Source organism: Pistacia vera, unplaced genomic scaffold (genome assembly GCF_008641045.1).
Source record: "Pistacia vera cultivar Batoury unplaced genomic scaffold, PisVer_v2 Contig1212, whole genome shotgun sequence".
Lineage (NCBI taxonomy): Eukaryota > Viridiplantae > Streptophyta > Magnoliopsida > Sapindales > Anacardiaceae > Pistacia > Pistacia vera.
In genome coordinates this window covers 2026-71745 of record NW_022195263.1, presented here as the reverse complement: position 1 = coordinate 71745, position 69720 = coordinate 2026, and the positions used below count along the sequence as shown (strand labels likewise).

Here is a 69720-nt window from a genome sequence, read left to right as displayed (position 1 = left end):
ACTTTTTGACTCCTATATACCATGTTCTGGAAATCAAAAGGTAAAGATTGCTGATGGAAGCCTTTCACCCATTGCTGGCAAAGGCTCAATTAAACTCTCCAACACCATTGAACTAAAATCTTTCCTGCATGTTCCAAGATTATCTTGCAATTTGCTTTCTGTTAGTAAGCTTTCTAAAGATTCTAATTGTCTTGTCACCTTCTTTGACTCACATTGTGAATTTCAAGATTGGAATTTGGGGACGATGATTGGCAGTGCTAAAATGGTGGATGGACTCTATTACTTCAATGACAATCTCACTAAGAATAAACAAGCTTTTAGCTTAAGTAATGTTAGTAGTTCTATTTCTGTTTTTGATCAAATAATGCTATGACATCAAAGACTAGGACATCCTAGTTTTCCATAAATGAAACATGTATTTCCAAAACTTTTTCACAATGTTGATTGTAGTATCTTATTTTGTGAAAGTTATCAAGTATCAAAAAGCCATAGAATTCCTTATAAGTCAAAATCTTATCGTGCTTCTAAACCTTTCTATTTAATTCATAGCGATGTGTGGGGTCCTTAAAAAATTACTACTCTTTTTGGGAGAAAATGGTTTGTTACCTTTATAGATGACCACACTAGACTAAGTTGGGTATATCTAATGAGTGAAAAATCTGAGATCAAGAAATTGTTTATGGGTTTCTATAACATGGTGGAAAATCAATTTTAAATTAAGATAAGTATTTTGCATAGTGATAATGGTACGAAATACTTTAATGAATACCTAGAAAATTTTCTTAAGGAAAAGGGAATTGAACATCAATCAACTTATCGCGATACCCCTCAACAAAATGAGATCGCAGAAAGAAAAAATAGACATTAACTTGAGGTTGCCCGTGCCATTATGTTTACTATGAATGTACCTAAGAAATTATGGGGTGATGCTATTTTAACAGCATGTTATCTAATAAATAGAATGCCTTCACGTGTTCTTAAGTATAAAACACCTCTTAAGTTTCTTAAATTTTTTTTCCCTCATCTTAGAAATGTGACCATGATGGATTTAAAAACCTTTGGATGTACTGTTTTTGTCCACATTCCAGCCCATCTTAGATCTAAGTTTGACCCGAGAGCAGAGAGCTGTGTATTCTTGGGTATGCACCAAATAAAAGAGGGTATAAGTGCTTTAATCCCAAAATAGGGAAGTTATATTTTAGTATGGATGTTCTGTTCCTAGAAAAAACAACCTTTTTTCATACCAAATGACCTTCAGGGGGAGAGTAAAAGTGAAAATCATTTTTGGCAGACTTCTATTGCATTACCTAATACTATATTTCCTGAAGTTTCTTCAGAGGCTGTGAATCCTATGAATACTTCCAACTTTGAGAATTCAGACCAAGGTATTGTTTCATCACAAACAGAGGTGGAACCACCACTACTTGAGCAACTTGTAGAGTTACGTGTTTATTCAAGGAAGAGGTATCATTCGAACAATAGAGTCCATGCTACTTCAATGGCACTTGATCAATCATTACCCTCAAATTCTACTCCTGAAGAAACTCCAGGTACTGTTTAAAACCCTCTACCTACTATTCTTAATGAATATCCAGATCTTTACCTCCCAATAGCTCTTAGAAAAGGTGTCCGAGAATGTACTAAGCATCCAATTGCCAAATATTTATCCTATCATAGGTTGTCCAGCCAACATAAAGCCTTTGTATCCAATTTATCTAAACAGTTTGTGCCTAGGACAATTAAGGAAGCTCTAGAACATCCTGATTGGAAATTAGCAGTTTTTGAAGAGATGAATGCCCTCTTAAAAAATAAAACCTGGGAAGTTTCAGAACTACCTAGCGGGAAGAAAGCTGTTGGGTGCGAATGGGTATTCACAATTAAATATAATGCTAATGGTCAAGTAGAGAGGTATAAAGCACGCTTAGTGGAAAAGAGTTTACACAAACTTATGGGATAGACTATCAAGAAACATTTGCCCCAATAGCCAAGATAAATTCTGTCAGAATTCTTCTCTCTCTTGTTGTTCACTTTAACTGGCCATTACATCAGTTAGATATTAAAAATGCTTTTTTGAATGGAGACTTGGAAGAAGAAGTCTTTATGGATTTACCACCTGGATTCGAAGAAAAGCTAGGGAAGAATAAAGTGTGTAGGTTGAAGAAATCTTTATATGGCCTTAAACAGTCCCCTCGTGCATGGTTTGAGAGGTTTACCAAGGCTGTAAAAAGACAGGGCTATAAACAAGGCCAAGCTGACCATACCTTATTTCATAAAAAGACAAAAGAGGGGAAACTAGCTATACTATTTGTTTATGTAGATGACATAATCCTGACAGGTGATGATGATGTTGAACTTGCCAAACCAAAGGGCTTCTTGGCAAATGAATTTGAAATTAAAGACCTGGGCACACTCAAGTACTTCCTAGGGATGGAATTTGCAAGGTCAAGAAAGGGTATCTCGATTTCACAACGCAAATATACACTTGAACTTCTTAATGAAACAGGTCTGCTAGGATGCAAGACAATTAAGACTCCTATAGAGCGAAATCTGAAGCCACAACCTGCTAAACCTGAGGATGTTGTTGACCGAGAACGGTACCAGTGACTAGTGGGCAAATTAATCTCTCTCACACAATGCCAGATATCACTTTTGCTGTAAGTGTTGTCAGTCAATTTATGCACTCACCAGGACTTGAGCACTTTGAAGCTGTCTACAGGATTCTTAGATACCTAAAGGGCACACCAGGAAAGGGCTTGCTATTCAGAAATAATGGTCATCTACAAGTGGAGATTTATACAGATGCGAATTGGGCTGGTAGCATTATGGATAGACGTTCAACATCTAGATATTGTGCATTTATTGGAGGAAACTTAGTTACAGGGAGGAGCAAAAAACAAAATGTTTAGAGCTGTTGCACTTGTGATTTGTGAGATTCTATGGATTAAACGATTCCTAGAGGATCTAAAGATAATTAGTGCTCTACTAATGAGACTATATTGTGACAACAAGTCTGCTATATCTATTGCTCATAATCCTGTGCTCCATGACAGAACGAAGCATGTTGAAATTGATAAGCACTTTATAAAGGAAAAAATAGAAGATAGACTAATATGTATGCCTTATGTATCAACTACTGAACAGATTGCAGATTTTTTGACAAAAGGGCTGCCCAGACGACAGTTTGAGAAGTTGATTAGCAAGTTGGACATGGAAGATATTTTTAGTCCAGCTTGAGGGGGAGTGTTGAGAATCTTGACATAATTAACAGAAATCAGGAAATAATCTTTCTGATTAATTGACCAAATCTCCTTGATTTAGTTGAGATCTGTATAATATTAGTTTAGTCAATATTACTATATATATATATATCTAGCTATTCAGGGAAATAATCTAGGTGTAAATATTTGTAGTTATTTCTAAATATTTTCCTCTCTTTTTCGGTCTTATAAAGACCAAAGGCTGTACAGTCTATCTTATGAATAAATTTTACAACTTTGATTTATCTTTTCTGAAGCTTTTAGGATATAATTGTATTAGGAATTAAAATATAATTCCCATTAGGATATGAGATTTGAGTCCTATTAGGAATTGTGTCCTATGTATTACCTATAAAAAGGGGTTAAGTCATAGAGTTAGATATCATAAAAAGAATAAAAGGCAAAGCCATAATTAGAGAGTGAGAGCCACCAAATAGGGTTTAGTGAATGAGCCAATTTGTGAAGCTTGATAGATTCTTGTAATTTCTTTTATTCTTCTTCATAATAAAATTTCATAACGGCAAAGTGAACGTAACTCTCATATAGAAAGTGAACCACTATAAATCTTGTATTTGTATATGTGGTTATTTTGTGTCATTTGTTCGCACTATTTTTGCTTTTAGGGATTTATGATTTGCTAGTATTCAATTAAATCCCCCAACATATATTTCTTCAACTCTAAAATTAAAATAATGAATGTTGAATTGCCAAAAACAAAATATTATAATTAATTGCCTTAGCTTTAAATAAATATGAAGTTGCCTGAACACTGGCGTTATCACCACACCCTAACCAGAAAATTGTACAAGTGAGGTCCCCATCACATAATAATACCACGGTCAACTGGAGTATGGATAAAGTTTTAAGTTAAGGTGCATAAAGTCAACTTCTATTGTGTTGACTTCTCAACTTGCTTGGCTTCAGAGTTGGATGGGGAGCACCTCTCATCTACTCATCTCCTGTTGTTTTAAATGTACCATAACAATTTAATTTGAGCTGTTGGATATTATGTCCATTTAAATATAAACGGTAGGGTTATTATGGGAAATGTGGTATTTATGAATACGATTATGATTTTATGAGCCACTCTGCAAATGGCACAGTGAACGATGATCGATTAAGAAAGTAACATGAAGATTCATTCGGTTTCTGGAATTTTTGAAATCCGTGATTGGCCTAGTGAAACAAAATAATTCAGGTATCTGATGTTGTCCTCACCTTCTTAGAAGGGTCACATTTGTGGTAAATCATTTTTATGATTATTCAACAATAATAAAGCTCTTTTGACTTGTTAAGTTTAATTTAATATACAATATATTAAATTGTCGACATATTTGAATACGTGAAGAAAGGCCTATGTTTTCAAATGGTAAGGTGAAAGGGAAAGAAAAGTAACTTAAAATTTTGTTAATTTACAAAACAAAATTATTATGTTCCCTAAATGCCACTAATTTTATTATAACAATTACAATGGTTGGTTGGTAATTATGTAGTCCAAAATCAACCAACAGTCACGGTTTTCTTGGTAAAATGACAAGGGTTCAACGTTAGGTCATTGCCGTGATCTTTTGGGATACAAAATCTGATTCTTTTATCTTTTCTCATTTAGATAATGACGGTTGAATTCAGAAAATAACGGCATTTATTAATTATTTAATCATAATTAAGAAGAAAAAAAAGGGTCATTAATATCTAATTCCTTAAATACCATGGAAGCTACAAATCCGAGATTATAAATCACTGAATTTAGGTTTAGCCAAGATTTGATACTAATAATAAATAAAATAAAATAAATTTCCAAGTGTCTGGTCCGCCGTCTGCGCCAGCACCACTTTCCTCACAACACAAACACGTGACATAACATGAGACTTACAACCCCCAATTCGAACATAATGAAGATATTCTTTTCACGCGCTTTCCGGAGGGTGACTCAGGTTGATCTTCCTTCCTTATACACGTAGTACAATAGCCTATTAGGCTAATCCCGTCCCTTCCCCCTCCGCCGCTCCCCATTAACTCTTTGCCGAATGAGACTTGAAATTGCCAGGGCCCCTTCAGTTTTCGGCAGAAGCATTCAGGTCAAAAGTAAAACCAGAAAAACTGAAAAAGTAATAACTCTTTACCAAAGAAGACTTGAAATTGCCAGGGGTCCACTGAAGGGCAAAAAAGTCATAATAATATTTTTTATAGGGTAGGGGTAGGGACGTGAGACTGGGGAGGGACAGTGGACAAAATAACTGCAAATTGTGAAACAAAAATAACTGTGTGTAATAATCAAAAGCCTTATAAATAGAGCCCTTTATATATAGAGAACTGGCAAAGTTTACAGAAGGAGAAGGAGAAGGAGAACGGGAACGCGACCGCAAAACGCGGAGAAGAGAGGAAGGGGATTATTAAATATTTAACAAGGTAGTTTTAATGATGGCGAGCCAGAGAAACAAAGGTGTGTTTAGAGTTTCAGTCTGTGGTCAAGAAGAGATAGAGCAGTTGTCAAGAGATGGTAGTCATTACAGTCTTTCGACCGGAGTTCTTCCGTCTCTTGGAGCAAGAAGTAACCGGAGAGTCAAGCTCAGAAAATTTATTATTTCGCCTTATGATCGTCGTTACAGGTGTTTCTTCTACTTCCTTTCTTAAGGTTTACGTCTGCTCTTTTCTTCGCTTTATTTTAACGGTGGCGCGTTGTTGACTTATTTGTTTTTATTCTTTTCATTAATAATTTTTTTTTCCCTGATGTGGAGGTTTCTGAAAAACCGGCATTGAGCCTCGGGAAGCTTTGTTTTTAACATAACAACATTGCAATTTTCAATTTCGTTTTACAGTTAAGGTTTTTTTTGTCCTTAGGCCCTTACAGAAGTACGTTTTTTGTTTTCATCTGTTTCCAATGTCTTTTTAGTTATTGCTTTTTTTTGTTTGGCTACTTGAAAAAGAGTAAAAAAAAGCTCTTCTGAATCTTGCGGTGGTTTGTTGGTATTATTACTGGTGTCTCAGTCTTTGGCATCTTTGGTTTATTTGTATTTGCAGTAGTGTCTTTGGCATCTTTGTTTTATTTGTATTTCCAGTAGTGTTTTCAGAGAATGGTTAATAGCCGACTATTTTCATGAATCATAAGCTGCCAATTTCACTTTTTCTTTATTATTATGTACGGAATTTGGGTGCATGCTCAAAAAATGTGTTCATCTAGCGTGTTTTTGTTGAATTTTCTCAAGTCAGACCAAAGCAGTTCCTACTTTTGACTCCTCTAGCTGGAAAGACTCTAAAAGATCTTCAGTAACTGAATTACTTTTTTTTTTTTTTTTTTTAATCACTTCCTGCGTCCCTGTTTTTCTTGATCTTTTATAGAAAACCAATTATTTTGAAGAAGTTATGTGTTGAAAAATTGGTAATAAGAATAAAATAAAAGATTTGAATTGAGTTATATTCCCCTTTCTATGTTGATTATCGGGATAATTTAGATTCACCAAAATTTTAGTTCCTCATTTTTTGGAACTAGAGTTTGTATTGTATGCAAGGTTGCTAATAACTATACAAAAAAGAAACTACTTTTTTTTTTGGGCTAAAAATAGCTCTATTTTCAACTGATTCTTGCAGGATATGGGAAACTTTTCTTGTCATTCTGGTTATCTACACTGCTTGGGTGTCGCCATTTGAATTTGGATTCCTTAGAAAGCCACAAAAACCACTTTCCGTTATTGATGACATTGTTAATGGTTTCTTTGCCGTGGATATTGTTCTCACCTTCTTCGTAGCTTACCTCGACAAAGCTACCTACCTATTTGTTGATAGTCCAAAGAAGATTGCTTGGAAGTATACAAGTTCCTGGTTAATCTTTGATGTCATATCCACAATCCCATCTGAACTCGCTCAGAAGATCTCTCCTAAACCGCTCCAGTCATATGGCTTATTCAACATGCTTCGACTTTGGCGTCTCAGAAGAGTTAGTGCCTTATTCTCCAGGTACCAAAGACCTAGCTTTTAGCTTTAACCTAAGTTGTATGAACTTTTTTTTAACATAATTTGACTTTGATATAATTTTGCTTGGATACTATTTGTTTATTGGTCATGGCTCAACCGGCATTATTTCTTGGAACAGATTGGAGAAAGACAAGAACTACAATTACTTTTGGGTTCGATGCAGTAAACTTATTTTTGTAAGTCCTAGAAACTTGTTTTGATTATTTCTGTGAAAGAAATGCAGTTCGTTAGTTTTAGTAAGCCACACTAAGTATAGGACTCTCATTGTAGGTCACCCTGTTTGCGGTGCATTGTGCTGGATGCTTCTATTATCTTATTGCTGCACGTTACCATAATCCTGACAGAACCTGGATTGGAGCATCCCTGGGAGAAAACTTTGCTGATGAGAGCATTTGGATTCGATATGTGACTTCAATGTACTGGTCTATCACTACACTAACAACTGTTGGCTATGGGGATTTGCATCCAGTGAATACAAGGGAGATGATCTTTGACATCTTCTTTATGCTCTTCAACCTTGGATTGACGGCATATCTGATTGGTAATATGACCAACTTGGTTGTCCATGGAACTAGTCGAACCAGAAGATTTGTGAGTTTGATTCTTATTGTTATATTTTTGTAAATTGATTACTTACCACAGGTGAAGATTCTGACGTTGCTGGCTCTGTTAGAATGCTAACTCTTATTTCTCTTTTTGTTTTTAATTTAAAATATCAGAGAGACACCATTCAAGCTGCTTCAAGTTTTGCTCAGAGGAACCAATTGCCTCTTCGCCTACAAGATCAGATGCTGGCACATTTGTGTTTGAAGTTCAGGACGGATTCTGAGGGACTCCAGCAGCAAGAGACTCTTGATTCTCTTCCTAAAGCCATCCGATCAAGCATTTCACATTATCTTTTTTACTCTCTCATTGACAAGGTGTACTTGTTTCGTGGGGTTTCCAATGACTTGCTTTTCCAGCTGGTAAGTCTCTGAAGTATCAAGTTTTCTCCTTTGATTTTTCTAGTTGCAGTGAATTTTCCTTTTTTGTTAGTCATTACTTACATTGCATCTTTTTGTACAAATAAATTTCAAAGGTCTCAGAGATGAAAGCTGAGTATTTTCCACCAAAAGAAGACGTCATTTTGCAAAATGAAGCACCAACAGACTTCTACATCCTTGTCACTGGGGCTGTGGTAATTGCTGGACTTCTCTGTAAATTTTATTATTCAATATTGAAAACAGGCTGCATTCTGCCAACAACAGGAATAAATAGGAGTTACATTGAGATTTTTATTATATTCAACATAGTAAAAAATGAAAGCTAATGTTTGAATTACTTCACAGGATCTATTGGTTCTCAAAAATGGAACTGAACAGGCAAGTATTATCATTTTAAACACTCAGGAAACTTATTTATTAATACAAGGATTTCTTGTGGATTGATAAGTCCTTTTGCCCATAATGAACACTATGATAGCTGAACTATGTTAAATAACTGCAGGTTATTGGGGAGGCTAAAACTGGTGAACTTTGTGGAGAGATTGGGGTACTTTGTTATAGGCCACAGCTTTTTACAGTGCGGACCAAACGATTGAGCCAGCTATTACGGCTGAACCGTACAACATTCTTGAATATTGTTCAGGCTAATGTTGGTGACGGGACGATAATCATGAATAATCTTCTCCAGGTTTGTATATCTAGGATGCTATATTTTCATTTAAATGTAGGTAGATCATAAAATCCTTTGATGCTTTGCAAATTCCATATTCTAACAAATTCCAAAACATAATGTCTTTGTAGATTCTAACGATTAAGGGTAGCATTCTATTAAAAATCTACCATAACTTTGACAGTGGACTTTTAACATGTTCTAAAAATTGGTTCTTTCTTTCTTGGTGGGTTAGCATTTAAAAGACCTCCAAGTCCAGGACCCAAATATGGAGGGAATTTTGCTGGAGACTGAGAACATGCTCGCTCATGGGAGAATGGATCTACCTCTCAGTCTATGTTTTGCTGCACTCAGAGCAGATGATTTACTGTTGCATCAACTGTTGAAACGAGGCCTTGATCCAAATGAATCGGACAGCAATGGACGAACACCTCTGGTTTGTGAAACTCTCTCTCTGATTTTTGCCAAAATCAATATTCGATCACAGAAACTAATGTTTTCTTTTTTCCTTTCTAAACTTGTTCTATGTGAAAATAGCATATAGCAGCATCAAAAGGAAGTGAGAATTGTGTACTTCTCCTACTCGATTACGGTGCAAATCCTAACTGTAGAGGTATGCCCATTAAAAAAGAACATAAATGGGGCTGTATTGCGTGTTTATTTACCCTTCTAGATTGTCTTTATCTTCTCTTCTTGTTTTCCTTCCAAGTGATTCTTGAACTTCTCATTTTGAATTCAATGTTTAGTGTCGTGTGAAGTATAGGGTCAGTTTCTCATTTTGTGTTTATCATTTGTTAAAATGGGAAAGAAACAGAGTACTTACTATAATTTGGAGTTTTGATTTCTTTAATCTGAACTTGTAATCATTAAATATAGTTTAGTTGACCTTCGTATACTCCATCCAAAACAACTCATACTTCAATCTACACATATCAGCAGTCAGCAGAGGCATGCATGTGCAGATTTTGAAATAATTATAGTATTATAACTCTCCTTCTTGGCCGGTGCAATATTTGGTGATTCCTCTCCTTTCCCAATAGAGAAGTCTCAATAATGCAGAAGTCTCATTCTGCTATATATTATCCCAATCAATTAGTCAGCCGTCTGCAAGTTGTAGACCTTGAAGATAAGTCAGACATATAAACTCACATTATCAGGACTGTTTCATGTTTGTTGACTTAAAAACTCTTTGCAGTTTGTTCTTGTCATGAGGTCACTCTATCTGATCTGCTATTTCAACTTTTTATATGAGGCTTCTCTAGTCAACTGTATGATATTAAATAGTTAAATATGCACCTGATACTGCCACATTGTAATTTTATTTAATGGCCCCATATTATTAGGTGTTCTGTGCTGTTGAGTTGTTGCCATATTCTTCCCACTTCACTTTATATATTTATGTAAATTTCCCCTTTTGGTTAAAGTAAATGATTACTTAATATAATATTCAACCTAGAATATTTTGGGATTGAGCATTTAAACTCATCTTCATGCATAATATATTCTACTAAGTGTAATTAGTCCTGCAAATATTTCAAAAGTGATTTAAATTTAATTTTCACATATGGCAGACTCGGATGGGAATATACCACTGTGGGATGCACTGCTGGGCGGTCATGAGCATGTGATCAAACTTCTTGTGGATAATGGTGCAAACCTTTATTATGGAGATATGGGTCACTTTGCATGTACTGCTGCTGAGCAGAACAACTTAGAATTACTTAAAGAAATTGTTCGCCATGGAGGGGATGTCACACAACCTAGGAACAATGGCTCCACTGCTCTCCATGTTGCAGTTTGTGAAGACAATATTGAAATAGTCAGATTTCTCTTAGACCAAGGCGCTGACATTGATAAACCAGATGTCCATAGCTGGACCCCAAAGGACCTAGCTGAGCAGCAAGGACATGAAGAAATAAAACTCATTTTCCAATCTTTTAAAGAGGAGACTAAAACTCAACCTATCGTATCAGTTCCTGAGCAGTCACATGGAGTTCGCTACTTTGGGAGGTTCACAAGTGAGCCAGCTATTAGTGCTTTTACCCAAGAAGGCTCGCTTCAATCTACAGATGGGTCATGGAGCCAAAGTCGTCCAAGGCGCAGGACTAATAACTTCCACAATTCACTATTTGGAATAATGTCAGCTGCTCAAACTGTGGAGAAAGACTTACTGTTTTCAGTAAATCATTCTAAACAAGCCATGACTAATGGTGTTAATTCTACTAGAGTGACGATTAGTTGTCCAGAAAAGGGAGAATACGCAGGAAAGCTTGTGCTACTTCCAGCAAGCATGCAAAAACTACTTGAAATTGGTGCTAAAAAATTTGGGATTTCGCCAGGTAAAATTCTAAGTAAAGAAGGAGCTGAAATTGATGATATAGATGTTATTAGAGACGGTGACCATCTTGTTTTTGTCAGCGATGGTGACCAAAACTCCTTGAACCATGGGGTTTTGTAGTAGAATACCCGTTGAATGTGTAAATTTTGTTTTTGTGTTCTGCCACTTGCAAATCCAGTCGAAGTTTTTGGGTTGGGGTGGATCAGTCACCACTCTTATTCATTGCTTTAATCAGTTTCAAATATGATGAATCAAAATGTAAAAGAGCAAGTGTTTGCCATGGAATGTGTATTATGCAAAGGCAATAGATGTTTTTTCTCAATAAAGAGAAAAAAATTGGGCAGAAATTAAGCAGAGGCCGAAAGTCAAATATAATTTCATTAATCGAAGGAACACTATTACATTCGGGCTTTGTTTCAGATAGTAAATACGTATGGTATACGTTTCCCAGATTCATGAGGAGGTTATCAATGGCCATGCAAACAAAATATCCCAATAGAACAGATGAAGGTATCTTTCTAATTATTAGCATGGCAACCAATAATGCTCCAACAAGCATTGGTTGTGATAGTTTTGATAATGCTTTGCTCATGACTTTATGTCTGTGATTTCTAATTTTTTTTTTTTTTTTTTTAAAGTATATGAGATATTCAAACCCACAATGAAGTCTGTTTAATCCTTAGGACTACGGAACACTTTACAAGCTCAATAGATCAAAGTAATTACACAAATGTAGTAAGTATTTCTCCTGTGACTTCAGTACAAGATCTCCTAGGTATAGCTAATCCCAGTGGCTAAAGGATTTACCATCCGGTCATAAGGGGAGAAGTGTGTTTCCTCATTTTCACTTTTCGTAACAGAGTTATTCAAATTCCTCAGCTCTCCATCTGCCGTATGCTACACAAATGAATCATATACCTATGTTCCTGAAGTAAACATTAAGCTTTACCAAGTTTAATGATTTCAGTAGAAGCATTATGAGAGCCTGTTGCCTGAAAATATGAGATTGCTACAGATCGTAAGTGGTAAAGGAAATCCTTGCATAAAACGAGAAACTTACAGCGGGGGCTGTGACCCCTACCTGCAGCTGACTATAAATTTCAGATTTTCCAGCTCGTGGGTTCATGCCTTCTTTGTCCCACTCAGCGCATCTTTAATGGTAATCTTTATTTTAAATAGTATATTTCATATAAATAAAGAGTATCTTTATTAATTTTTAAATACAAAGAACAAATTTTTTATTAAATGTAATAGATTCTTTAAATTTAATGGAGATGCTTTTTATTTTAAAAAAAATAAAAAAAAAACTTAATAAATAAAATGCATAAAAACTTGTAATTTATCAATTAAAATTAGGATAGAGAGTGAAATTTGTATTTAAATTATAAAGAGTATGTTGGATTCTTGTTTTATGAATGAACTCTTTATAATAAAGAGTTTGTGTCATATAAAGAGTGGTTTGGAGATGTTTTTCTATATGTATCCCTATGTGTATGTTGTCACCAGAAAATAAAAATGACACCAACTTCAAAGTAACCATCTGCAGACTACCGTCTATTGAGAACCAACAGACTCTTAGCCAGCATTAAGGAAATGGAGGGAGGGATACCAATCATCCCATACAGAGAAAAGTTGGTGATAGAATGAAGGCAAATAAAAAGAACTAAGCAGGTCAATAAAGAAATATGAGAAAAGTGAAACAGGGACTTGGTTAATAGACCATAACCCGAGGATAAGCATATGGATAATTGGGATTGAAGGCATCTTAATATATACATGGGTGAAACCCTTCCCATATGTAGTTTAAATAAGGCACTGTTCTAACTAGGAATGCGGCAATCATGAGTGTGAAGTAGCTCAATGTTGGAAAAGCAGAGAGTGGATAGCAAACCGATTTTGTTGAAAATTCCAATAACATGATCTCTATGGCGAATATAGCAAACATAACTTTTGAGTTTTGGTGATCTCCAAAAACCTGAAGAAGATTGCAAATAAATGCAAGACTCTACTGTAATTACAGTCTTGACTCTCCAAGGATGAAAGAGGACCCTGAGCCTCTGTTAGGGACTTGCATGATTTGGATGAGAGTGTTGTGAGAAGGTCCATGCGTTCAAAGAGAAGATCTTCATGGGCAAATGATTATAATTAGAGTATTATTAGTATTTTATTCAATATAGAATAGTATTAGAAATAGTAGTCAATAAAGAATTAGATTTTATCATTACGCAAGAGTCTTATATAAGCCTAAAAGAACTTTATGTTCAAAATAATAAAATTGATAAACTTCTTCTTCAACCTTCGTTCTTGGAGGCCCTGTTCCTCGTATAAACAGAATCTCTTTTCTCCCTATCATTCAGAATATCTTCTTCCCTAACAGCCTCCTGGGAATTCTGGAAGAAATTTTTTTTGGGTGTATACTAAATGACAATGCTGATCATGCAAACACCAATAATGGAACCCCGTAACTAGCAATAAACCTCCCAAGTCCCAACCAGTTATGAATAATAACATCACTCATCTTGCAAACATGTTTAATATTAATATGTAACAGATTGAGTTGAAACTGTTATGTTAGTTACCGCATTTTCTTATCATTCATTTGTATTAACTGGGAAGGAAAATCGATGCAGTAAAATATCCAATAGACGGACTTGAAAAACCTGTTCCATATTGCCATCATCTCGCCTTTCTGCATTCTGCTCGTAATATGCAATGAATTTCAAATTTTCCGATCTAAATAATAAATTGAAATCGTAGAAAAACAGAAATTTATTAAGAACAAAGAGACCCAGTTCTTGCTTCCATTCTTGATAAATCCATTGCTCATTTTCAACGCAACCAGAAAAAAAGAAAGAATTAATCAAAATGATATTGAAAATAAAATCATATCTTTGATTCAACATTACAATCAAACTGATAATTATTAAATAAAACGGAAGTTATGGACTTTAACTTAGGCCATACAATAGTAACTATTTATTGGTAAGAATAAGATGATGAACAGTGCGTTGAGAGAGATCTCCGAATCTAGTTTTATGAAACAATATGTTGCCGCTTGATTTTGTACGCCAACGACTCGCATATGCAAAGTGCTAAGAGAGTCTTAGAAATTACACGTGATAGATTTATAAGATTTGAATATGGAGTTGAGATTATATATGTTGCAGAAAACATAAGTAATAGGCTAACAAAAAAGGTTTTTATAGTGATTCGGATGCTCAAACAAGCGACTCTTACATCTACTGTTATTTTATCGATCTTTGACTATTTCTATGATATTACCCATAAGACATACAAAGATGAAGAAATACAGTGTTTACAAAGAGAAATAATTGAGCTCTTATCTATGCCTAGCTCTCATATGTCTAGTCTCCCTCTTCGGGAAGAGAAGTGTCAATTTATACACCTAAACACTCAATGTAATGAGGGTTTTGCAAGTTACCTTGACACATGGAAGGCTATCATCCATTCATTTCTTGAAATGAAATAGGGTTGGTAAGAATATCTTTGAGGAGATATGGGCTTGTCAGCTAATACAAAAAGACATTTACTGGAATATCCGTTCACGAATTATTCGCGAATTATTGAAAAAAAACAAAAAAAAAAAAAAACTGATCCAAACCAGTAACAGATCTATGACTGTTAAAACAAAAATTAATGACCCAAATCAAACTTCCCGTGTCAAAACACAGACCCCCACATTCAATAACAGATCCCAACCAGTAAAAAAAAAAAAGAAAAATTAAAAGAGAAAAAAAGAAACTCTCTTTACTGAGAAAGACAAAAAAACAAAACCAACTCATGAGTGTTTGAGTCACAACGGGGCTATAAAAAAACGCAAGAAAGAAAAAAAGAAAAGAGTGAATGGATGGGAGAAGGAAGAAGGAAGGTGGAGGATGGATGGGTTGGAATTGGAGAGATTAAAATAAAGAAATGATGATAACGCGTTGGTGATCTGAGAAATGAGAGTATAAAGCCGCAGAAGATTCGAGAAACTGAGTCTTTGTCAAAGAAACAGTGTCGTTTGGTGTCTTTTAGAATTTAGAAGAAGAAAGACTATAAAAACAAATCTAAATTGCTGTTGATTCTCTTTAAAGTGGTAAAGGAAATCCTTGCATAAAACGAGAAACTTACAGCGGGGGCTGTGACCCCTACCTGCAGCTGACTATAAATTTCAGATTTTCCAGCTCGTGGGTTCATGCCTTCTTTGTCCCACTCAGCGCATCTTTAATGGTAATCTTTATTTTAAATAGTATATTTCATATAAATAAAGAGTATCTTTATTAATTTTTAAATACAAAGAACAAATTTTTTATTAAATGTAATAGATTCTTTAAATTTAATGGAGATGCTTTTTATTTTAAAAAAAATAAAAAAAAAACTTAATAAATAAAATGCATAAAAACTTGTAATTTATCAATTAAAATTAGGATAGAGAGTGAAATTTGTATTTAAATTATAAAGAGTATGTTGGATTCTTGTTTTATGAATGAACTCTTTATAATAAAGAGTTTGTGTCATATAAAGAGTGGTTTGGAGATGTTTTTCTATATGTATCCCTATGTGTATGTTGTCACCAGAAAATAAAAATGACACCAACTTCAAAGTAACCATATGCAGACTACCGTCTATTGAGAACCAACAGACTCTTAGCCAGCATTAAGGAAATGGAGGGAGGGATACCAATCATCCCATACAGAGAAAAGTTGGTGATAGAATGAAGGCAAATAAAAAGAACTAAGCAGGTCAATAAAGAAATATGAGCAAAGTGAAACAGGGACTTGGTTAATAGACCATAACCCGAGGATAAGCATATGGATAATTGGGATTGAAGGCATCTTAATATATACATGGGTGAAACCCTTCCCATATATGTAGTTTAAATAAGGCACTGTTCTTACTAGGAATGCGGCAATCATGAGTGTGAAGCAGCTCAATGTTGGAAAAGCAGAGAGTGGATAGCAAACCGATTTTGTTGAAAATTCCAATAACATGATCTCTATGGCGAATAGAGCAAACATAACTTTTGAGTTTTGGTGATCTCCAAAAACCTGAAGATGATTGCAAATAAATGCAAGTCTCTACTGTAATTACAGTCTTGACTCTCCAAGGATGAAAGAGGACCCTGAGCCTCTGTTAGGGACTTGCATGATTTGGATGAGAGTGTTGTGAGAAGGTCCATGCGTTCAAAGAGAAGATCTTCATGGGCAAATGATTATAATTAGAGTATTATTAGTATTTTATTCAATATAGAATAGTATTAGAAATAGTAGTCAATAAAGAATTAGATTTTATCATTACGCAAGAGTCTTATATAAGCCTAAAAGAACTTTATGTTCAAAATAATAAAATTGATAAACTTCTTCTTCAACCTTCGTTCTTGGAGGCCCTGTTCCTCGTATAAACAGAATCTCTTTTCTCCCTATCATTCAGAATATCTTCTTCCCTAACAGCCTCCTGGGAATTCTGGAAGAAATTTTTTTTGGGTGTATACTAAATGACAATGCTGATCATGCAAACACCAATAATGGAACCCCGTAACTAGCAATAAACCTCCCAAGTCCCAACCAGTTATGAATAATAACATCACCCATCTTGCAAACATGTATAATATTAATATGTAACAGATTGAGTTGAAACTGTTATGTTAGTTACCGCATTTTCTTATCATTCGTTTGTATTAACTGGGAAGGAAAACCGATGCAGTAAAATATCCAATAGACGGACTTGAAAAACCTGTTCCATATTGCCATCATCTCGCCTTTCTGCATTCTGCTCGTAATATGCAATGAATTTCAAATTTTCCGATCTAAATAATAAATTGAAATCGTAGAAAAACAGAAAATTATTAAGAACAAAGAGACCCAGTTCTTGCTTCCATTCTTGATAAATCCATTGCTCATTTTCAACGCAACCAGAAAAAAAGAAAGAATTAATCAAAATGATATTGAAAATAAAATCATATCTTTGATTCAACATTACAATCAAACTGATAATTATTGAACGGAAGTTATAGACTTTAACTTAGGCTATACAACAGTAACTATTTATTGGTAAGAATAAGATGATGAACAGTGCGTTGAGAGAGATCTCCGAATCTAGTTTTATGAAACAATATGTTGCCACTTGATTTTGGACGCTAACGACTCGCACGTACAAAGTGTTAAGAGGGTCTTAGAAATTACATGTGATGGATCCATGAGATTTGAATATAGAGCTAAGATTATATATGTTGTAGAAAACATAAATAATAGGCTAACAAGAGAGGTTTTTATAGTGGTTCGGATGCTCAAACAAGTGACTCCTACATCCACTGTTATTTTATTGATCTCTGACTATTTCTATGATATTGTCCGTAAGGCATACAAAGATGAAGGAATACAGTGTTTACAGAGAGAAATAATTGAGCTCGTATCTATGTCTAGCTCTCATATACCCAGCCTCCCTCTTCGGGAAGAGAAGTGTCAATTTATACACCTAAACACTCAATGTAATGAGTGTTTTGCAAGTTGCCTTGACACATGGAAGACTCTCATCCATTCATTTTTTGAAAGGAGATAGGGTTGGTAAGAATATCTTTGAGGAGATATGGGCTTAGCAGCTAGTACAAAAAGATATTTATTGGGCTGACATAAGCATGACTTTTTAGGCATAAAAAAAGCCCCCCAGTTTTTGGAGTACGTAATCGCACTTTAGAAACTAAGGTCTTTGATCTGAATGGCTGCAATCTCGAACTGAAGAGCTCGAACTATTCCTGGCGCGATCGAGTGCTGAGACCTAGGTGCTAATCGCGATCTGTTAGGAGCTCGACCTGAAAGCAAAACGAGCTCAATCTGAGCAAAACGAGCTCAACTTGAGCGAAACGAGCTCAATCTGTGCAAAACGAGCTCAATTTGAACAAAACGAGCTCAACTTGAGAGCAAAACGAGCTCAACCTGAGCGAAACGAGCTCAACTTGAGTGAAACGAGCTCAACTTGAGCGAAACGAGCTCAATCTGAGCTAAACGAGCTCGACCTCAAAGCATAACGAGCTGACCTAAAAGGTCACAACGAGCTCGACCTGAAAGGTCATAACGAGCTCGACCTGAAAGATCATAATGAGCTCGACCTAAGAGCACAAGAGATCAGCGATCTCGGCGATCTGAACATGCGATTTGAAGCTAAAGATCAGCGATCTGAAGCCGAGGATTAGGACGACCTGTGCGTGCGATCTGCGATCTGGCCACGCAATCGGAGAACTCTGACGAGTGCGATCTGTAATCTGGCCACGCGATCGGAGAACTCTGACGCGTGCTATTTGCGATCTGGCCACGCGATTAGAGAATTCTGACGTGTGTGATCTGCGATTTGGCCACGCGATCGGAGAACTCTGACGTGTGCGATCTGCGATCTGGCCACGCGATTGGAGAATTCTGACGCAGGTTTGAGATTTGAGCACGCCATCAGGGAATTTGGACATAGGTTTGAGAATCAGACCTGCTTGGGCCACCAAACTGTTGACGCTTGATTTTGGAAGCCAACGACTCACACGTGCAAAGTACTAAGAGGGTCTTAGAAATTACACGTGATGGATCCATGGGATTTGAATATGGAGCTGAGATTATATATGTTGCAGAAAGCATAAATAATACGCTAACAAGAGAGGTTTTTATAGTGGTTCGGATACTCAAACAAGCGACTCCTACATTCACTGTTATTTTATTGATCTCTGACTATTTTTATGATATTGCCCGTAAGGCATACAAGGATGAAGAAATACAGTGTTTACAGAGAGAGAATTGAGCTCTTATCTATGCCTAGCTCTCATATGCCCAGCCTCCCTCTTCGGAAAGAGAAGTGCCAATTTATACACCTAAACACTCAATGTAATGAGTGTTTTGCAAGTTGCCTTGACATATGGAAGGCCCTCATCCATTCATTTCTTGAAAGGAGATAGGGTTGGTAAGAATATCTTTGAGGAGATATGTGCTTAGCAGCTAGTACAAAAAGATATTTATTGGGCTAATATAAGCGTGACTTTTTAGACATAACACAATATAACGGTAAAGAGCAATTTGTTGCTCATGATAGGCAGTAAATTAATAAATTGATATTTATGTTTAAGAAATAAGTAATACAATATCTATATCAACAGATACAGCCTTTCACAACTCAGACTTACTGATTTTTAGCAAATCAGTTACAACAAATACAAATACTTATAAGGGAGAACGACATTTTCCCACCCAAGGTTTGGTGAAACGACACTTTCCCACTCATTGTTAGGTTTTGTCATGTTTTTCGTTAATATTTTATTAAAAATATGAAAATACCCTTAAATATTTGACTTTATAGATTTTTTATTATTTTTTAATTAACCAAAAAGTTAAAAAAGAAAAAAATTGTTAACTTTACTTAAAAAGTTAAAAGTAATGCTATAGAATTATTTAAAGTTAAACGACCTTAATATTTATTTATTTATGATGTCATCAATATCTCATCACTATTATTTAATAATCTACTAAATTTATAATGTTTTTCATAATATAATTTTTTTTTGTTTTTACTAATTAACATAGAAAATCAATATTCCTAATTAATTAAATAAACAAAAGAAAAAAGATATATTTATACTTCAACTAATAAATAATTAAATAAAGACTTTGACTTAAGTAAATTTTAATTTATAATAAACTAATTAAAAAATAAACTATTTAAGGGTATTTTCATCTTTTTAATCAAATATTAACAGAACCTGATAAAGGGTGGAAAAGTGTCTTGAAACTTGAATGGTGAGAAAGGGTCGTTTCGCCAAACCTTGGGTGGAAAAATATCGTTCTCCCTAATTATAATAAGATAGTTGGAATTGAATTTGAAGGTCTATAAATTTGAAACCTATGTGCATTACTCATTTCTAAGCCGGAGGTGTGGTCCAGTTAATAATTAGACTTCAAGTAGGGTGAACTTTACTTGCAATGTTAAGGTTTTTAACCACATGGAAGCACCTTGTGGTTTACGGATATTTACCCAAAACCTCAATCGAAATTAGTCTCAAAGAAAAAAAAAAAAAAAAAAAAAAAATGGGACTTTCTATATTTTATGTGGTTGGATTGGATATCCATATGGCCCGCATAGAATGCCGAAGAATAAAAAAATAAACATTCATCCACAGGGTTTAATTAGTTAAACAATCCCAACTATCAATAATACATTATATTAAAGATAAAGGAGAATTTTGTTTTTTTAAGAGAGTGCTCGGGCTAGTTATGGACACCTCAACTAATCTTTCGGAACCCTGAAACTAAGGACCGAATAAAAACTTCACTGACTATCCTTATTAATAATCGATGAGGGACTTGAACTCAAGACCTCTTGAATAATACATTCAAGAAAACTTATTAAACCCCTCGGTCACTTAGAAATAATTAAAGATAAAATAATAATAATTTAAAAAAAAAAAAAAAAACAAGGGACATAAGGGCATCAAATCATTAATTGAAAATTAATTTTGGAAATATAGGTAGGGCTCATCAGCCCTCAATCCATTAATCTAGAAACACATAATTAAACTAAAAACAAAATTGAATGAATAAATCGTATCATGTTCAGCCTTCAGCCTTCAAAATACGACTCTCTCCTCTAATTATGTGAAAAATAGGTTTTACATAGGGATAGGATAAGATAAAATAAAACCTTTTCTTTTACAAAACAAAAAATTTATTTCATTAATTCAACTTTTACCATCATAATAAGGAATAGGTACCGTGTTATTAGAATTTAGATGCACACCAAAAGTTTTTCTAATTCCTTCGTGTTTTAAGACAAATATCAACAAAGAAACATGAATGTTCAATCCAATGTCAAGGTAACAAACTCATGAATGTTCCAACTTTGACATCGTACAGCTATCTACATATCAGACTGAACATAATTGTCAAGCGTAAGACATCCCAGGGCAACCAAACATAAAGCTGCACAGGTATTTATGTAACCCCATTTTCCTCATAATCAGCTTTGAACAATTTAGAGAAAAATGTTGAGAGTCTTTTTCTTCATTGCTACAGCAACAAAACTTGCCGGGCAAATATACATTGTAGCTTTTACATGCTGAACGATTTAAAACATTACTGACACATCATATAACTTAACTTACCATCCATCACTGCAAAAGCTTCATCATTTTCAAACGTTCTTCATGTTCTGGATCCAGTTTAGGTGGTGTGTAACTACCATGAAGATCCTCCACAATGTACTCCTGCAATAGTTTCTAAAAAATGAGCCAGTATTGAAGCACCATTTGTCTAGGCAACCTACCCTAGGCAATCAAGTATCTGTATGGAAGGTACAAAAAACAATTTTTTACACGATAGGAGTGAATCAATGATTACCTTTGTAAGCTCTCTTTTGGTAAGAATGTGGTAGTGTCGCTGCCAGATCTTCTGAATAGCCATTGTGGCAGCAAGGAAACCATAGGCTATGCCAAGAATGGCAAAAATGACAACAAAAACAATAACCAGGGCAAAACATGCTTCCATAGATGCAGGAAAACAATCCAAGATACCCCAGCCATAGCAGCAGTTTTGGCAGTTACTCATCCGTGGGTCATTAGTGTTGAGGGAGGAACAATGTAGTATGAGCCCGAAAAATCCAAGCAGCACAAAGAAGGCCATGACCCCTGGTAATATACAAACGGACCATATCAGAAAACATGTGTCTATTGCATGCAAGCACACACAGACACATCAGGAGATTCTACATTTCACCCATTTTACTCCTTGTTCCAGACACCATGCAGGTAGAACGAAGAAAATATGGCACGCAATGACAAAATGGAACAAAAAAATTAGGTTCCATATCAAATATTCCAAACAAGTATTTGATGACAAATATGAAGCATTTCAAACAGTCAATTGAGGCTAAAAATAATGTCTTTCCAATCAAATGTGTGTGTGTGTGTGTGTGTACATATATTACTGAATTTAGAGAAGTTTACCTATACAATAGTAAAACGGAATAGGATGCTTTGACAGGATACGGTCCCAACTATCACTGAATGAATTCCTGAAGGCCCCATCTTTATCCATAAGGTATGCAAAACCACCTACTGCAGCAATCACCTGGAAAATAGACAACACTACTTTTACTTAACAGCAGGCAGAAATTCACTACCAATCTTGAGAAAAGATGAATCTACAGCTCGTTTTCTTTTTGGATATGGTACAAATCAAAACTCATTGAAGGACAATGACGGCTAGGCAGATACACCTAGGACCTAAACAATAATTTAGCAGGAAACAAAAAACCCCCACGTACTCTTCTATTCTTATATTGAAATTCTGTCTCTCAGCTTCCCCTTTTTTGTCTGCTGAGACTTATTTCCTCTCGACTATGGTTGAATGGAAGTTTCATTTCCTAAGTCTCAAATATTGTAAATAAGCTTAAAAATTCATTTACTTGACACCAAAGAAAAAAAAGCAGAATAGAATAAAAAAATAATATGAAATAAACATGAAATCAAAAACAAAATGATCAATATTGCCAGAACCCAAAATTTTGATAAAGCTTAAAAAATGACACAGCAGAGTAACGTGATGCAATCTTGTCTAACATGGTAATGCAGTCAATTCTAGTCATCTTATCAAAAAACCTAAGCTAAATATTCTAAGCCTCAAGCAATGCAATTTTTCTCCTTCCATACCAATTTTCATCAAGTCAACCATGGATTACACCAACCATTATTAGGTAATCACCTTTATGGGCCTCCTATAATTTACTTAAGACTTGAATTAAATCGTATACGTCAATAAATCTAACTCATATCAATAGTTTTAGAAGTAACTTTATTAATTGCTATAGGTTCCCATGCTACAAATACAACTTGAACTCACGGGTTAAAGTATGAGTTCAACAGAGAAAGAACGGATCAGAAAAATTAGACATATACATTAAGCTACTATAAAATTAAGTGAAGGAGATATTTCAGAAGACAGCTGAAACACATTTGTTTGAAAATAAATATAAAAAGCAGTTTCTTTATTTCCTTTAATTATTAGTTTCCCGAAGGGCAAAAATTACTCAAACAAGATTCAGTGCTTAACTAACGAAGAATGGGATCTTTCATGCACCCTTTTACACAATGGAGAGGACAGCAAGATTACTCACAGTCTGTACAGCTAAAAATACAAAGAACACATCCCTTGCCACAAACAGTCTGAATTTTATTTTGCGCCAAGAGTTGTCCTCAAACAATTCAACTTGAAGGTGAAATTGCGCTTTGCAGGTTGTGCAATGCGAAAAAGCAAATCCTTCCTATTAAGCGAAAAGGAGAAGATAGAAGATTAATATTAGACCATCAACAAAAAAAATACCAGCTAAAAACTGTTAAAAGTTCATTTGCATTGCATCATTAAAAAGCTTGAAGAAAAATTGTACTCAACCTTAACTGACCGCCAGTGATCAAGGCAGGAACGGTGAACAAACTGCTGAGTGCCTTTGCACATGCACGGAGATATCAATTCATCCTCTGTGACAATATGTGGAAACCATTAGGCCAAAGAAAAAGCAGATGCACATCCGAGAAGAACTTCCACAAGAAAATACAACAACTATGCACCAGTATACTAAAATGTGTACTTATGACATGGCCAAGAGAAAAGCAAAAAGAAAGAGAAGAAAAATGAAAAGAAATAAACAACTTTTAACAGTCACTTTTCATCTCCAACACAAAGAAGGTGCTTACATTAGAAAATTGGGCTTTAAATCGGTTTGGTTTTGATCACTAATTCACCAACCAAAAATTGTACTAATGTAAAAGTAGAGTTCAACTAAATCCTCCAAACAACACAAAGAACATACAAAACATGATAAAAATTCATATATATTACGTAACTGAGCAAACAAAAATCCCCAAAAATGTTAATTAATGATGAATTTATCATTATCGCAATAGAATTCAAGATTCACCGTCAATGTGACAAACAGTATTGATTGCAGCCAAGTTTTTAAGCTAAAGAAGAGCATAAGGCAGAATCCTATCAAATTACTTCAGATTTTGTATCCAAAATTATAACAATTATCCCCTTTCACGGTAAGCAACAATATAAAAAGTCCAAAATGTCACAAATACAATCACATTTAATTGAAAACTAGAATCTTGATACAAAATTTTCAAATCAATCAGAAAATATAATTATAAAACAGAAGCAATTGCAATCAAATTGATGGGAAACGGAAAAGATTGAATAAAGAACGCATGATCACCTGGTTCGCCATCGCATTCAAGGCAAATACGACAGCAAGGAATGGAGCCATCCTCTAGGTCTTGATTCTCAACGTCTTGATTCACGATCAAACAGGAAGTCTCAATTGAACTAGAACTTGCTGGTTGCTCATGATTCTCCAGCAAAGGATCCACATCGGTAGGGTTCCGTTCATCAACCCTCTCCAGCTGTAATTCCCCTTTCATTGATCGTCCACTTCGAAAACAAAATATAAAACCCTAAAAATTAATGTTACAAAGATGGAAACAGTTTTGATTATTGCAATTATGTGGATATTGTTGGTAATAAACCAAAAACCTGGAAATTGCAGAGAATTACGAAGAATTAGTCAGTGGACTTTTCTTGGAACGTCGTTCATTAGTGATGATCGGCCTCAAATATAGGGGCTCTTACCTAGATGGCGCGCGGGTGCCTGCAGCGCGCATCGTAGCAGAATAGATTTGGGCCCAACAAAAATGGGCCTACTTATCATTTTTATATCACACCGTAATACTTTGTACTACATGAGCCTTACTAGATTTGAGTTTTAGGCCCGAATTGGGTTGGGCCTTGTGGCAAAACCAAGAGAAAATTGGATTCTTAATGAATAATTTTTTAAACACCTCTTTGGTCTTTACAAGTGGTTATCAACTTATCATTATCAATACTACGTTTATAATACAATCTCACAATCCTAACGTAATAGCAGAGTTGATACTGTCACGTTAGCTCCCACTATACCTAAGACACTAAATGACTTTAACTAAACATAAACGATTGTTCTTTTACAAAGAATGATTTTTCCTTATTAAGGAATGATTGTTCCTTGTGAAGAAATAATTATTCCTTCAATAAAGTATGATAATACTTTATAAAGAAATTGTCATACCTTCAATAAGGAACGGAGAAGGTATGACTATACCTTCAATGACCATTCCTTAGAGAGAAAATGTCATTCCTTCCTTATGAAGGAATGACCGTTTCTTAGTTCTAGTCAAAATAATTTTGGGTGTGTTTGGTTCAATATTTCTACCCATATTCCTAATCCTATTCTCCAAATATTGTTTGGCACATTATTTTAGAAATATTACTATATTTTTTTAATTATAGACCCCTTAAGTTCATTAATTTCATAAATACCCCTAAAAAAAGTTTAAAAATTAACAAAAANATACTTTATAAAGAAATGGTCATACCTTCAATAAGGAATGGAGAAGGTATGACTATACCTTCAATGACCATTCCTTAGAGAGAAAATGTCATTCCTTCCTTATGAAGGAATGACCGTTTCTTAGTTCTAGTCAAAATAATTTTGGGTGTGTTTGGTTCAATATTTCTACCCATATTCCTAATCCTATTCTCCAAATATTGTTTGGCACATTATTTTAGAAATATTACTATATTTTTTTAATTATAGACCCCTTAAGTTCATTAATTTCATAAATACCCCTAAAAAAAGTTTAAAAATTAACAAAAATACCCCCATTAACCCATACTTGCTAGATTTCGGCTACCACCGATGATTCCGGCAACCACCGTCGCTGGTAGCCGGAATCTGTAAACAACCTACACCACGACGGCCACTGGCTAGTAGTTCACCGTTTGGCCTTTTCCAGCCAGATCCACAGTGGATCTAGCCGGAAAAGGCCAGATCTAAAGGCCAAAGAAATGGCCGTCATTGACTAAAAACGACGGCCACATGACGACCAAAGATGGATTTCTTTGGCCTTTTCCGGCCGTCGATGGCCACATTTGGCTATAGATTTGGCCTTCTTCGGTCAGATCCGTGGTGGATCTGGCCAGAAAATGCTATACTGATGCGTTACAACACAGATTCGACCGGTCTGTGTCGTAACACAATTTTTCGGCCAGATTCCGATGGTGGTGGCTGAAATCTGGCACTGCGAGTGGTAGGGGTGTTTTTATCATTTTATATGTTGGGGTATGTAATTAAATTAGTAAACCTAGGGTTTTTTTTTATAAATTTTTAAATTTTATCTCGTAATACTCTCATATTCAACTACCCAATATTATTCCCAAAATCTTATCTAAAATAATAAACCAAACGCACCATTTGTGTCTTGGGTGTGGCGGAGCTAAAGTAGCAGTGTCAAATCAGCTGTCACGTTTGAGGTTGTAAGAAAAGTTTGTGAGATTATATTATGGACGTAGTATTATTTTTATCATTATATATGAGTAACAACTTCAAATATCGATTACAATTAATGATGGTATTCTTTACATGGTATAAATCATTATATGGAGGGACTTTTAGAGGTGGTATAAATTCATTGGAGGGTAGTATACATGATATGGAACATGGGATACCTCTATTGTATTCTAGATTTTTTCTAGATGTGAATTAGATTAGCATGAATGCTTTCAAAAAGAAAGGTACTCGTAGGCGAGGACACCGTGGACGCCAGTGCCACCAAGCTAGCTCAAGGCAATTGCTACCTTGATTTTATAATTGAGTAAATGAAATGACACTTTCCTATCCAAAAAGTTTCAAAATACTACTGTCCTACCCAAAGTTTATATTCCAACCAATCGTCGGTTGGTTTCGGCATCTTTGTGACCTCACACCACCATCATTCTATTCCACGATCATCACTCACCAAATTCTCTTAAACCTTGCTCTCACCAACCTCTTGAGTCACCAGAAATCGAGCAATTTGTGTAACGTTAAGCCGCCTCTCCTAAGTCAGATTTCGATCAATCTCAACAACCAAAATCTAACCTACCATCACCAAAAGACTCACTGACATCCCCTCTTCAAAAGTTGTAATAGTCTAGACTGACTTTTCTCTCTGTTGGCCATTGAATTGGAAAGTATATTATGGATAGTAAATGAAATATAAGCTTTGGGTGGGAAAGTGATATTTTGAAACGTTTTGGTTAGAAAAGTGTCATGAAGGCTAACCTAGGGTAGGAAAAAGTCGTTTACTCTTCATAATTTTCTACTCCACTTCACATTGTGTAGCCTAGGATTCTCAAGTGTTAGTGTGGAGAGGAGTTAAATATAAGATCCAATTTACACATGTCAATGGATTATTCAAATACAAGAGTTATAATCATTTCAAGCCCTTAACGTCAAATTCAATCAGCTTCTCCTAATTTATTGCCCATGCATTAATTCGGTAGTTTGCATTGAAATGCAGACACTGATGGCAGTGCCATGGTTTTTCAAGCATTCACATTTCAAAGACGCCCAAGAGCTGTCAAAAGTTAAAAGACTGGTCAGAATTTTGAAGTGGGCCACCATGTTTCACATTACATTTACGTCTAAAATCTGTTGGAATATGTAATATAGTATCATGGTAACCATGTTCGCACATGCTCAAGTCAATGTACAGTTGTACACTGCGCTCAGAGTCATAAAGTTCCGTTCCAATGGGGCAAAGCAAACACAAAACAATGGGCCATCTATATATAGTTGACTGGTTTTTAAGTTAATATTTTTTATACGGTAAAATTAAGATTAAGGGGTAATGTTATGACCATATTTTTTTTCACAAACTTCTCTTATAATTTTGATATGATAGCTGAGTTGGTGTTATCACGTCAAAATGATTTTGACGTGAAAAAAAAAAAACAGTCACTCCTTATAAAAGAATATTTGTTTTTCATATAAAGAATGATCGTTCCTTATGAAGGAATAACCAAGGGAATGACTGTTCATAAATAAGGAACAATCATTTTTAATGATCATTTATAATAAAAAATAGTCATATGGAATGACTGTTCCTTAAGGAACAATCATTTCTTCTTAAAGAATAGTTATTTCTTATGAAGGAACGACTACTCCTTCATAAAGAAAGACCATTCATTTTTAGTAGTGTTTTTGATGTCTTAGGTGTAATAGGAGTTGATGTGACAATGTCAATCTACTGTGACAGTTATGATTATAAGAGAAGATTGTGAATTGAGTTGTAAAAGTAATATTTTTCCTTAGAAATGAATAGTTACATACTTTTCCTACTCTCACAGGCTTTCCAAATGAGCCCACAAAAATTGAAGTGAGAAAACTTGAAACTAGTGAATTTCACATGATAATAACGGAAATCATGAGATTAATTTATTTATATGATGCTGTATTTTAACGTTTAAACCATATTAAACAAGTAGAAGAAGCTTCCAAAGCCAAGAAGCACGCACGAAAGTTCCCACGATAGTGAAAGATTTGGTTTGGATTGTTAATCCAATTTGACATTGATTTGAAAAGAAAAGAATTACAGCCAACCAATCATAAGGTTTGTGGAAATAAAATATCACAAATTATGCTATTCAAATCATCTAAAGTACATTACAGATATTCTTTCTCGCCATTAATTATGACCCACACAATAAATCATCTATAGAAGTTACAGAAAATGGAACCTGTGATTAAAGAGGATGTCTTTCTTCAAAAATAAAGCTCACTGCCATGAAACATCAAACCCTGCGTACAAGAGAAGATATATACAATAAGTGAAAGAAAAATCACCATCCTTCTCTTTCCATGAAGAAAAACGAATTAAAGAACTTTATATGATAACTGATTAACAAGATATCTCTTTGACCGAGAGCAGTTATGATTATAAGCATGACTAGAAGAGAGAGTAAAATGGTAATTAGAAAATTACTGCTGGAATTCTATATTGATGGAATTAGCGGTGGAAGAGGAGTTGGTTATGGCGGCAAAGGCCGTCTGCGATAAAAGAATGGTGGTGCCAGAACTAGAAGGTGTAGAGGCAGATTGAAGAGCATATTCAACAATCTTGATTTGGATGGTGAGGCCAAGTAAACAAGTGTTAGGCTCCGTGGCGCTTATGCATCTTACCAAGTATTGTCTCCCACATGATGCACCATTGTCCCATATTCCATCTCCGGCTGCTCCAAACAAATTGCTTGATGGAAACTGGGTTTGGTCGTCTCCATAACACGTTGTAGCTGTATATGTATGTATCAAAGTTAAATTAGCAAGAAGGCAAAAGGTGTTGAATTTTATGAAATGCGTTATGTAATATGTATATACTTACGTATATATGGGGGAGTATACCAGGCAGCCGTTCCAACATCCGCATAAGAGATATAAGTAAAAAGCTGTAACGATAAAATCAGGAGGATGGCGATAAAGAATGGCTGTGTCCTCAACATTTTTGCAACAACAAGAGATTTCAAAGAATAAGCTCTCTTTTGCCAATTATCTCCATATTCAGGAGACAATTTTTTTCGTCCCTATAGTTTCCGTTCTCTCATATTAGTCCTTCTCATTTCAATTTACTATTGTTTTAGTCATTTGACTTAATAATAGGTTAGTTGACTATTAAATTTACACAGAGATGATAAAAATGCTCTCTTTGATTTTCATTTCAATGTAAATGTAATAGTCAACTAACATTTTATTAAGTAAAGAGATTAAAACTTAGTAATTTGGAACAAGGACCAAAGTTAAAATATTTGAAATAATTGGACTAAAAGGAAAAAACTGAAACCACCGGGGCGAAGACTTACTATTCAGAGTCAACACTTAACGTAGAGTTTTAAAAGTTGTTTAAATTTGTTTTTTTTCTTTTTTAAAAGAAGAGACGGCTTGACAAGTCAATAAGCCAAGTAGCCAACTCAAAACGCGGGTTGAGCCGCGAGAAATCAATTATCGGAGAACGGTATTTTCCCACGTTTGGCCAAACGACATTTTCTCACCCTTTAAGTTTTAAAATGATTATTTTTCATCATTCGTTAGGTTTTGTTATGTTTTTCATTAATATTTTATTGAAAAGATAAAAAAACTCTTAAATATTTGATTTTATAAAATTTTTATTATTTTTTAATTAACCAAAAAGTTAAAAAATAAAAAATAATTAACCCCACCTAAAAAGTTAGAAGTAATGCTATAAAATTATTTAAAGTTAAAAGACCTTAATATTTATTTATTTATTGATAATGTCATCAATATCTCATCACTATTATTCAATAATCTACTAAATTTATAATATTTTTTATTTTTACTAATTAACATAGAAAATCAATATTCGTAATTAATTAAATAAATAAAAGAAAAAATGTATCTTTACACATAAACTAATGAATAATTGAGTAAGACTTTGACTTAACTAAATTTTAATTTATAATAAACTATTTAATGGTATTTTCATCTTTTCAATCAAATATTAACAGAACCTGATGAATAGTGTGAAAGTGTTATTTTGAAACTTGACGGATGGGAAAGAGTCGTTTGGCCAAACCTTGGGTGGAAAAATGCCGTTCTCCCTATTGACAGTTGATTTCTCGCGGCTCAACTGGCCAAACCTTGGGTGGGAAAATGTCGCTCTCCCATATCGTTATCTTAATATCACCTTCAATGCTGAACCGTAGAGGGTGCAAGTTGTAACCTCCTATCTTTCAATGTTTTTCGGGCGATAAAAAAAACCGATTTGATGTCAACCACATATATTTGCAGTGGATGAGCCAACATATAGGGAAGAGATTAGATTAAAGAGCTGGTTCCTTTGAAAATTCAAAAATCAAAACCATATATAATGGGGGTATCTTTGTCACTAACGTGGACTGCTGACCCAATCATTAATATTCTGCGCCTAATTACAAAAAACAACTGGACACAATTCCTCCTCAGAAGAGTTGCTATTACACCTAACTGGAAGGAATTGATTTCTGTGGTGTTGTTTGTAGTTTCTACTTTCTACCGCTACTGGAAGTCTGGAACTTAGCTTGACAAAGAGCAACTTTCTGATTAAAAGGTGGCGTCTAGGTGTAGAAATCCAATGAATTTTAATATAGGTAATAAATCTCACCATTAAAACAAAAGCACCTTTACTGATTTCTATCTCTAAATTTTTTTCAAATCGTAGATGAGCTACTTTAGTTGCAGTTAGGTTCTCAAATAAAATTTAGTAATTCAAAGAAGCTAACGTGACAACTGATAATAAGGCACGTATTCCTTTTCAGCTAAAATCCGTACCCATCCTCAATTGAGTTGACTTGGGCCAAGTTTACTAATAATTTTCTATCCATCCGTCACACAATGACAACACACTTGCAGGCATGTCAACAGTTTCTGCCATAAAAAAAACATATATGTATGAAAAAGACTATGGCTATGGCTCTGGCTTATAAACAGATTCAGGGTCGTTAATACTACTACTGGAAGTCCGGCCAATAATAAAAGTCTTAATATCTGATTGTCAACTCAGATGCCCACAACAACCTGCATATGCCTAGTAATAAACAATATATTCGGCCGTTAATGAAATGTCTATTTTTCTTTCTTCTTTCTTATGAATAAACAAATACAACTCAAGTAACTACTTCATACAAGAAAAAGATGGCATTTTTTTGGGCCCCTCAGATAGCAAATCTGAAAAATGGTAACCTTGTTCACAAACAGCCAGGCAAATAGTCCGTCCAGCATATATTCGAAGACAAGCAGCGTAGCAGTAATTGAATGTTTGCTAAAACAACCAAGTAGATAACACAGAAGAGAAATTATTTCCACAACTTCCGCAATGACATGTTTTTCTCAGTCTCCTTCTTCATCACCTTGGCAACTGCCATCTCAAAATCTTCCTGTGTTACATGTACCCTCCTCTCCCTTAGGGCAAACATCCCAGCTTCAGTGCACACCGCCTGAATAAACAGAGAAAACAGTGGATAAAACAAGCTATATATAAACATTCTTTGACATTTCAGTTTTATAATTATCAGACCGAGTACTCAATAAGTGACAGTATTTATTTGAGTTTATTTGTTATTAAAGCAGTGCTTGTGTTTTGAGTAATAGTGGTGAAGCTATAGTGCAAAATTCTCTAGACACAAACAAGTTGCAATTTGCTAGATGTCAATATCATAAGAAGCATGAAGCACCAGCATATGCAGCTGCAGCAACCAACATCCAAAATAATCAATTAATGATAATAAAACTAGGCATCCATCTCACTCATCAGTCAGCCATATGGCCTTCAATTGGGTGAGTCAGACACATTCACACAACACCAGAAGTTGTTAAATAAACCTTGTAGCCTGGTTTGGAATTTCTCCTCACTTAAATATTGCATAAGCCACTCCAACCATAATCAATATCCAGTAGCCTGGTTGTGTATGGGTTTATATGCAGACATGGACTGGGTCCATATGCATCATGACTCTACTAAGAATTTCGTGGAGCCAATATGTATTGAAGTGGTAGCAGCAAAATCAACTAGAGGGGATTGTTTACAACTATAGGTAAGTAACCAAACTCACCATGAAGATAATAAATGATACCTACACAAATTTTTAGTATTACAAAATTGTTTTGATAGAATGTTACATCTACGAGTCAGTCAACTAGTTCTAAAAGTTTTGATTAGTCAATAAAATGACCCGCCAACTGCAAACTGAAAAGTATGAGTTCACATCTTCAATCTTAAATGAACAAGATAGTCTTCAAATGCCAATGTCACTTTTGAGTTTAATTTATCTTTCAAAGGGATTTATGAGAAAATAAAGATGTTAGTAACAATTTGGCGCATAAATGGAAAGCATTGATGATTTTAAAAATTCCAAGATTCAGTCTTGCAGAAGTACTAAGGTTTTTTTNCGTTATCTTAATATCACCTTCAATGCTGAACCGTAGAGGGTGCAAGTTGTAACCTCTGATCTTTCAATGTTTTTCGGGCGATAAAAAAAACCGATTTGATGTCAACCACATATATTTGCAGTGGATGAGCCAACATATGGGGACGAGATTAGATTAAAGAGCTGGTTCCTTTGAAAATTCAAAAATCAAAACCATATATAATGGGGGTATCTTTGTCACTCACGTGGACTGCTGACCCAATCATTAATATTCTGCGCCTAATTACAAAAAACAACTGGACACAATTCCTCCTCAGAAGAGTTGCTATTACACCTAACTGGAAGGAATTGATTTCTGTGGTGTTGTTTGTAGTTTCTACTTTCTACCGCTACTGGAAGTCTGGAACTTAGCTTGACAAAGAGCAACTTTCTGATTAAAAGGTGGCGTCTAGGTGTAGAAATCCAATGAATTTTAATATAGGTAATAAATCTCACCATTAAAACAAAAGCACCTTTACTGATTTCTATCTCTAAATTTTTTTCAAATCGTAGATGAGCTACTTTAGTTGCAGTTAGGTTCTCAAATAAAATTTAGTAATTCAAAGAAGCTAACGTGACAACTGATAATAAGGCACGTATTCCTTTTCAGCTAAAATCCGTACCCATCCTCAATTGAGTTGACTTGGGCCAAGTTTACTAATAATTTTCTATCCATCCGTCACACAATGACAACACACTTGCAGGCATGTCAACAGTTTCTGCCATAAAAAAAACATATATGTATGAAAAAGACTATGGCTATGGCTCTGGCTTATAAACAGATTCAGGGTCGTTAATACTACTACTGGAAGTCCGGCCAATAATAAAAGTCTTAATATCTGATTGTCAACTCAGATGCCCACAACAACCTGCATATGCCTAGTAATAAACAATATATTCGGCCGTTAATGAAATGTCTATTTTTCTTTCTTCTTTCTTATGAATAAACAAATACAACTCAAGTAACTACTTCATACAAGAAAAAGATGGCATTTTTTTGGGCCCCTCAGATAGCAAATCTGAAAAATGGTAACCTTGTTCACAAACAGCCAGGCAAATAGTCCGTCCAGCATATATTCGAAGACAAGCAGCGTAGCAGTAATTGAATGTTTGCTAAAACAACCAAGTAGATAACACAGAAGAGAAATTATTTCCACAACTTCCGCAATGACATGTTTTTCTCAGTCTCCTTCTTCATCACCTTGGCAACTGCCATCTCAAAATCTTCCTGTGTTACATGTACCCTCCTCTCCCTTAGGGCAAACATCCCAGCTTCAGTGCACACCGCCTGAATAAACAGAGAAAACAGTGGATAAAACAAGCTATATATAAACATTCTTTGACATTTCAGTTTTATAATTATCAGACCGAGTACTCAATAAGTGACAGTATTTATTTGAGTTTATTTGTTATTAAAGCAGTGCTTGTGTTTTGAGTAATAGTGGTGAAGCTATAGTGCAAAATTCTCTAGACACAAACAAGTTGCAATTTGCTAGATGTCAATATCATAAGAAGCAGGAAGCACCAGCATATGCAGCTGCAGCAACCAACATCCAAAATAATCAATTAATGATAATAAAACTAGGCATCCATCTCACTCATCAGTCAGCCATATGGCCTTCAATTGGGTGAGTCAGACACATTCACACAACACCAGAAGTTGTTAAATAAACCTTGTAGCCTGGTTTGGAATTTCTCCTCACTTAAATATTGCATAAGCCACTCCAACCATAATCAATATCCAGTAGCCTGGTTGTGTATGGGTTTATATGCAGACATGGACTGGGTCCATATGCATCAAGACTCTACTAAGAATTTCGTGGAGCCAATATGTATTGAAGTGGTAGCAGCAAAATCAACTAGAGGGGATTGTTTACAACTATAGGTAAGTAACCAAACTCACCATGAAGATAATAAATGATACCTACACAAATTTTTAGTATTACAAAATTGTTTTGATAGAACGTTACATCTACGAGTCAGTCAACTAGTTCTAAAAGTTTTGATTAGTCAATAAAATGACCCGCCAACTGCAAACTGAAAAGTATGAGTTCACATCTTCAATCTTAAATGAACAAGATAGTCTTCAAATGCCAATGTCACTTTTGAGTTTAATTTATCTTTCAAAGGGATTTATGAGAAAATAAAGATGTTAGTAACAATTTGGCGCATAAATGGAAAGCATTGATGATTTTAAAAATTCCAAGATTCAGTCTTGCAGAAGTACTAAGGTTTTTTTTTTTTAAAAAAAAAAAAAAAACATTTGTTTATCAACAAACCATGGAAATTTGAGTTAAAGAGAAAATTAAAGATATCAATAACAAGGCAAAGACAAAGAAATCAATCATACCTTTAGCTCCGCACCAGATGCACCATTCATCTTCTCGGCAATCTTCTTCAAATCAATCCCACGCATCAAATTCATTCTTCTTGAATGAATTTTCAGGATATCTAGACGAGACTGCATATAACGGAATACAAACATAAGCAAACACATGACATCAAGCATATCAGACACAGAAAACTGCTCAGAGAAACAATACCTAAAGGAAAATTGCAAAGATAATGTTACTTTCAATAAAATTACCTTAGATGACCAAAAATACACAATAAAATAACAATATTGACATGGGTATTTTAGAACAAAAGCACATCTTTTTTGTCTTGTGTTTGCAAATAACTTAATCTACTCAAATTCTAGAAAACATTAAATTCTCAGCTTTCTGAGGAATTTATCACAAGTAACCAGATTTTCTCAATCTTTCTGACTTCTGCAAACTTGTGATTATTAAATTGTCTCCATCTCCCCCATCAATCCCCATATTCCACAATGTAAAAAGGTAATTTTCTCTCAAGTATTTTTTATCATAACAAATGTTGGCATATGTATCTTGTACAAGAACACGTTAAAAAAAAATTATTTATGGGGACAAAAACATACATTCCTTCTCATGCAAATATTCATATAGAAACATATTCAATAAAAATTCACCTTCATACGTGGAATTTAGAGGGATGAAATAAAAGAGAGACTTATTTTTGAAAAATGTAAATGCATATTATGGTGATGGTGGCATGTACCTCTTCGTTAGGATTTGGAAATTCAATCTTCCTGTCAATTCGTCCTGGCCTAAGGAGAGCTTGATCAAGAATATCAATCCGATTTGTGGCCATCAGAACCTGTTTAAAAAGTTTAATGTTAACGTACATAGTAAACAAATAATAGCAAATACTGTGCCCTGTTCTTTCCCTAGTTGACTACATTTGCTTACTGAACTGAAACACGGTACCTTGATCTTGTTTGACGCTTCAAATCCATCAAGCTGGTTGAGAAGCTCCAGCATAGTCCTTTGCACCTCACTGTCACCATTGCCACTTCCAGATTCCATTCGAGCAGACCCAATGCTGTCTATTTCGTCCATAAAAATGATTGACGGAGCATGTTCCCTGTTGAAAAATAAGCGAGTAGTCACACTAACAAGATAAGAAACCATAAGGAAAACAAGAAAAGTGCAGCACATCAATCAGCAGAAAATTACTCACCCCTACTTCAACATGGAGGAAAACATTTACGGAATAATTCCAGATAACAATTAGAAAGATTAAAAAAAGAATTACACTTCTCAAAAAACAAGCCATACATGCTTCACTCATGTGCCACTAACAATCACATAATGAAGGGAAGCAAAAGTATAAAATACACAAAAGTTACAATAGTGCATTAACCTAAGAAGAAGAATCCGTCAAAGCATGAAACAGTGGGGAGAAATGAAACAAACCTTGCCATGACAAAGAGTTCTCTAACCATTCTAGAGCCTTCTCCAATATATTTCTGAACCAATTCTGAACCAGAAACCCTGATGAAAGTACAATCAGTATGATGAGCCACAGCTCTAGCCAACAGTGTTTTTCCAGTACCAGGTGGTCCATATAGCAAGACACCCTGTTACGTAAGAGACGCCAGAGAGAGACTGAGTTTTTGAAAGTAATATATCTCCACCCAATCAACAAGATGAACAAATAGGCGCAACATAACAGCACAAACTAACCTTTGGTTGAGCTATTCCAAGGCTCTCAAACAATTCAGGATGTTTGATAGGAAGCTCAATGACCTGCAAAGGTGATAAGCCACAAACAGAGAGAAAAAAAAAACCATCAAACAAAAAGATTAATAATGAAGGACCCAAGTAAAATCAAAATCCTCTGTATGCAACTAACTGTAAATCCATAGAGAAAAAATGTGCAGTGAACCCACCTCCTTTATCTCCTTAATTTGTTGATCAAGACCACCAATCATGTCATATGTAGAATCTGGAACTTTTTCAACTTTCATGAGGTTGACCAGTGGATCTACTTTGCTTGGCAAGATCAAATGAAGAACATAGCTGTCATTACGAAGTGCTACTCTTGTTGACGGTGTGATCTTGGTAATATCAATGTTTTTGTCAATATCAACAACATATTTCCCCTCTGGATGGACCTGGGAGAAAAGAAAAAATGTAGATACAAATTTATTTTAGGAATTTTATTGTTTTCAATTATCTGCAAAGTATCATGGGAAGCTATGATCAGCTAAAACCATTAATTTCATATAACAATATCAAAAACATATTTCCCCTCTGGATGGACCTGGGAGAAAAGAAAAAATGTAGATACAAATTTATTATAGGAATTTTATTGTTTTCAATGATCTGCAAAGTATCATGGGAAGCTATGATCAGCTAAAACCATTAATTTCATATAACAATAAATGCAATCTATCACCCATTGTTGCCCATATTAAAAGTACCTAGCTCATCAATCGGTAAAACATCGCATAGCTCAACTATTAACTGAAGAAATAGTGAAAATATGTAACACGTGCATGAACAAACTTTAACACAAATAATGTGATAGCTGGGTGGACGAATGGGACATATTCAGGCATTTATCGATATAGAAAAACCATTCAGTGCTTAGAGTAGTGAGAGATATCAGCTCTATGTGGAAGTACCGCGTCTTATTTAATTATTACAAAAATTTCTCTTGGTACATGTTTATCCATACTAGAACTTTCAGTTCGCGTACATGATATCAGCTAAACAATAAACCCCGAACTAACTCCACAAATCACAAGTAGATCTACCTGAGTCATGATTAAGAACCCAGATTCAAAGAGACCGAATATAATTTATTATCATGATCTTAAATGTCAACAAAAAGATATAATTCCAAAAAAAATCTCATCATCCAGCACATTTTAGATTTTTACCTAAAAAGTAAGACTAAGTTAAAAAGAGAGACCAAAAAAGAAATAAATAAATATATGCAAACCCAAGCCAGCATTAAAATAACAGGCAATTAAACAAAAGAAACCACAAACAACAAAATTTCAAAATTTTGAACCTTTGTATACTTATAACGGTAAAAGCTATAAGAGGTGAGGCATCTGACCTTAACAAGAACCTTATTTTTGCCCATCACTTTGACCACTTCGCCAACATACGATCCAGGCTCCTGAAGCAGCTGTAATTCTTCTCTAAGCATCCTAACTGTTGATTTGACATAATTCGAAGAATGTCATAAACTAATCTGCAAGTCTCAACCCACTACTAACTAAAACAAAACGTTTATGTCAATTAAAAATCAATCTTAATAACTATCTTATCCCATCACAAATTTCATAGTCATTGATAATCCACTACAGGATAACACCATAAAAAACCATACAGAAATCGTAAGACAAACCCTAGGAAAAAAAGGTTAAAAATTAAAATAAAATCCAATACATGGTAAAAATTAGGGTTAGGGTTGAGGTACGGAACCTCTTGAATTGAGTTCGTTACGCTGGGCTTCAAGGCGATTGAGATTGTGGGTTTTTTGACGGACTTGGAGCTGTAGTTCGTGGATATGTTGGAGATAGTATTGCCTGAGTCCCTCTCCTTGTTTCAATGCCCCTCTAGCTGAGCATGCCTCCTCCGCCACCAACGATTCCGGCTGCTTAGTTTCGATTCCTACAGCGGCCATTGCAATCGAGTTCGAATCTAATTTCTTTGGGATCAAGTTTTCTGTTTGGTTTGGGAACCGAGATTATGCCTCTGCCTGTCGACTGCGATTTGTGCTTATACCCAACTGTTGGGCTAAGGCGGTTTAACACTAAATTGGTGGACCGTAGCGAGCCCATGGGCTTCGTTAGTGGCCTGTAAAAAGGAGCCCGCTCGTTAGAGATTATTAAAAGCCGTGTATTTTTTAATCCTAAATTTTGTGTAATCTTATATTTGTTAACATATAAATGAAACAATTTTATACAAAATATTTTCAAAGAATGTAAAAAAACAATGAAAAAATGGAGGTGGTGTTTGTTTTTTTATTTTTTTTATTGTTTGATTATAAGCAGTTGTTTATTTTCATATATTGTAAACATATTAAAACTAATATTTTGATGCATATGTTCTTGTGAAGTTAATTTTATATTTTTACATGTTTTAAGTGATTTTAAATAATCAAATTATGAAAATCAAACAAAATAAAGATATGTAAAAATTAATGATAACTATGTTATTCATACTTTACATAGTATTTAAAAGTTTATTATAACAAAAAATAAATTAAAAACAACTAAATTAATTAAATTATAGAAGGAGTTGACTTGAATTTGGTCCCGTAATTGTTGAACACTTGATCATATGTTACAAACAAATTGCTTGCATTTGATAGTCGAGTTTGATTTGTGTGGCTATGATACATTAAAGAACAATATAGACACACATAATTAATGTAAATTCAAGTTTTGATAAAAATGAAAATATATAAATTCGATAAGGGTATAGTTGACAAAAGAATTATTATTAGTTTAGATGTTTTAGTATTCAATAAAAACCAAGTTTTTTTGGTTTTATATGATAACCAGATAAAAATTAAAAAACAAACAAACCTAAAATGTCCGAATCAAGTAAAGTTAGACTCATTTAATCTTCAGAGCAAAAAACAAACAGGGTCGGAATGTTATTCAGTGGAATGCTCATTCCATTTCCTCACCCATTCGGTTGGAGCAAATACACTCTCAAAACCTTATAAGCGTTGTGAGCTATATCAGTATATTGGAAACTATAGAGTACAAAAAAACATCAATATAAAATAATGTCACGGACACCAAAGTTTTACACTGAAATTTTACACTGAATGACGTGTCACTTGAGTAGACGCAACCACATAGCACATTAACAAATATTCCGTGAATGAACGGTCATCCATCAAATATGGACGAGCGTCCATAATTATTGGACGATCGTTCATTTTAAACGGACTCCCGTCCATGAGAAAATAATAATGAACTCATATTCATGTTATATGAACGGGCATTCACTTAGAATGAATGTCCATCTATAGTTTAAATTAAAAAAAATTTAAAACAAAAATAATAGACTCTCATCTATAATATATGGACGGACGTCCCTATTAGGGGGAAAAAAAAAAAAAAAACTAATGCATTGTCACCAACTGAAACAAAAATCATTTCTCTTTTACTTCTAATGGTTTATCACCTATCATGAAGTGCATCAATATTAAGGTCTTCTTTTAATGATTCCTTGAAATGAACCTTTTTTTAGCTTTTCATGTAAGCAATTGTGCTTGAGAATGTTTTCGCAGTTATCTAAAGTTGAACGTGAAGTTGACCCAAGCTGCAAGTTGAAAGAGCCTAATGAAGGTGCATCTGAAAATTTTGTTAAAGGGCAGAGTTCGGAGAGTGAGAATAGAGTTTATACCTTTTTAGCTGGAGGTTGTACATAATTTCCTGTCAGGGGATTGATTTTTGAGCCAATCTATGCTTCCACTGATAATTATCTAGAGGAAAGCATTCACAATACTTTGGAATCTAGCGATAGAGTTGCAAGGAGAGCTTCATATTGGTCAATTAGAGGACATGGCAATCCTGCTGTGCCTGAGACACTGATATATAAGTTGGTTAGTGATATGTGTGCTATTTCTGAAATCAATATACAACCTTTCCACGACATCTACACCTGAAGTTTCAGCCAGTGAAGCTTCATCATCGGCAGGCAGACACTTTGACGCCGTTCCACCACACTTCTTTGATTTTCTCGGGGTAGGAGCCACATGAAGTTAAGAAGGAATGAAAAGCTACAAAAAAAGGTTCATTTCAAGGAATAACAAAAGGATCAAAACCTTCCACACCCCACGCTGGATTTACAGCCTGTACCTTTCCAGTTAGTCCATAAGGATTGGACACCCATATTCCAGGACCATACAATCCTGTTACATGAAATGCGCCAAACCCAAAACAAGCTACTCCGAAGAAAAATAAATGAATTCCAAAGATCTTAGGCAAATCCAAAGAAGGTTTTCCTGTATGTTCATCACCAAATATTTCTAGATCCCAATACACCCAATGCCAAATAGCTGCCAAGAATCATCAAAAGAAGACCTTAATATTGATGCACTTCATGATAGGTGATAAACCATTAGAGGTAAAAGAGAAATGATTTTTGTTTCAATTGGTGAAAGTGCATTAGTTGTTTTTTTTATTTTTATTTTTTTCCTAATAAGGACGCTCATCCATATATTATGGATGGGCGTCCATTATTTTTGTTTTAATTTTTTTTAAATTTAAATTATAGACGGATATCAATTTTAGGTGAACGCTTGTCCATATAATATAGATGTGAATCTATTATTATTTTTTTATGGACAGGAGTCCGTTTAAAATAAACGATCGTTCAATAATCATGGACGATGGACGAGCGTCCATTCATGAAATATTTGTTAATATGTTACGTGATTGCGTCTACTCAGGTGACACATCGTTTGGTACAAAATTTCGATGTAAAACTTGGTGTCCGTGACATTATTGATCAATATAATTAGGGGGGTTTAAATGAAAATTTCTTTAATTATTCAGAATTTAAAATGAAAAGAAAAGGAAAAGTCCGCGTGTATAAGATGACATCCAGCAGAAGCGTTTTTCTTGTAACTCATGTTACCGACCCAGCTCTGTTTTCTTTGTATAGCAAAATTGGTTATAGTTTTCTCGTACTTTTTTTACCCCCTGAACCATTAAACAGTTCAATTTCTCTCAGAGCCTAGGCCCTAGGTTTAGGAGGCGTAGATTTATGCAAATTACCCCAATACCACCCGCTATATCCATTTCTGTAAATCCAATTTTTTTTCAATATCATTTTCTCATCTCAATTTAAAACCATTTTAATTGAATATTGATTATTTTAAAGGGATGGATAAGAAAAAGGTTGCCGTTCCGCTTGTATGCCACGGCCATTCTAGGCCCGTAGTGGATCTGTTTTACAGTCCTATTACTCCCGATGGATTTTTCCTCATCAGTGCTAGCAAGGGTACGCATCTCTTCATTTTCTTTTTTCTTTTTTTTTTTTCCTGTTAATTTATTATAATGTCAGTATAAATTTGTAATTGCTTGTGATCGTTGATGATTTTGAATACTAATTTATGGTAATGTCAGTGTAAGTTCGTAATTTCTTGTGATCGTTGATTGATTTTGGAATTCTAAATGTCAGTATAAGTTTGTAATTACTTGTGATCGTTGATTGATTTTGGAATTCTAAATGTCAGTATATTTGTAATTGCTTGTGATCGTTGATTGATTTGGAATCCTAGGATGATTTGGTGTTAGTGTTGGATTGATTTAATCCATAGTTATAAGTGCAATGAGATGCTGAATTGGAAAAGGAGATTGTATAATCGACTCTGTAATACAAATATGCTGACATGAGCTTGTTGGAATGATAATTAATTTTATTTGTAGCAAATCTAATAAAATTTTCAATTGCTGAATCTGATCGTTGTACTTGTGTAATTCAGATTCTACTCCCATGCTCAGAAATGGAGAGACTGGAGATTGGATAGGGACGTTTGAAGGTCACAAGGGTGCGGTGTGGAGTTGCTGCCTGGATACCAATGCTATGCGTGCTGCATCTGGTTCTGCCGATTTTAGTGCGTATGTAATTGACCCCTCTTTTCTCGTAAGAGTAACTTTAAAATTCTTGTCTTCGCATGTATCTGAAACTTGCTTATAGGACTTTCTCATCTAATTCTTTATAACCTGATACCTTTTGATGATTCTTACGGTATGAGAGGTCAGATAAGTTGAAATTTTTTTAGAAATGGCATGTTTTTTCAAACACGTTGAGTGTTGAGTATTTAGTGTATTTTGGATGTATCTGTAATTGATGGTGAGCCAGAGATAGAGATAGAGACATCATTTTCTTGGTGTTAATTCCATACAGTTAATACGTTGATAAGTTTTTTTTGGTACTTGATAGTGAGGTGTTTAATTATAGATAAATAGGTTCACATGAAATTTGCACTAAAATTATGTGTGCAGGAAAGTATGGGATGCATTAACTGGAGACGAGTTGCACTCATTTGAGCACAAGCACATCGTTCGAGCTTGTGCTTTTTCCGAGGTAATTTTTTTTTTCTATTTTATTTTTATTTTATATGACATAAGATTATTCTGAAAGCCTTTAGTCGTTTCTATTTGTTGGAGTCAATTTGGACCATATGTTTCTAGCTTGAAGCTAAGCTCAAGTTCATGAAGATGTATGTGCTGAATTGTTGTGTTATGGTTAATTTTTTTTCCCTTTATGATTAGTGTTAATCTAATCATTTCAGTTGGTCTGTGAATGTAGTATCTTCACTGTCTGTTGTGGTAGTTCTATGTATCTTAATCATTTTGGGGATTTTGGTGGATTAGTATTTATGAACACATAATTAGGCTCATGATGCATCACATTTGATGTTTTCTTCAAACTGTACACAGGATACTCATCTTCTATTGACTGGAGGAGTGGAGAAAATCCTTCGTATTTTTGATTTGAATCGTCCAGATGCACCTCCAAGAGAAGTGGATAGATCTCCTGGTTCAGTCAGAACTGTTGCATGGCTCCATAGTGATCAGACAATGTTAAGCTCTTGCTCTGACATGGGCGGTGTCAGGTATGCCTATTTCTCCTGCATCATGTTTAATGCCATTTTGATGTGATACTTACGTTGTTACATGGAAAGTAATTTTGTTTGATATCTTGGGTTTTTTTTTTTTTTTTTGATTCCTTTCAATAACTGTAATGTGATAGTTTATCATGAAAATTCTGGGTGCTTTTCTAAGTATATACTAATGCAAGTTGTAGATAGAATAAGCTAAAGACATAGGTCCACTTACGAAGCTGCATTGCATTTGCAGAGGTTTGGGGATCAAATCTTAGAAAATGAGGGTTAAATTTGAGGTCGTAGGGGATTTTAGTATTCTTTTGGCTTAAGGAAAAAGAGATTTAAAAAAAATGTTAATTTCTTCATATATTCTGCAGATGTTTGATTACTTCTTGTTACTTGATAGAAAAATTCTTGGGCTAGCTATTCAATTATATTATATTTTAATATTTTATACATGTTTTCTCCTAAAGTTAAAGTTGAAAATAGTTCTTGAAATTTTTTCTAATCAGTACTAAAATTATTAGTGGTTGTACAGGTTATGGGATGTAAGAAGTGGTAAGATAGTTCAAACACTCGAGACCAAGTCATCTGTGACCAGTGCTGAAGTGAGTCAAGATGGTCGGTATATCACAACTGCTGATGGGTCAACAGTTAAATTCTGGGATGCAAACCAGTAAGTTTTAGGCCAGATTGATTATTTTTCTTTACCCAGGTTTCCACCTTGTTCTGTCTAAGATTATTAATTTCTTTCCCCAGTTTTGGGCTTGTGAAGAGCTACAACATGCCATGCACAATAGAATCAGCTTCATTGGAACCAAAGTATGGGAATAAGTTCATTGCTGGGGGAGAAGATATGTGGATTCGTGTTTTTGATTTCCACACTGGTGATGAGATAGGTATGTACTTCAACATGAACTCAATCTATTAAAATAAAACTTAAATGATTTGTTTCTCATGTGATCTTTTTAATTGACAATATGAGTTTGGGTGGTTCGTGCTACATTCTGTCTATTGAATGTAGTATCTCAAAATAACTTTTAGGCCTCGTTATTTCTGTAGTTATTAATTTTTGTCTGGGTACAGCATGCAATAAAGGCCACCATGGTCCTGTACACTGTGTGCGCTTCTCACCGGGAGGGGAATCATATGCCTCAGGATCAGAGGATGGAACCATTAGAATATGGCAGACAGGCCCTTTGACTCATGATAATACTGAAGCTGTACCAGCAAATGGTTCAGTTGGAAAGGTTAAGGTAACTGCAGAAGAGGTTTCGCGCAAGATTGAAGGTTTCCATATTGCAGATGAGGGGAAGACTAAAGAGAAAGAAGAAGCAGGAAATGAGTGATAAGGCCAATCACATTTCTCATCATTTTGTTTCGCATAATGTTCAGATCTCTTAGATATTATATATAGAGACTAAACCAGAATTTTTTCATAGTTTCTTGTTAATGATGCATTAAATAGATATAGTCTGGACCAAATGTCGTGTACAAGTTCTGCTTGCCTCTGAAATTGAATTATGGACCTTTTAATTTTGCATGTTTAGACTTATAAGCACTGTGTACAGTGGAATGCAGCAAGGATCTCTACGGGTATACTTCAATCAGGAACTATCTCCAACTGAAGTTGTTAACATTTTAACAGTTAGCCTGACAAAATTGAGATGCTTTGAAGTATTATTATATTTCTAGTTTCTTCCCGTCCATTTTGAGGATCCCTGAATGATTCTATAGCATATTGGCTTGGTTAGTTTTATTGCCGTAATTTGACTTCATTTAATTCATTATTTGATGATTTTTAGAATAGTATTTTGAAAAAAAAAAAAAAGCAAAATTGAGTTATTTTTATGAGAAATGTAATTATTAATGTTTTGTGAAATGAATAAAATAGAATAAGATTTTGAGAATATTTAATCAAATGCATTTTTAATTTTTTAGGATATAATAGTATAATAGGATAGTGATATAATATTGAAACAAAGGGGCAATTTGAAAAAACTTTGCATCAATGAAATGGGATTAGAAAAATGATACTTTACTTCAACTTTTTGTGTAAACTGAGATTATCTTTTCAGAATCTGGAAGTTGTAAGGCGTTTATAAAAGTTTTAATATTGGTCTTAAGATTTAATAGGAAAAACTTTAAAAACTAAATTTACATATACATGGGTGGAGTTGTTGGAATTCAATATCATTATTATTCATTAGTGCAGTCAAGAACTAATGATACACATCTCCATGTTGCGCTAAAAATCACTAAGAAAGATTGAGAACCAACGTCACAGCTAAATTTTGAGGACTTGGCCAAGCTCTGTTTTTTTTTTAATTGAAGGGTATTAAAGTCTTTTTAATTTTTGGTTTAACTTTAAATCACCATTAGTTGAAGTTTATAGCTCATCTTAATTAATAATCACTCTTATTAAAAACGTAATTTAATTTGTTTCAATAGTAATAAAGTTTGCATTGATAATTTTGATGGGATTATAAATTTAAAATAATTGTATCGCATTGAATTGGAATTACACATAAAAGCAACTTGAATTGATCAATGATTCTATTTCTTGATTTTAAAGAATAATCATAAATAATCATAATGCATTAGCCAACGTGTCGTCTATGTGAATATTATTTTATAATGAGAAAAATAAAATAAATAAAAGGATATGACATGGTGATGGAGGGGTGAACTTGGTTTTTTGGTAAAGAAAAATGGGAAAAATAAAAAAAAAGGAGAGTACCATGAAGGTAAATATATAAGCATCCAAGGGCTTTTAATTTGTAAGAAAAGAAGAAGAAGGGCTAATTATGTAAATACAAAAAAAGCAAAGCTGAATAAACAAGTAACCCCTCAAGACTTTTGTTGGTTGAATTGCAATCATCTGTGTGTCGAGTGCCTCCTTCTCGTTCTCGTTGTCTACCATCTCTGTGTCTGAATTTGCAAAAAAAATTCCATTTTGGCGGGAAAGATGTCTGGAAAAGGGGCAAAAGGTTTGATTATGGGAAAGGCCTCCGCCAGTAACAAAGATAAGGACAAGAAGAAACCAATCTCTCGCTCCTCCCGAGCCGGCCTTCAGGTTCTTTTAGATCTCTCTCTATATTTGCGTTTTTCTCCTCTACATTCCGCTTTTAATTTTCACCCATTTTATGTTCCTTATTAATTTCATTGTTTCATTAAAGAATTGTCAATTTTATGTTCTAAACGACATTCTTTTCTTGCATATTAGGTTTTCTTTTTTAATATTACAGTTTTGTTTTTGTTATATTTTGGTGGCCTAGAGTAAATTCTCATCAGAACATGAGGTGAAATTGAACAAGTTAGATAAAACATGTATTCTGAGATGAGTGAGTTATTAATTTTAGCTTGAATCCTTGTGCTTTGAAGTTTATGGTAGATATGTTGAATTATTGGGTGAGTGATTGAGAGAAAGGCTATAGATGATTATGGTGCTTAATTCGTAAGCTATTGGTTCTGAAACTTGATGTGTCTTGAACCAAAATGTAATTTAAAGTATGTCACAGGTGATTGTTCAGGTTGGTTTTAAGTCAGTCTCATTATTCCTGTAGTCCTAGATTGTGCAACTGAAGAATATGATGCCTGGTAATTTTTTAATGGGTTATTATCAAATGCCTACTCTGAGGTATCAGGTTTTCTCAAGTACCTCACAAATGTATCAGAAATCCTCAAAACCCTCCCCTCACATTTCAACTTTCCTCAGAATCATCCCTTGGGCACCGTTTACTCACAGTTTAGTCTAACTGAAAATGTCAAAAGCCGATAATGGCCTTAACCAGCTCTACCTCATTTTTTTTTCAATATCCTTAATAATTAAATAAACAGAAAATAAAATACAAACCCAAAACAATTAATTAATTAACAAATTAATTCCCATTTGTTGATGAAAGTTTATAGTTTTGATAAACTATCTAATACGTAGTGAATATATTAAATCTTTCTATAATTAAACTTATTCATGTACTGTAACTTCGGCTAACATTTTTAAATAATATATAATATATTTGCAAATCAAAATTTGCAACTTCTCATTCCAACTCAAGTTACAAATTTGCAGTGCATTTATCACAAGAAAATTTGTAATTTGCAGTACCTTTATCACAAGAACAAATTTACCAACATAACACAACAGATATTCTTCTTCAAATTAAATTAAAAACAATTGAAAATAATATCACATATAATTCTTAAAAAATAACAAAAAACCCAAAAATACATCTTCTTCACCACCGACCAACCGTCAACAACCAAATAATCAAACAACAAAAGTTCAATTTCATTGCCACATCCACCACCATCAATAGCCAAAAATAATAGAAATATCAGAACCCCCACTATAGACAATAGGATTTTAAAAGAAATCAAGAATCAAATAAAAATCGAGAATCATCACCCTGTTGCGTTTTCCGTCACTATAAACCATTGAATCAATATGGCCGCAGTTTTTCTCCATATGAAACCCAATAAATAGAGTCACCAGCATGACCATTCAAATCATTGAAGGAAGAAAAAAATAAAAGGCTCATCTGACTTAGGAGATGGAGAAAATCATTGAATATATTTGAAGAGATTTTTTCCTTACATAGACAGAGAAGAATGTGTTTAGAGAGAAAGAGGCCGAGAGGGAGAAAAAGAAAACAACGAAATGCTTTATACCTTGAATTAGGTTTTTGTCACTTGTGAGTGTATAAGTTAGGTTGAAATAATGCATGTACCCCTGTTCGGTAATGTTTGACTGTAAGAAAATGGTGGAAAAGGGAGGCAATGGAAGAAAGCTGAAATGTGAGGTAAGGTTTTCGGAGATTTCTGATATGGGAAGCACTTGAGAAAACATGATACCTCAAGGGAGGTACCTGATAATATCCCTTTATTAATTTGATACATATAAATGTTCATGTAATATGTTGACTATAAATGCAGCTGTCTGTTATATTTGATGAACTACTACTTCTTCACCAAGTTTTATTTGGTCATAACGTCTAGTAAATATAGATGAGAGAGCAACATTTTGGCCACCCAATAAGATTCTTTAGATCTAATGCCTCCTTTACCTGGTTCAGTGATTTGGGGATTAATTATATAGAGTCCACTATCTCGTCTATGTTAGCAATAGGTTGGTGAAACTAGCTAGTTATTGGAGGTGGTATTAAAATAGCACATTACAAGTTATTACTGTATGTGACTTCAAGTTTTGAGGACCTGATGTAGGGATCTTTTCTTATTATTGGATTTTTAACTTTTAGATGTCATTTTCACATGATACAAGGACTTTTTATGGGGGAAATTCATATGAAATTGATCCCACTAACCGGAAAGGGCGAATGATAGCTTCATTCTTTTTATCATTTTATTGATATTATTGAAAGACGTATTTAGTGTTCTGGATCCTGTTTAAGATTCTCTGAATACTGTTGCGATTAATGTTACTTGACACCGGGTATTGCATGCTCTGTTTTCTTTATTAAAAAAAAAAAAAAGAATTGGGTCCTTACTGAATAGTTTGTGTGATATTTAACATGCAGTTCCCTGTGGGTCGGATACACCGTCTTTTGAAGTCAAGGACTACTGCACATGGGAGAGTTGGAGCTACTGCTGCTGTGTATTCAGCTGCTATTTTGGAGTATTTGACTGCAGAGGTGTTGGAGTTGGCTGGAAATGCAAGCAAAGATCTCAAGGTGAAACGTATAACTCCCAGGCATTTGCAGCTTGCAATCCGTGGTGATGAGGAACTTGATACCTTGATCAAAGGGACCATTGCTGGTGGGGGTGTCATCCCTCACATCCATAAATCACTCATCAACAAGTCAACCAAGGACTAGTTTCAAATGGATTATGGCTGCATATATTTGTCAGTCTCAACTCAAAATGTGGGAACAGCCGAACAGATTCCTCATCCTCTGATTAAATTTATGGATTTTTCACTCCAGCTGTTAAGTGGGATCATACATTTATCTGTTTTATTCTTATGCTTGATCTTTGGTTGCTGAACCTGGTATTCTGTTTATGACATATGTTGTGGATAATGACATTCTCTAACAAGTTTAATATTTCTATGGTACAGAAAGGTTGTCATGAATAGTCACATGCCCTTGTGCCAGTTTTGTTTGTAGTGCCATCATTGTGCATATTGCCTATTGTCAGTTGAGTACAGGTTTTCTTCATTATTTGACGTGATAATGAAATGAATCTGATGGAGTACAGATTCACAGATATGGATATGTAAGATTTAACTGCATGATTTCATGGATTCACTGCCCAGTGATGATTCCCATGTTGATGAATTGTTACATCTTAGCTTATGCCCTTTATCAGTCGGAGTCGTCTTAATCTGCAATAATTTGTCGTGAAGTATGTTTGTGGGGTATTGCCGTATTGGGACTAAGGTGCAAGCACATAAGGAGGGTGTTTAAAGTGATTTCAAGTCTATTTTAAAGCATTTGAAATTAAATTCCACACTGAAAGAATTGCATAATTTCCCTTTTGGCAATAGCTCAGCAGTCTTACTGGAAATTGTTACAGTTGTGCTAAGTTGTTTCGGTGTTCTCATTTCGTATTGAGAAATGAGAACCAATGACTCCTTAAGTAAACCTTATTATAGTAAAGCTTTTATATAAAAATTGTTAATTATTTAAATAGAAAAATATCAAAAGTGTTTTATAACCAAAGACGGCTTTAATATATAAGAAGAGGTAAAGGCAAATTTATAAAATATTTGGCTATTTTTAGAATTTTAGCACTTTAATTAACTGATTGAAATAAAATAATTTATTTTAAATTCTGTAAGTATCTTGAGAACCAATGACTTAATATTCTTTTTGTCTCTATCAACGAGTTACTTACATGTTGCTTATATAACCCATAAGTGACCAAACCATTCACTCTCAAGCCGTCATGCGCCAGACAGCATCTAAAGCTGTCTGCACTCTGCGGAGATAGCCACACCACTCAAGCTTTCGATTATATTGCTTTAAATCCTTGAAGGTGGACGAAGGCTTTTATTCAAACACCGTGGAAACGAAATACAGGGTTGCAAATTATAGGGATACATTGCACGCTTCTAGTTCAAGGATATATCAGCCCATAAATTAGTCTCTTTGAACTGTTACGGGTCACATGGCTATGGAAGAGGCCATAAATATTTAAGGCCGCAACACCACTACCATTGAGAGTTTTGCTTCCCCTCAATATCGTATGAGACTAAAGACAGAAGACGACCCATTGCTTCCTGCGGTTTGACTGTCCATTTTCTCGGAGTCGGACTAAAAAGCTCTTCCACATTTCAGGCCAAGTAACTCCCTGCCTGCCTATGCTTCCTTATTAAAAAGACCATGGCAAGAAAAGAAGAATAGAACGTGTTGGAACTAATATTGTTGTTTGAGCTATCTATGAATGAACATGTGTTGAAGACAAAACCAACTTGAGCAGAAAATTCAGATTAGTAACACCGCAACTAGATTTAAACCAAACTCTACCAATTCTTCGTTTATAAGAATAGCTAGATCTACAATAAACTGGTCTCATAAAATACACATGAATCAATATATTGCCAAATTCTTAAGCCATGACTAATCCAGCAGCAAATACCAATCAGGTCTCTCAATAGGACAATCTGCAATAACCAAAACCCTAAAATAATTGAATCCCATACAGCCAGCCACAGATTAAGCAACAACCACCCACATCCCCACATGGATAGCAAAAATGAATCCCAACATCCTAACAAGAAAGAAGAAAAGTTCTCCATTCACAGAGGCAGCTCCAAGTTCTTGAATTAAAAGTTTGATACTTTAGGAACTTCTACTGGAAAATTGTGGATTTCATCCATCCATGGGCTCTTCTCCTTTGCTGGGTTTATGGTCCTCAAAGCCTTCCACACCGCACTGTTACACTTGAACCCTGAACCAAATGCTATTTGCCATGTTCTATCACCCTTCCTTATCCTTCCCTTGGCTTCTGAATAAGCCAATTCGTACCAAAGAGAACTACTCGAGGTGTTGCCAAACCGATAAAGTGTCATTCTTGATGGTTCCATGTGCCAATCAGATAGCTGCAAGTTCTTCTCCAATTCATCCAATACAGCTCTTCCTCCAGCATGAATGCAGAAGTGCTCAAAAGCCAGTTTGAAATCCGGAATGTAAGGCTTGACTTTCATCTTGAAAAGTTTCTTTCCAACTAATGTAGCTAAGAACAGCAGTTGTTCAGACATTGGCAGAACAAGAGGCCCTAATGTGGTGATGTTAGTCTTCAAAGCATCACCTGCAACAGCCATCAGATCTCTCGACAAACTAACACCAATCTTCCCTTCAGAGTCTTCTTCTTGAGTAACACAGGCAAAACATTTATCATCGGCACCCTTGTGGGTACGGACAGTGTGCACCAATCTGTATTTCGATCTTCTTCTGTCAGAGTATCTATTTGAAAGCAAGATTGCAGCACCACCCATTCGAAACAAACAATTCGATACAAGCTTTGACCGATCATTACCAAAATACCAATTCAATGTGATGTTCTCCATGCTGATAACCAATGCATAAGAGTTGGGATGGACCTTAAGAAGATTTTTTGCAAGATCGATTGAAATCAAGCCCGCACTACAGCCCATCCCTCCCAAATTGTAGCTAACTATATTCCCTCGAAGCTTGTAATGGTTTATAACCATGGCAGACAGAGATGGAGTTGGATTGAACAAGCTACAATTCACAATCAAGATACCGATGTCTTTGGGTTTCACAGAAGTTTTAGCAAAAAGCTCATCAATTGCACCAAACATCACAGCCTCAGCTTCTTTTCTAGCTTCTTTCATTGATGGGTTTGGAGGGATGTTAAGGACAGCCTCTGGAAGGTAAGTAGAATCACCAAGTCCAGATCTTTCAAGGATCTTGTGCTGAAACTGGAGATTCTCCTCTGTAAACGTACCAGTCATCCGGGATTGATCCATGAAAATCTTTTTTGTGCATTTCCGAGATTCTTCAGGCTTGTAGCAGGATAAGTTTACAAGGTAAACAGGGCGAGGGCGAGTGAGAAAGTAGAGTGTTGAAAGGAATACAAGCAGAGTAGAGCATATAATAACAAAGATAAGATTATATTGTAGATGCTCCCAAAGATCATAAAGGTCTTGGAGAGAAAATGTGGAGACTTGTGCAGCAATTAGGACTACTAGAGGTGAAAGGAAGAGGTACATTCCATGAGTAATCAGGTAGTGGTACCCAAGTTTCACATATTTTAGCTTAATAGACTTCTTGAAATCAGGGAGTTTTCGAGTTGATGATGGGGGATTTAACGGCGTATTTAGATTTGGCTCAGACATTTTCCCTGCAACAAATACAGTTTATCAAGTTCAGATCAGATGCCGATAAAGATCATAATAACTGTAAATTTGAAGCAAATGACATGGACTACAATAAACCAAATAAGAATGTCAAAAGCAGTTCTGGAAAAGCATAACTTGTGTAACCTTTTCACGTTGGATTTAGATCTGAAACGTACTTTTTTCTATTTTCCCTTTTTATGAGGATTTACTTTTCCCCCTCTTTTCAAAATATGAAACATGTAATGTGAACAGAATACTCTGCTAATGGAAATATGCAAGAAATTAACTTTAAGGAAACCCAGGCCTGGAAAATCTGAAATGTGAACAAATAAAAATTCCAAGTCCTTCACAATCAAGTACACACATTGTTCCAGAAAAACTAAATTATTCTTTATTCCCAATTCAATAGCCATGAAAATCCACTGTTACCATTTGTAGATGAAAATGAGATAAAATTACACAAGCTCAGGTGAGAAATTCATAATCAGTCAAAATTACGGTGCTAAACCAGACCAGCATTCACATAAAAGGATTACGTGCATAAACTTAAAATGCAACAATAGTCTTAAAATGACGAAAACATACCTTCGAGGTGGCAGATGGCTTCAATCCCGACAGAAAATCCAAAGAGAGACACTTGAAATTTGAAAAGAAAAAATGAAGGCTAAAAGAGGGGAAAAAGTAAAGCCATAATATAATAGAGGAGACCGTTTAAGAAGCTGATAAGCTTACTACAGAGAGACAGAGGGCGGCGCCGTATTGTTTTGATTCTTTTGAATGTTTGACTTCAGTTTAATTGAGTCTTTGTCGGATTATCAAACGGTTGCGGTGGCTTATGCAGTTGGATACAACTATATAACGTTACAACCACCACTCTCCAATTATCTGTAACGTTTTCATTGACTTACAAAGGCCAGGTAACTTTTTTTTTTTTTAAATATTTTTTTCTAGAAAAACTTTTATATTTGCCAGCAAAAAAGCCAAAAACAACTCATACAATTACTCCTTTTTAAGAGTTTTGCAAAGAACAAATAATCCCACCTTAAACATTTCTATAAATTTGGCACAAACATCAACAATTATAAACTATTCTTACAGCGTAAATGAGGTTAATATAACTACCTCCAACTCCAAGTAGACGTGGTAGGAATTTTTAAACATATTACTCAAGAGTTTATGAGTTTGAACTTCGAAGAATATATTAATATGAATAGTTATCGGAGATCTTATTCGATCGATAGTTCTAGAATCTCCGAGGATATGCTAAGAGGGGGTCACGGAATTCTTATTCGACTGATAATTTTAAGGTCTTGATGGATTAGTTAAGGTGTGTGTAAACCAGTCTGGACACTCTTATTATGAAAAATAAAAAAAGAAAGATAATACATCTTTAATTGTTATTTAAAAATTCCTACGATAATATGGAATTAACTAAGATATATGATGAAAGATTTCATGTAGGTCTCACGTGAATACTAAACCCAAATCATGTAGATATAAATCTGTGCTTATAAGATTTGTGGGCCTTTCATTTCATGTGGTTGCCCCCGTTTGTCGTCTTTCTTTCTTGTTTCCCGTTTTTATATTTTTAAACATTCACAAATGTAAAATATCTTGATTCCCTTATAGAATTAATATTACTTATACCAACTATTCTCAACAAACCATTTTATCTTTCTTTTTTAATTTTTACTTATTGAAATACAAATTGGGATTTGTTTATTATCAATTTGTGTATTCATTTTGTCAAAATAAAAAAACTCTTACAGTTACTCCAAAGCTGAAAGCAATGGAAGAATCAATCAAAGATATATCTGATAATGAAAACTAAGCAGAGACAAACAAAGGACCATGAGCAAGCATGTGAATGAGATGTAAATCCTCCAAAAAGAGAAAAGGGACAGGTCACCAACTTCAACTTGGCACGTGAAAGATTTTAAGCCTTCTTTTTTGGAGCTTTTACACATGTATTGCCACCAATTACATAAGGTGGGTTGAGTTGTAAAAGAGGCTACCGCTAGTACACGTATTTGAAAGATCTGTAGCCAACTTTTTGTGTTTGATATGAAGCAAGACTCCTGGAAAATGCATATCCACAGGTTTACACTGGCTCTGCCGTGTACGACTACTCTTAAGATTTTTTTTTTTTTTTTTTTTTTTTGCGGTATGTTGTTTAGCATTTAGCATCAATCTTGCTAGTGAGAATGGAAATGTTTGTCCTGGTCCCTCTGGAGGTTGCCAGCGTTGATCTCAATTCCATTTCACCAACCAAATTCTTTGGCTTCTTCATTACGACTTTTGTTTCAAGTCCACCATAAGCAATAAAGGGGTATCTCCAGCTTCAGCTTGCATCATCACTTTATAATTAAGAAGCAAAAATTTTAAAGTCCACAGTTCATGTTGGCGGTTTAGGAGGCATGCAGATAACCTTTGTGAATAGTTGTTTCACAATTCAGATATCTGCAAGGAAAGAGTCAACAAATGAAAAAGTTTATCATGTCTAACTAAATAACCCATGGCCAGTATGCTGCCATGAGTTGGGCAAAATCATTCAAAACACATAAATGCGCAAAATGACAAGTTAAAGATTGGACATTTCTATGGACGGTACCTGTGTGGTGGAGATAAAGCAGAACCTGAGATATCTAGTTAGCAATTAATTGTTGGAACAGTATAGTTGTTTCAATGTTAAATGTGACTTTATGGAGTTTAATCCAGTATTGTATTTAATTTCATGGAGATTTTTCCTTAATGGATGACACAATAACCTACAAAACAATGGAGAAAAATCCGAGGAGAAAGGAAGCAAACAGTATTAGTATGGATCGTGGAAGAATTTTCCATTCGTATAAGAGTATGCATCTTTACAACTGCAAAAATTTCCAAATATGTTCACTAGCCAAATAAATATCCTTTGATACATGCCTGTACCAGTACATCCATCAGCACTTTTCTGAACAAAGTCTCAAGGCCACTTCAAGGCTAAGAAGACAGACAAGGAGTGAGACAGTATGACCATGAGTATACTAATCCAGTGAGAACTCCTCAAGCCATATCAGCACTTCATTCCTCTTCAATGAAACCAGCCCGGAAACAAGTATAAAGAATGGTGTTAATGAATATTACAAATTCAGAAGATAGTACTTAATGAAATTAAGTCAGATTAATAGAACAATTGTTGCATCAACATAGTAGACTGTCAAAGCAAGCCAGCTAAAAAGCACATTGTATCTAACCATGATGGTTCAGTCAGTTCAAAGAGTTATATGAGAGTGATGACTACTGAAGAAAGGTGAGGAGAATCCCTAATAGGAAAAAGGACTCTAGCATAAGAAGATAACAAAAGGACTCTAGCATAAGAAGATAACAATTCCAACAATGAAATATCTGAAAGTAAGTTGTGCCACTTTATACATGATCCATGTCAATACCAAACTCAGAAAAAGCCATGGAATTTTCTGATTTCCTCTATTCTATGAATTCATATTTTCCCTACATGGCACAATAAGAGTATAGAGTATTTATCGTCAATCAGAAGCAGTACCACACTTTTGTGAATTTGAGTTGTCACCAATGAAGTTACATCAGCATGAGTTCCTTAGGTTAATTAATGGTGTATGCAAAGGTTGAGAAAAAGAGTAGCATGTTGGCTTTCATTTGAAGCCAATACAATCCATTCTTTTTCTGAAAGTAGATGTTGAATCACCCTAACAACCACAGCTGGATATTTGAGGAGGTTCAACTCAAAATTGAATGAAACATTGCAGGACAAACATTGAACTGGATAAACAGTAGAAGCAACCTCAAGATACCTGAGAACAATGTGCTTAAACAGAAGCTAAGTATCATACCATTGTAAAGCTCCATGTTCGGCCTGGATCATTGTATCGAGCCAGCAAACAACCTTTCTTAGGTCTGAGACCATCTCTGATAAGACTAGAGCGCAATGCTTTCTCTTTGTCATAAACAATATCCTCAGTAGGTTTTCCACTAAACTTTAGTACTGCAGCAATGCCTCCTTCTACCTTTCTCAAGCTAACTGTTTCTTGATTAGGACCTGGTAAGCTGGACAAAGATCATACTTACAGCTTATCTTTTTAATAATAAAATGGACAGACAAATGTTCATTTTCAAATGATTTATAATTTAAACATCTATACATAATATTAATAGTCTCAATTTGAACAAGGGAGCCAATGTGGATGATGGGCCTCACCTGTTCATATCTTTGTTGAGTGGAAGAACTATTTGGATGGATACTTTTGACATATCAGCATCGTATGCCTCAGTGAAAACAGGAGTTGTCATAGGTATCTTCTCCATTGTGGAATTTTTTCCGAAAATATACCTGCAGAAATATAACAAACCATTTTTACTGTCTTGAACAATATATTATCTTAGGAACCACATAGGAAAAAAGAGTTACTGATTGGGATTTCAGGAACACATACCCAGTAACATCATTGAAACCAGAGGACCCAGATAGCTTGTCTCCATTAGTTTCTACCACGACAAATGGGGTGTATTCTCTAACCTATACAATCATCCAAATATTTACCCAAACATGTATAATCATCTGGAACGAACTCAGATTGATTAACTGATCATGGATATGATGCAAATGATAGTAGAATAAGTTTTTATCCAGAAAAACAAGAATTCTAACTTAGAGTGCACAAATTTCATGTAGGCCAAAGGACTAGTTATGGTGTTGGAGAATATGATCAATAGATTGAAAACGAATACAGTCATAGCAATAACATTCAAAATCTTACAGAAATGAATATATTATGATACCATAATTCAGCACCACTCCTGCCAGCTTTAATTTTTTCAGACAATTAGTATGTTTTTTCTCTCAATTTTTCTTTTTAAAAATTCTCCTCATTTTCTCAGTCAAACAAGAAATTTCATAAGAGAAGAAATCTTCTGGCACTAGAAAGATGTATGCTTTGATTCAAGGTTTCTGTATTATATAAAGACTCTTTGAGATCCAAACTTATCTATTCCACGAAAGACCACCTTGAAGAGAAATTGTTAGTCTTGATTTTTGCACAAATATTTGATGCATATTTCATAGCATCTTATACAGTCTCCCTTTCATTTTCTGTGATCATTTGAAATGACTTCACCACAAATCATGCACTGGATTTATACAATCAATTTTGCTGTTTTTTCAAAAGAACACCACTCTTTCTTACCTTATGATCCACATTTACAATGTAATTGGTGACTTAAACAAAATAGGAAAAAAACAATGATATAGTGATTGTTTCCAGCACCATGTGCAGGACCATTTTTCACATACAACTGATACTTATTTTCTCACCATCATTTTCTGGGATATTAAAGTTTAATTCAAGTCTCTTTTTACATTTTCTGTTATTGTCTTTGATAACTTAGCCACTAGTGGAAGATTCCACTCTTTAATATTAATAAAGAAATGCAATGATGTGAGATCTCAATTGGAGAGGAATGCGTAAGATCGGTGCCTTTCAAAGAACTGGGGATATGTTTGCAAAGATGCTGATTTCTGCAACAGAGTATAAGCATATAAGTAGTGAATGAACAGTAATCTATCCAAGATAAAGCAGACAACCTCATAGTTTGCAGTTCTTTTGAGTATCTGATATTTTGGCGTTTCCAGGTCAGGGGTCTTGTAAACTCGTAACTGCAAAGAATTACATTCTACAATAAGAAGGAACACTGATTTGTGTTCACACAAACATAACCATCTAATGGAATTTAAGCCAATAAAGAGCGAGTACCTGCTTAAATACATCCCACAAACCTTCCAGTGAAAAGTAGTCATTGTTCACTATGGAATCCCAAAAATCCTAAAAATATGAAAATGAAAGATTAAGAAATTCCTAGTAAAGCATATAGCCTACCAGTTTTTATGGTGAAAGGGGTGAAATCATACCACATGGCTGCAAAATTTCCCAGTGTCTGGATTAATTCCCATAACAGAGGTGCCAGTAAATATCAATTCTGGTTTCCATGGCAGAAGGACAAACTTCATCACCATAGTCCACCTTGTGGTTATCTCATATGGTCCTGTCTATAGCAACTCAATCAGTAAAAGACGCAAAATCTTTAGAAAAGGTGGAAAAAAGATAATCAATAGAGAGCTTGATATCATCATATTAGGAGAGTGCTTTAGCAACAAAAAGTAGAAAATCAATAAGAAAGCATAAAGTAGATATGCAATATTAAAACCGAAGCAGGGAGTTTAGATCATCACTCAATATCTGAAAACTTCTACTTCTCTGACAATGACTGAATAATTTAATAAAAGCGCAAAGCCTAATGGAACCATTAAATAAAACCATTCTTAATTTCTTAATGGTGTTTATAAACTAGATTACTAGTAAAAAATTTAGACCCATGCAAGAGTCGTATATTTGGATTAAACTAAAAAAAAACATGCATGCATATCAAGACTGACGACCCAGATTCCAATAAATTATGAATATAGAACTTCAAATACATAAATTAACAACTCCTAAGCTGACACACTTCCTATATAGTTTAAGTAATTAACTATCAATATCATATTTCAAACCAAATGATTCTTAAACCATATAATTTATAATTTTCTTGCACTGAAAACAAGTTCAGCAAGTTAAATAATAGTAGAACATAGTTACATCATATCAATCTACACGACATTGACATGCTCGCATGAAATCAATTGGGGGTCAATTAAAGCTCACTCTATCCACTGCAATTAATGATTAATAATTATTATCACTCTATCCACTGCAATTAAGGATTAATAATTATTAATTCAACAACAAAAAGAAACAATAATAAAACACACCTGCTTGACCCAGTGCAACTGAAAATCAGGCCTGAAGAGTTTCTTCAACAGCGAAATGTTAAAGAGATAGCCACCTATAGTATCATGCTTGGTAATGGGGTCCCTGAACTTGACCTGTTCATCGTACGCCGCCCGATCAATCCCCTGATCATCAAACAAGTGTGGAAGATCATCATACAAAAAACCCACTAACCGTTCCACGTCCACCGTTGATTTAGGCGGGCTGCTTTGGTTCACTAAGTTTAGCCTAACTGCCCATTTCAAATTTTGGTTAGTCTTAACGGCTAAATTTCTTGACTTAAAAACTTTTGTAGGGAGAGGAAGTCTAGTGAGTCCTCTGGCGCCCGGTTGACAAGAAGTGAAGCTAACGGCGGCATTTAGCCGGAAAGTTTGATGGGCAAGTCGTGTTGTTGTGGCCATTTGATTTATTTGTTTCAGATTTGCATAACTTTTGTTGGGTCCCTTATCATTGTTATTAATTTATTCCCCAATCTAATGGTGTGGCCTTGGTTAAGAGAGCGTGCATTTTTTGGGGTCAGGTCACGAGCCAAGAAAATGAATGGTTGGCGTTTGTTAAAAGCTTTTGGGAAAACCAACGGACAAATTAGAGATAGAGGTGTACAAATACGAGGTTTTGTTGTTTGGGCTTCTGAGGAGCTATGGTTGATCTTTAGAGAGAGTTCTTGGTGGTCACCAAATTATATACCAAGCCCAAGTAGGACCGAACAACTTGTATTTATGATTTGAATTATAAACAAAATGCAAGACATTTGAGCATTTAGTGTATTGGTTCAAACGAGAAGAGCAGAAGTCTATCTATTATTACTTTTAATTCAGGTTTAAAAGAATTATTTGAATAGATTTTGACCCTTAATCTTAATTATAACTAAATAAATAATGACTTGATGAAGCCATTAATTTTCAAATTGTTATGCCGAAAGTACATGTTGACATCATCTCCATCAATCAGGGTTCAACAAACGCACGAAAACAAAGTATGATAGCTATCTGATTCTTAAACCGACTCAAAAGGATATTTGCATCTACAACTGTCGTAATTTCATTAAATTAAAGATATAGATGAAAGCTCTCAACGAATCAGAACGAAGGAAGATCTTCACCAAATTAAGACAACTTGCATAAACACTCATTATCTTGAGCTAAAAAGACTATAAATAGCTCCACCCCTCACAACGGAATTGATTATCAAATTCACATATTTATTCTGTAGCAAAAATAGTAAAATCACACTACTAGAAGGAGACTGACTTATCATTCTCTAAGAACACCTCAAACACTTGTAACCTTAAAAGATCATTTGAAAGATCGTTCTATTTGTAATCTTCATTAACGATCACAAAAGAAATCATAAACATATCTCACAATCATCTCATATGTAACTTCTTAGCACTTTTTACGTGAGTAGTAGTCGGTGTTAAAATCATGTTTAACACAAATAAACAAAACATCTTTAACTGTATAAATCCTCTTCCTCCGTTTGTATGTAAAGGTCCACATTTTGTTCTTATGTCCTTCGCTGCAGTGCAGACTTGTCCTTTGTAACGAAGGGCAAACAGCCACAGAATTAAGGAAATGATTTCATGTGTATTGCATAGGGTAGGTGACATGCGTCCCATTTTTCCACCACTATCCTTGAAGAAAGCAAAAAGATCACTTGTACCTTTCCACCCACAAATAAAAACACCATAACCATACATATTATTTAACCTTCATAAACCAAAATATCGATCTTACAGATTCTGCATTACAGACTTTGGGTTTACAGTATTGGTGCCACCTAGGCATTTAGTGGCGATTTTTGTACGTGTCCTGCACACGCCACCCTCAGAAATCCACGAGACATGCTTAAACCAGAACACTCCACACTATGGCTACAACTTTTCTACCCTTTATTTAAAGTTCATCTGCACCCATGTCCCTGCCCAAGTCCTTCCGGGAAATCTCTCTTTTCTTTGTTCAGTCACTTCAACACGCATTAGCTAGAAAATATGCTTCACATCTCACAGTTCATCATGCATGTTAATGAGCATGATGATTTTGATGATAATATTCATGATTATTATGGGTGTCCTTACTACCCTAACGAACCACTTGAAGGAGATGGAGATGATGACGACGACGATGATGGCACCGACTTGGCTCCAGCTGCATCCATGGAAGGCGACGGGGACGACGATGACGATGATGGTGGATATGACTATGCTCCAGCAGCTTAAACGATGTATAATATAAGCATCTTTAAAAAACCCTAGTTTTCTAGCTCTAGCTAGAAACCCTAACTATCTATTTTCTTTGGTCCTTATAGTTCCTCAATAGAAAGTTATAATCAGTAGCCCGTATCTGCACTGGTCCCTTTGGCTTATGTAGGTTTTTGTTTCTTGTTTCCACTACGGATGGATGCTAGCTCTTTTTAGTGGGCTTTGGTTAGGAAGTTCCAGCAGGAGTACTGCATACTTATATATGATAAGAAGATGTAGTACGATCGTTACCGTATTAATAAAAAATCATTAGCTACTTATTGTAATAATTTCATCATGTTAATCATATTGGCTTATCATGCATGCTTGAAATTCTTTACATAGTATAATATATTATCGATGAGTCTTAAAGAGTCAATAAAGCAAATAAAAAAATCATCCCAAATCCACGATATATATTGACCGTCAAAGTATTATTATAAAATTCATTTCTTGCAATATATACTTTACATGTGCATGTATGAACTATGCTACTCTTAACTCAGACACAATCAAGCAATTAATCACAGATTTCTACGAGTATGTATGAGCATAAGAAGTTGTTTTCGTCTAAACACATAAGTTGTTCCTCAGGTGACTGTTCTCTGAATATGTATAAATACAAATAAATAATTAATGAAAACTTAAACCACACTTCTGTATTGGGATGATGAATGGATGTGATAAAATTAAGTTGCTGCTATTTTATGCAGGAACAGCTCAAGAAGCCACATTTTTCAGTCAATCAAAGCATAAACCTCAATTTTTCAACCGTAGCGGTCCGTATTTTTTGGATCAACTTCCTGGTAAGAACTGGTTTTGTTAGTTCGGTCAATTTACGATATCAACCATGCATGCCATACATAAATGGAAAGCTCTGGAAGTCTAGTTTCTAAAACAATAAATTAATGGGGCAGCCGTCAAGTTTCCTGAAGAAATTTAAGTCTGATTCAATAATCAAGGGTAAATATATCTGGTTAGCCAATTACTAAACATGGAAAAACCATATCAAGAACATTTTTTCTTTCCTTTTTGCATTTTCAGTTCTCGTGCTTGGTTCCTTTTCACTTAATCATTTATGAATTATAGGGCTCCGTTGTGCTTTATTAGATATATGTTTTATCCCATAGCTCCATAAAAAGTATGAATGCATATTTAGTCTCTCTAATTTCATATCAAATACCAACCATATAAGCCTTGTCTAATGAGCGAGAGAGTGACATCTGGCCTGATTGTCGATGTTGTTAGTGTTTTTGCTATCTTATGATTTTGTTTTGAATCCTACACTATCTTTTATTTTCTGTTAATGTGGGCATACTCTCTAAAGGTGATCACCTTCACAAGTGTGAGCACTTTAAAGTCTGTGTGCTCACAATGCATTTAACAGATATTTTTTCTCAATCACATATCACGCATCCGTTTTATTTTTTGGATAATATTATTCCTTGTTGATGTTTTGTTTTGTGCCTTTCCACTTGTCCACTTTCTATTCGTTGTGTGATAAAAGGAATATTGTTTTTGTTTATGGTCCCAAATTTCTTGTGTAAAAAGAAAAACACAAATTAAAAGTTTTACTTTTAACTTTTTTGTCCCCCAACCTTAGTCACCTTGTTCTCTATATATTCATACTTTTCTAGTGTGTTCCTCAAGAAACCTATTTGCCTCTGATTCATCACTGAATATCCTCTGAAGTTTTTGTATTGGTCTAAGGTTTCTCATAGGTTTTGGTAGACTTAAAATTACCTTCTCTTAGATTGTCTTTGTTGTGACGATTCTGGAACATGGTTCCATGTTGATGCTTGGACGTCTGCAAGTTGTTGTTTCGAAGTTGATTCTTTACTGTTAAAACTTGAGAGGAGCTCAAATGCGACCTGATGGTCTCGTGTGTAAAGCTTGCTATGGTAGCTCAAAGTTCAACCGAAGAAGAGAAGATTGATGTGTTGAAAACAGGGAATGTTTTGCAACTATGTTTTTCTTGTTTTGTATTTGAACTCATAAGTTTACATAGTGGATTTGCTTCTTCTAGATGTGGTCCTATGGATGTAGGCATGTTGCCGAACCATGTAAAAATGAGAGTGTTCTTTTCTTGCTTTGACGGATGTTTCATTTATGTCTTGAACAACTCTTATGTACAATATAAACAAGCAACCCATTCTGCATAAGTTTTAATCACTTGGTAACCCCTTTAAAAATTTCATTTGGTATCAGAACTTGTTCTGAAGAGTTATTTCAGTTGATCCTTGCTTGTTATTTGTGCTTAAATCTTGATTTGGTTTCTGTTTCATTTTTGCTTTTATTTTACGTTTTTCTGCAATTTTTTTTGCTACAGACCTTGTGTGGCCACCTTGGAGCTGTGTGACCACCTCGTGTTGAACTTTTTGGTTGTGACCACCTCTATTCTTAGTGTGACCACACTGATTGTTTTGTTTACCATGAGTTTGTTTAGTGAATGAGGATCTACTCATAGACTATCCTTGTTGGAGAGAACCAACTATCCTTTCTGGAGACCCAAGATGCGTGCCTTCTTAAAATCAATTGATGAAAGGGCATGGAATGCTTGTGTTGTTGGTTGGAAATAACCACAAGTTGTTGGTGAAAGTAGTAGTAGTAAAGGAAAACTCATAGATCAATGGACCAAGGCTGAGTTAGAAGAGTCTAACTTTAACTCAAAAGCTTTGTATGCCTTGTTTAATGCTGTCAGTTTTAGTTAAATGAAAAATATTGCTAACTGTGAGATAGCAAATGATGCATGGGATAGACTCCAAGTTAAAAATAAAGGAACAGACCTTGTTAAAAAATAGACTTAGGAGATTAATTGCTAACTATGAAAATCTTGTTATGTGTGATGATAAATCTATTTCTGATTTCCATGGCTGTTTGTGTGATGTTACAAATAAGTGCTTTGCTTTGAGTAAAATCTATTCTGACGCTGAACTTGTTAGGAAAGTGTTGTGCTCCTTACCTGAAAGATTCATGTCCAAGGCAACCTCTATTGAAGAATGTCGTGATCTCGATGTGATGCAGCTGGACGAACTGATTGGATCTCTTCAAACATATGAGTAGAATTTGATAAGGTGGGGTAAGCAAAAACCAGGTAATGACCTTGCATTTAAACATACGGTTCATTCTATTGGTCTTGACAATATTGATTTGGACGATTTGGATGAGGAACAAGTTGATTTGCTAACAAAGAATTTTAAGAAAATTTTGAAAAAAAACACATGCAGCAAGAAAAGGAAAACAACCTTTTGATTAGTCTCTTCCTGGTGCTTTTTCTAAAAAAATTTCAAAAGAAAAGTAACGGCATCAAATGCTATGAGTGTGAAGGGTATGACCACATTCAATCAGAGTGTGCGAACACTCTAAAGAAAAAAGGTAAAACAATGACTGATATCTTGAGTGTTAGTGATGATTAAGAAAAAGAAAGTGAGGTATATGAGTCAATTGAGAATAAAAACCTTTTAGCCTTTACAGTTAATCAGGAGGATAGTGAGAGTGTTTCTTCTGATGATTCTTGTGATGTGTATGAAGAGCAGCAAAAAGCTTATGATCAAATGTGTGATCAATGGTTGAAAATGGTTAAGAAGGTGCAATCTCTTAAAGCTGAAAACTCGACTTTGTTAGAAGAAAAAAAAGAGTTGTCTGATAAAATTTTGTCCTTAACTACTAATTTAACCAACAAAGATTCGTTGTTGGAACAAACTTTGAGTGAACTAACTGAGGCTAAGGTAATTGTTGAGAAGCTGAATGCAGGTACAAGGAAGCTGGATGGAGTGCTTGGCCAAGGAAAAATGTTTGGAGATAAATCTGGTCTTGGATTCACTCCAGGTGCTAGCACCTCCAAACCTGGTGTGACCACCTTCATCAAAGTGAGCACCTCGAAACCAGTTATGACCACCATAGTCAACTCAGACTCAGCTCCCAAGGATTTTCTTGCTCCTCCTAATCAGACCTTGAAGGTAAAAAGATTCACTCTAGTTTGTCATTTTTGTCAAAAGAAATGTCACATCAAACCTAATTGTTTTAAACCCATTTCATATTTGAAAAGATGCATTGGAAATCATGATTTTAATTCTATAAAGTCACTACTTCAGTCTCTCATGTCACCATACCAGAACAATTTTTCCAAAAATAGAAAAGTGTGGAGACTCAAGCTTAGTGCTAACTGTCTTGTTGTTCATACCTCCTTGCCTGCCTTTCAAATTGATAGTGGTTGTTCTAGACACATGGCATGAAACAAATCTTTATTGGCTAAGTTTGAATGCTTGGAAAATGGTCATGTTACCTATAGAGATGGTCATCTTCATGACTTAGTTGAGAATAACGCCATTTCACTTGCATATGTTAAAACTAACTCTCAACTTGCTAACTTGAATACAAAGGCTTAGACTTGCAAACGTTTGTGAGTTTGAGGAAGTCCATTGGACTAATTCAATTTGAGTAGTGTCTTTGTCTTTTCTAATAAATGCTATGAAAAAAATTTCCAATTTTTTATTGTTGCAAGTATTTTTTTTTATTAATGTTGGTGTATGAGAATTATTCTTGTCTTGTGGCAGTATGTTGTTGTGATGTGTCCACCTTGTGCTTTCACATCTAAAAACATTTATGACTTTTCTCTCCATGAGTTTTTATTGCTTGACTTTGTCACCATGTGAAAGAGCTACTTTGCTTGTAGTGTGAAAGTTATAATTGAGTAATCTTCTGGATGTAGAGACCCTTATGTTCTTGGAAGATATACTATTTAGAGGGCTACCTCTTTGCAAGTGTGAAAGCTACACTTGGTTGCTTTTGAGAGATTTTTGCCCATTGCTTGCCTAATCAAAGAAAAAGAAGTCAAAAAGAATTTCAATTGTTTGAAAAGAAAAAGTGCATGAGGGAAGGGGGAGTTAAATGAAATGAAATTGACCAATGAGTCAAGCTTCCCTTTGAGGACACTTCACATACTTATGACAAAGAATCTTTGCGTTCTTACTCTTGGATGATTAAATGAATAATTGCTCTTATTTGTGAAAATGGCTGTGTTGAGAACATTCATTTGCATCCCCAACAAGTTGGTGATTTTTTTTTATGTCACATTAATCTTTATTACTTGCCTCCATAAAACGTTGTTTAATGAAATTGATCTCATGGTATCTTTGCTTTTCCTTTTTGTTCAATAAATTTGAATAAGTCTCTTGTCTACTGCCTTTGTACCTATGCCACCACCTTGAGAGCCCATGTTATCACATGATTGCTATTTTGTTCTCATTTCTTTTGACTGTGCTCACTTGAAGTTTGATGTTACCATTTTATGTTTGCTTGACTCTCTGTGTTCACCTGTTCTGACGGTCACCACACAATGCTTTAATTGGTTTATTTTTGTTTATATGTTTCTTGTGTGCTCACTTTGACACTTGTATCGTCACATGACTGTTGATTCTTTGTGATTTTTTTTATCAATATGTTCCATGTGCTCACACCGCATGTGATGTGTTCACCTTGCCTGTGCCAAGAAACTTCCCTCCAAGAGATCCAGCAATCTCAGAGGATGATCATCTATGAACAAAGAGGGGGAGTAGGCATTAATCTTTTTCATTGAGCTACTTCGTTCTCATCTGTGAAAGTGATCACAATTGTCTTGTTTGTGATTAGATTGAAGGATATATTTATTTTATTATTATTATTATTATTATTTGCTGAACTTTTGTTTGTAGTTAAGTTTGAGTTGTTGAACTTATTTATCTTTTTGTTCTGCTGTTTTTTATTAACTAAGCAGTTGTCTTTTGTGCAGTAATTTTTGTTTATGCTTGTCTTCAAACTGCATTTTCTTTGTGTTGTTATTTGCTTTTGAATTCTTGCTAATTCTTCTCTTGATATGCAGATAACATTCTTTTCAATCCATGTGTGACTTGAATTGTCCCCTTATTGAAATTGATTGGTAAATTTGTTATGTATGTTGGATTGGTTACTAAGGGGGAGTATACTAATTAAGGGAGAGTTTTTTAGTTCAATTTTTGATCTTGCGAAACTGTTTTTAATTGAACCATACTGATTATGTTTTGCTTGTTGTCTTTGTTTCATACTTATCTCTATGCCTTGATGATTATGTCCTTATGAGATATGTTTTTGTGTTGTTTTAATTTTTGTCTCTTGTTGATTGATCATTGATTTTTTGAGACAGGTTTGTGAATGAAAAAATTGTGCTTTGTTCATAAGATTGACAAAGGAGAAAATTGTTAGTGTTTTTGTCATCTTATGATCTTTTTTTAGTCTTACACTATCTTTTCTTTTCTGCCAATATGGGCACACTCTCTAAAGGTGATCACCTTCACAAGTGTGAGCACTTTAGAGTCTGTGTGCTCACAATGCATCTGACAGATATTTTTCCTCAATCACACATCACGCACCTATTTTGTTTTTTGGACAATATTATTCCTTGTTGATGTTCTATTTTGTGTCTTTATTCCTTGTCCACTTTCTATTTGTTGTGTGAGAAAATGAATATTGCTTTTGTTTGTGGTCCCAAATTTCTTGTGCAAAAAGAAAAACACAAAAGTTTTACTTTAACTTTTTTGTCTGCCAACCCTAGTCACCTTGTTCTCTATATATTCATACTTTTCTGGTGTCTTTCTTAAGAAACCTATTTGTCTTTGATTCATCACTGAATATCCTCTAAGGTTTTGTATTGGTCTAAGGTTTCTGATATGTTTTGGTAGGCTTAAAATTACCTTCTCTTACATTGTCTTTGTTGTGACGATTCTAGAACATGGTTCCAGTTGATGCTTGGATGTGTGCAAGCTGCTGTTCCGAAGTTGATTCTTTGCTGTTGAAATTTGAGAGGAGCTCAAGTGCGACTTGGTGGTCTCGTGTGTGAAGCATGCTATGGTGGCTTAAAATTCAACCGAAGAAGAGAAGATTGATGTGTTAAAAACAGGGGGTGTTTTGCAACTATGTTTTTCTTGCTTTGTATTTGAACTCATAAGTTTACATTATGAATTTGCTTCTTCTGGACTTGGTCCTATGGATGTAGGCATGTTGCCGAACCATGTAAAAATGAGTGTGTTCTTTCCTTGCTTTGATGGATGTTTCATTTATGTCTTTGTTGATGCTTAATTTTGACATCAACGACTCGTATTTGCAAAATGCTAAGATGCTCTTAGAAATTACACGTGAATGATTAATGCAATTAATTAATGGAAAATTATTTTTAAAGTGGTTCAGATGCTCAAAGCGAATCATACGTCCACTGTTTTTGAATATATATGGAAGATTACAATCAGGTTGCGTATAGCGAGCTGAGATACAATCGGAGAATAGTTTTTT

The 69720-nt window shown here is 34.7% G+C and overlaps 9 protein-coding genes across 14 annotated transcripts in view; 4 read left to right on the top strand and 5 right to left on the bottom strand.

Moving 5' to 3' along the window:
* The window catches only part of LOC116114071, a 2621-nt gene extending 17 nt beyond the window's left edge, over positions 1-2604 (top strand). Inside the window, exons 1-5 of the mRNA XM_031400226.1 lie at positions 1-331; positions 1089-1139; positions 1259-1550; positions 1596-1867; positions 2050-2604. The exon at positions 1-331 is cut by the window's left edge and continues 17 nt beyond it. Of these exons, the coding sequence (XP_031256086.1) occupies positions 1-331; positions 1089-1139; positions 1259-1550; positions 1596-1867; positions 2050-2604 (1501 nt within the window). The remainder of the gene's footprint in view (positions 332-1088; positions 1140-1258; positions 1551-1595; positions 1868-2049) is intronic.
* A 2965-nt stretch (positions 2605-5569) lies between these two features.
* Positions 5570-11681, top strand: LOC116114100 (potassium channel AKT1-like). Its single transcript, XM_031400256.1, has 11 exons — positions 5570-5866; positions 6846-7211; positions 7348-7405; positions 7500-7820; positions 7949-8194; positions 8308-8406; positions 8558-8590; positions 8715-8900; positions 9118-9318; positions 9420-9495; positions 10454-11681. Exons 1-11 carry the CDS (start codon positions 5676-5678, stop codon positions 11338-11340), a joined length of 2664 nt encoding a protein of 887 aa, XP_031256116.1. The 5' UTR covers positions 5570-5675; the 3' UTR covers positions 11341-11681.
* A 9500-nt stretch (positions 11682-21181) lies between these two features.
* LOC116114046 lies at positions 21182-24840 on the bottom strand. 2 transcript variants are annotated; one of them, XM_031400210.1, is made up of 7 exons: positions 24777-24840; positions 24460-24674; positions 23637-23722; positions 23362-23508; positions 22193-22316; positions 21588-21874; positions 21182-21454 (listed from the first exon to the last, which is right to left on the bottom strand). In XM_031400210.1, the coding sequence occupies exons 2-7, from the start codon at positions 24662-24664 to the stop codon at positions 21359-21361; spliced, it is 945 nt and encodes a 314-aa protein (XP_031256070.1). In that variant the 5' UTR covers positions 24665-24674; positions 24777-24840; the 3' UTR covers positions 21182-21358. The 2 variants fall into 2 exon arrangements, with proteins under 2 accessions (XP_031256070.1, XP_031256065.1); XM_031400205.1 differs by having other exon boundaries at positions 24798-24814.
* Positions 24841-28621: 3781 nt separating this feature from the next.
* On the bottom strand, positions 28622-29633 carry LOC116114137 (EG45-like domain containing protein). Of its 2 annotated transcripts, none has more exons than XM_031400298.1 (3): positions 29480-29633; positions 29281-29390; positions 28622-28899 (listed from the first exon to the last, which is right to left on the bottom strand). In XM_031400298.1, exons 1-3 carry the CDS (start codon positions 29595-29597, stop codon positions 28864-28866), a joined length of 264 nt encoding a protein of 87 aa, XP_031256158.1. In that variant the 5' UTR covers positions 29598-29633; the 3' UTR covers positions 28622-28863. The 2 variants fall into 2 exon arrangements, with proteins under 2 accessions (XP_031256158.1, XP_031256152.1); XM_031400292.1 differs by having other exon boundaries at positions 28641-28899; positions 29084-29390.
* Positions 29634-33958: 4325 nt separating this feature from the next.
* Positions 33959-39149, bottom strand: LOC116114086 (26S proteasome regulatory subunit 8 homolog A). The gene is made up of 9 exons (XM_031400240.1): positions 38858-39149; positions 38487-38584; positions 37309-37533; positions 37103-37165; positions 36833-36996; positions 36344-36500; positions 36135-36233; positions 35404-35514; positions 33959-34341 (listed from the first exon to the last, which is right to left on the bottom strand). Exons 1-9 carry the CDS (start codon positions 39057-39059, stop codon positions 34201-34203), a joined length of 1260 nt encoding a protein of 419 aa, XP_031256100.1. The 5' UTR covers positions 39060-39149; the 3' UTR covers positions 33959-34200.
* A 2867-nt stretch (positions 39150-42016) lies between these two features.
* Positions 42017-45670, top strand: LOC116114091 (serine-threonine kinase receptor-associated protein-like). The gene is made up of 7 exons (XM_031400247.1): positions 42017-42400; positions 42885-43020; positions 43408-43489; positions 43846-44021; positions 44551-44688; positions 44772-44911; positions 45099-45670. The coding sequence occupies exons 1-7, from the start codon at positions 42283-42285 to the stop codon at positions 45359-45361; spliced, it is 1053 nt and encodes a 350-aa protein (XP_031256107.1). The 5' UTR covers positions 42017-42282; the 3' UTR covers positions 45362-45670.
* A 1213-nt stretch (positions 45671-46883) lies between these two features.
* LOC116114131 (probable histone H2A variant 3) lies at positions 46884-50111 on the top strand. Its single transcript, XM_031400288.1, has 2 exons — positions 46884-47088; positions 49550-50111. Exons 1-2 carry the CDS (start codon positions 46981-46983, stop codon positions 49844-49846), a joined length of 405 nt encoding a protein of 134 aa, XP_031256148.1. The 5' UTR covers positions 46884-46980; the 3' UTR covers positions 49847-50111.
* Positions 50112-50993: 882 nt separating this feature from the next.
* On the bottom strand, positions 50994-54128 carry LOC116114125 (3-ketoacyl-CoA synthase 11). Its single transcript, XM_031400281.1, has 2 exons — positions 53923-54128; positions 50994-53339 (listed from the first exon to the last, which is right to left on the bottom strand). The coding sequence occupies exon 2, from the start codon at positions 53332-53334 to the stop codon at positions 51799-51801; it is 1536 nt and encodes a 511-aa protein (XP_031256141.1). The 5' UTR covers positions 53335-53339; positions 53923-54128; the 3' UTR covers positions 50994-51798.
* A 2024-nt stretch (positions 54129-56152) lies between these two features.
* LOC116114161 (heme-binding-like protein At3g10130, chloroplastic) lies at positions 56153-60704 on the bottom strand. 4 transcript variants are annotated; one of them, XM_031400318.1, is made up of 8 exons: positions 60161-60704; positions 59261-59398; positions 59106-59174; positions 58937-59008; positions 57789-57871; positions 57554-57685; positions 57189-57402; positions 56153-56424 (listed from the first exon to the last, which is right to left on the bottom strand). In XM_031400318.1, the coding sequence occupies exons 1-8, from the start codon at positions 60578-60580 to the stop codon at positions 56401-56403; spliced, it is 1152 nt and encodes a 383-aa protein (XP_031256178.1). In that variant the 5' UTR covers positions 60581-60704; the 3' UTR covers positions 56153-56400. The 4 variants fall into 4 exon arrangements, with proteins under 4 accessions (XP_031256178.1, XP_031256174.1, XP_031256196.1 ...); XM_031400314.1 differs by having other exon boundaries at positions 56153-56408; positions 60161-60701; XM_031400336.1 differs by having other exon boundaries at positions 56153-56408; positions 59261-59394; positions 60161-60295.
* Between the last annotated feature and the right edge of the window lie 9016 nt (positions 60705-69720).

Bases quoted from the DNA above. Each gene is read 5' to 3' on its own strand.
- LOC116114100 (XM_031400256.1), top strand. From the start codon at position 5,676: ATGATGGCGAGCCAGAGAAACAAAGGTGTGTTTAGAGTTTCAGTCTGT. The intron at 8,195-8,307 runs GTAAGTCTCTGA...TAAATTTCAAAG, and splicing joins ATGACTTGCTTTTCCAGCTG to GTCTCAGAGATGAAAGCTGA. The intron at 9,319-9,419 runs GTTTGTGAAACT...ATGTGAAAATAG, and splicing joins GCAATGGACGAACACCTCTG to CATATAGCAGCATCAAAAGG.
- LOC116114046 (XM_031400210.1), bottom strand. From the start codon at position 24,664: ATGAAAGGGGAATTACAGCTGGAGAGGGTTGATGAACGGAACCCTACC. The intron at 23,723-24,459 runs GTGATCATGCGT...ATATTGTCACAG, and splicing joins TGAATGCGATGGCGAACCAG to AGGATGAATTGATATCTCCG. The intron at 21,455-21,587 runs GTAATCATTGAT...AAACTATTGCAG, and splicing joins CCAAAAGAGAGCTTACAAAG to GAGTACATTGTGGAGGATCT.
- LOC116114137 (XM_031400292.1), bottom strand. From the start codon at position 29,597: ATGTTGAGGACACAGCCATTCTTTATCGCCATCCTCCTGATTTTATCG. The intron at 29,391-29,479 runs GTAAGTATATAC...ATACATATACAG, and splicing joins GTATACTCCCCCATATATAC to CTACAACGTGTTATGGAGAC.
- LOC116114086 (XM_031400240.1), bottom strand. From the start codon at position 39,059: ATGGCCGCTGTAGGAATCGAAACTAAGCAGCCGGAATCGTTGGTGGCG. The intron at 38,585-38,857 runs GTTCCGTACCTC...TCAAATCAACAG, and splicing joins TAACGAACTCAATTCAAGAG to TTAGGATGCTTAGAGAAGAA. The intron at 36,997-37,102 runs GTTAGTTTGTGC...CTTACGTAACAG, and splicing joins TTGGAATAGCTCAACCAAAG to GGTGTCTTGCTATATGGACC.
- LOC116114091 (XM_031400247.1), top strand. From the start codon at position 42,283: ATGGATAAGAAAAAGGTTGCCGTTCCGCTTGTATGCCACGGCCATTCT. The intron at 42,401-42,884 runs GTACGCATCTCT...TGTGTAATTCAG, and splicing joins CCTCATCAGTGCTAGCAAGG to ATTCTACTCCCATGCTCAGA. The intron at 43,490-43,845 runs GTAATTTTTTTT...AACTGTACACAG, and splicing joins GAGCTTGTGCTTTTTCCGAG to GATACTCATCTTCTATTGAC.
- LOC116114131 (XM_031400288.1), top strand. From the start codon at position 46,981: ATGTCTGGAAAAGGGGCAAAAGGTTTGATTATGGGAAAGGCCTCCGCC. The intron at 47,089-49,549 runs GTTCTTTTAGAT...TTTAACATGCAG, and splicing joins CCTCCCGAGCCGGCCTTCAG to TTCCCTGTGGGTCGGATACA.
- LOC116114125 (XM_031400281.1), bottom strand. From the start codon at position 53,334: ATGTCTGAGCCAAATCTAAATACGCCGTTAAATCCCCCATCATCAACT.
- LOC116114161 (XM_031400314.1), bottom strand. From the start codon at position 60,580: ATGGCCACAACAACACGACTTGCCCATCAAACTTTCCGGCTAAATGCC. The intron at 59,399-60,160 runs GTGTGTTTTATT...GAGTTGCTATAG, and splicing joins AGTTGCACTGGGTCAAGCAG to ACAGGACCATATGAGATAAC. The intron at 56,409-57,188 runs GTATGATACTTA...GTTTCATTGAAG, and splicing joins GAACATGGAGCTTTACAATG to AGGAATGAAGTGCTGATATG.